The sequence below is a fragment of the Theropithecus gelada genome, chromosome 19, assembly GCF_003255815.1.
Source record: "Theropithecus gelada isolate Dixy chromosome 19, Tgel_1.0, whole genome shotgun sequence".
NCBI classification, from domain to species: Eukaryota; Metazoa; Chordata; class Mammalia; order Primates; family Cercopithecidae; genus Theropithecus; species Theropithecus gelada.
In genome coordinates, this window is record NC_037687.1 from 37,681,246 (window position 1) to 37,750,509 (window position 69,264).

Here is a 69,264-nt window from a genome sequence, read left to right on the forward strand (position 1 = left end):
GAGAAAAACCCCCTTTAACTCTAACTTTCCACTGCTTACCCCAGTCCTATAAAACCGCCCCATCCCTAACTCCCTTCACTGACTCTCTTTTTGGACTCAGCCCACCTGCACCCAGGTGATTAAAAGCTTTATGGTTCACACAAAGCCTGCTTGGTGGTCTCTTCACGTGGACACGCATGACACTAACATTTTTTCTTTTCCTTTTTTTTTTTTTTTTAAGACAGAGTCTGGCTCTATCGCCCAGGATGGAGTGAGGTGGCGCGATCTCGGCTCAATGCAACCTCCCCGTCCTGGGTTCAAGCAATTTTCCTGCCTCAGCCTCCCGAGCAGCTGGGATTACAGGTGCCTGCTACTGCACGCAGCTAATTTTTGTATTTTTAGTAGAGACATGGTTTCGCCATGTTGGCCAGGCTGGTCTCAAACTCCTGACCTCAGGTGGTCTGCCTGCCTCTGCCTCCCAAAGTGTTGAGACTACAGGCATGAGCCACCACGCCCGGCCAAGTCTAACACTTTTTCATACAACCGACCTTCAAATATTGGTAAACAACCTCAGCCGGGCACGGTGGCTCACACCTGTAATCCCAGCACTTTGGGAGGCCAAGGTGGGCGGATCACCTGAGGTCGGGAGTTCGAGACCAGCCTGACCAACATGGAGAAACCCTGTCTCTACTAAAAACACACACACAAAAAAAAAACAAATAGCCAGGCATGGTGGTGCATGCCTGTAATCCCAGCTACTCGGGAGGCTGAAGCAGGAGAATTGCTTGGACCCAGGAAGCGGAGGTTGCAGTGAGCCAAAATTGTGCCATTGCACTCCAGCCTGGGCAACAAGAATGAAACTTCTTCTCAAAAATAAAAATAAAAAAATAAAAAACAACCTCTATGTGCCACCTACCCTGTCTTCCCTCGGCCATTTCCCATGTGGGTTCACCTGAAGCCCCACACCCTCTGCTCACTTTCCCACAGGTAAGTGAAGTGCAGCAACCACAGCTGACACTCCGAATCCTCGGGGTGGTCCCCAGAGCAGTAAAGCCACAGGACCCCCATCCCCATCCTGGCACCTCACGCCTATCTAGAAGCTGAACGCCACATCAGTTGATCTGGGGACGCTGACTTTCCCTGCTTCTACTGCTGCTCAATCATCCCACATGTGTGCAGGTGTCTACTTTTTATTCAGTTTTATTTTGTAAGAAATATTTATCGGAGCCTGCTGTGTACTGTCACTGGAGAGACAAAGGTGAAATCACACCTGGTCCTGCCTCACAGAGCTCCAGGCTATGGACAGAACCCACTCAAAGTCAGACCATTACCATTCAGTGAGAAACACCGTGACAGACATCAGAAAAGGGTTTTCTTTTTTTTAAAAAAAAAAAAAAAAAAAAAAAAAAAAAAAAAAAACTTTTTATAGAGACAGGGTCTCACCATGTTGCCCACACTGGTCTCAAACTCCTGGGCCCAAGCCATCCTCCCACCTCAGCCTCCCAAAGTGCTGGGATTACAGGCACCCATCCAACACAGGCTTTTTGACTCATCTCACTAATCCCCTGTGAGTAATCTTCCACTCTTGGTTTCCTGGGATCAGTTTTCTTCATTTCAAGCTCAAAGTGAAAAAGAGAATGCAAATTTCCTTGATGGTCCTTTGTGTGGTCACAGCTCGACCCGGCATGTCCTCCTGGCTAATCCAGGGTGCTCAGGACTCCCACTTCACTCTGAACGTCCTCTCTCCTATTGGAGCTCACCACATCCGCACCTGCAGCAGCCAGGTGGCTGTACACTAACAGAAAATCCAGCAAGTCAGGAAACTTGATTTACTCCCTTAACTTTGAGGTTAGTGACTGTGTTGTTGAACTAATCCTATAATTTCCCTGAACTTTAATTTCCACATCTGTAAAGTGGGGCAGGTGGATTCAGTCACCCTAGGTGCAGCTGTATAGTGAGAGCTCCTCAGAGGCAGCAGCACACCTGATCTCAGCATCCACCGTCCAGCAAATACCAGGCACACACTAGGCACTCAAAGCCTCACTGAATATATGTGTGAATAAATGACTATATGCGAGCCATGTGGATCATGGTCAAAGTCAACAAATATTTCTGAACGTCTACCAAGTACACTGTACAACAGGGAAATAAGTAACCCACACAGGACGGTGTTTTCTCCCAACTTCCCCTTACCTCCTTCCTGGGGAAGGGAGGGCCTCTGTACATCAGAGAGACTCTTGATACAAATAATGTTCTTGAGATGTGTTATAAGAAGTTGTCGGCCAGGCGCGGTGGCTCGAGCCTGTAATCCCAGCACTTTGGGAGGCCGAGACAGGTGGATCACGAGGTCAGGAGATCGAGACCATCCTGGCTAACATGGTGAAACCCCGTCTCTACTAAAAAATACAAAAAACTAGCTGGGCGAGGTGGCGGGCGCCTGTAGTCCCAGTTACTCGGGAGGCTGAGGCAGGAGAATGGCGTAAAACCCGGGAGGCGGAGCTTGCAGTGAGCTGAGATCCGGCCACTGCACTCCAGCCTGGGCGACAGAGCGAGACTCCGTCTCAAAAAAAAAAAAAAAAAAAAAGAAGTTGTCATGTTAACAAGAAAAAAGTCCATTTGTCTTAGGGGTGTTTTATATTAATAGACCTAATGGACCCAAAGCCCCCTCCAATGGGACACAGGATGCAACACCCACCCCAAGTGCATGGAGGGGAAACCAGATGGAGTGAACTGACAGGGAGCAGGACCTGGGGGAGAACAGTGGGTAAAGAGACTGAGACACCCGGAGGAAGGTCTGAGGAGGAGCTCCTGGCCCCTGCAGTGGCCTCGGTGTGGACTGATGCAGAACTCAGCAGCACAAGTAAAGTGGCCGCACCAGGCTCCATTTGTACATGGGATGGTTTTTCAGTAACATTTTCTTTCTGCTAATGGGCTGCATTTTCACACACTTTTTTTTTTTTTTTGCTCCAGGGGGCACCTCTCCTACAACACGCCCCTGCTCTGCACGACCCTCCTCTCTGCCCTCCACCAACCCAAATCCTCCCCCATCTCCAGCTCAAGTTCCACCCGACCAAGTCCCTCTCAGTCCCCCTGCACTCTTGCCACTTGGAGAGATGACTGCACTCATATCTCTGGGCTTTATGAAATGGATGTCATGTCCCTGGTTAGACTTGAGCCTCCTGAAGGCAGAGACCATTTTTATATTTTCCAGAAAGAAGCCACATCCGTGATTTGCATCAGAACAAGCTTAGGCCCAGCCTGAGCCTTCAACTTGGACACAGGCTCAGTCCTAGCAGTCCCTGGCCCCTGCAGTGCTTTATAAACACTGCAGTAGCAAAGTCCACAATCAACTCTGTGACAAGTCAACAGGCCGAGATAATTTGAAAACGTGGAGAAAAAAGAATGGTCAAACAAAAGCAAAGGGCTTTGACTCATGCCTTTCCTCTTTCCTCCTCTCAGGGAAACAAAGTCACATCCCCTGTTCTCACTCCTGCCTGGAGGCTTCCAGGGAGGGCTCCCTTGTTTGCCTTCCCTTCAGCCCCCATGAATATCACCCAGCATTCAAGCCCAGCCTCTCCTCTCCCTTTGCGCACATTTCCTAAAGTCTCGGATAAATGTCAAGTTTAGTGAGTGCTGATATTCTATGCCCCTAATGTTTACTTCGAGTATTATTACCTTTCTTCTTTTGCCCGGGGCCATTTCCAAACAAGGGCTGGAGCCAGGCGCCCCAGCAGCTGGGCAAACACCCTTCAGGGCTCCTTCCCTCCTGTGGCTCCTGTTTCTCAGACCCTCTGGGACCTGCAGCTCTGGGGGTCTCTTCCCCCAACCCAGTCCCCTCTCCTTTGGACCAGAACAGCTAAGCCATGGCCACCTTCCTGATGGACACACAAGGAGGCCTGGTGTCACCCACTGCTCCAGGGCGGTGTTCTGGGCAGGGGAGCTGCCTCTTGTCCCAGATCCTGCTCTGCTGCTACCTTATGTGGCTACAGAATTGGAGGGAATTGTGAACAGAGAGAGGACAGGGCAACTTCCCAGGCAACAACACTACTATTGCTGATATTTTTTAAAGGATGGGAGCAGGAGGGGAAAGAGACCTTGTCAAAGTCTCGCCTACCAACACTTAGCAGCCACTTTCCTGTCAAATATTCAGATAGAGAGGGTCACTGAAAGGTATAAGGAAATCCAAGCAAGAAAAAAAGGTTTGAGGAAGAAATCATGAGGCACTGGGGTGTGGGGAGGCGGGAAAGAGTACAGGAGAGAACTGGCACGGCTGCCAAGTTATCAGTCACCTTCTTATGTTCTTAAGAATGCTGCATTTCTTTTGTTTGACCAGTTTCACCTCCCAGATTCCCATAAAGCACATGGTCTAATCTGTTACCTAAGAGCAAAACAGCGTCACCTCACCTGTTCTCGCCCTCAAATGGGAACGCTGGCCTAGGACTAAAGCATAGACCGCCAGGCTGAGTACCCTGACCTGAGTCATCCCCAGAGATCAGCAGCCTCCAACAGGGAACCTTCCATTATACTCTTCAAGCAACTTAACAGCTGCACCAACCGTTGCAATGAAAGTTCTAATCTCTTCCTTCCTCCTGTTGCTGCCATTGATGCTGATGTCCATGGTCTCTAGCAGTCTGAATCCAGGTAAACAAGACTGTCTATGAAGGGGAAAATGAGGGGAGGAAATGTGGCAAAACAGGCCACAGACACATCAAAATGCAGCTTCTCTTAGCTGTGGGGTATTGGGGTGAGTGAGCCTTTCTCAATGCCAGTTTCCTCCTTTACAAAAAACAGCAAACTGTACTTACACCCAAACGATGTTGACAAAGTTAAATGAGATATTGTATGTGAAAATATCTGCAACTGGCCGGGCGCAGTGGTTCATGCCTGTAATCCCAGCACTTTGGGAGGCCAAGGCGGGCAGATCACAAGGTCAGGAAATTGAGACTATCCTAGCTAACACGGTGAAACTCCATCTCTACGAAAAATACAAAAAATTAGCCAGGCGTGGTAGCACGCACCTGTAGTCCCAGCTACTCAGGAGGCTGAGCCTGGAGAATTGCTGGAACCCGGGAGGCAAAGGCTGCAGTGAGCCAAGATGGTACCACTGTACTCCAGCCTGAGTTACAGAGCGAGACTCCGTCTCAAAAAGAAAAAAGAAAAAAAAAAAAGAAAATATCTGTAATTGTAGCTGATCCTCCTCACACACACAGGTATGTATGTATGTATATATATACTAGCTCAACAAAGATTTGCTCCCATGTCTTCTCCCCCAACCCTTTTCCAAAAGAGTAACATAATTATCATGGCTAAACTTAATGATGGTGGTGGGAGGGTGTTGAAGGCAATGGTACCTTTATAGAAGATCAGGAAGTCCTTGCTTATATTCTTTACAGTGCACCGGAATGCCACCAACATGTCTTAATGCTATTTACTGGTAATGAAATAAACTAGAAAAAGCCTGTCACCAGGTAGTGTCCATATTTGAAGCTTTATTCGTAGCAAGCCCTGCTGTAACAGCTCACATTTTGGGAAGCAGACCTTAGCTTAGGGGTTGCAAATCTGCTCCAGCTTTCACTATAAAGTGGCCCAGCCCTTCACAGAGCAACCACGAAGAACAGACCTGACCCCCATGTATATTTCTGCTTGTGAGCACCATCTCCCCAAAGGCCACTTTGAGGTGAAATGGCTTTGCTGCATACTCAGCACCAACTTGGTCCTAAAATCAGGAGGCATTCTCCCTTCTCCACTCCAATTTCCAACATCTCTTCCTTTGTAGCAAGAGTGCTCTGGAAGCTGCTAAGCCCCATAGCCCTAGGGCCTAGACCACTATTCCAAAAGGGAAGACTTTTCCATCACTATGACAGACACCCACGCTACAGTCCTCTGCCTGAACTCAAAGCTCTAGCCCCAACCTGTTTTTCCAGTGTACCTCCCTCTACTCACTAAAAAATACTATTCTCCACCCAAACTAACCTGTTTGCTCTTCGCTGAACATGTATTGTGTTTTCCCATCAGCTCAACTTTGCTCAGACACCCAACTCAAAACCACCTTCCACAGCTTCCTTCAGTTCCTCTCACAGGCAGACATGTGGCCTCCCTCCTGAGAGCCAGCTTAGCCCTGCTGGACACTCTCTTCTTGCACTTATCATCTGCTGCCTTATATTGACGGGCCTCATGTGCCTTTCCTGCCTCTACCCCCTGCGTCGGCTGCAAACTACTTGGTGGCACGGACTGGTGCACTGTTTCCATATCCCTCACGCTATTCAGCTCAGTACTCAGCGAACATTAGATAACCTCAAGAATGCATCCTCAGGTTTCTAAATCAAACCAGGGCTTCATAGCAGCTCTACTGACATTCGGGCTAAACAGTTCCTTGCAGTGGGGGCTGTTCTGTGCACTGTGAGATGTTCAGCAGCATCCGCGTGGCGTCTCTCCACTACACGCCAATAGCAGCCTCCCCTCTCCCTCATCCAAACCCATTATGGAAGCCAAAAATATCTCCAGACATCGCCAAATGTCCCCTGAGGGGGATCCACCCTTGGTCAACAACCACTGCTCTACACCAATAGTTCTCTGCATGGCCACACTTTTAGACTCACCTAGACCTTTACACTCAGCCTGGAAGTCAGGGGGACCTAGATCTTGACTCTGCCACACACTTTGCAACCCTAGACAAGTCGCCTCACTTTTTTGAGTTTCAGTTTTATCATCTTAAAATGAAGAAAATACCACTTGTCACACACACTTGTGAAGATTAAATGATCCGCAGTGTGACCTAGAAAGGGTTTAATAAATGGACTGAGTAAAATTTCTAAGTCGCTCCTAAAGGACGAGGGTGAGGAACTGGGGAAAGCTCCCTGCGCCACCAGGAGGCACCATCACAAACCACGTCGCGGGGGGTGGCAGCCGGGCTCAAGCCTTGTTTCCCAGCCAAGCGAAGTGTTGCAATGTAGGCCTGAGTCTGAGCTACTTAGTGGCTAAAGGAAATAATAGCTCCTCCATCCCCAAAATAAATCTCAGAATAAAGTCTAATCTTATTTTATCTCTTAATCACATACATGCTCAATGTGCTTTTCACAGGGTTAAGGGAAATAAAAATAAGTGAGAATATATGAGGTCATTAGGAAATAAATTACTTATAATAACAGATTCATTAATTGTAATATTATTTAATTATAAAATTACTTATATCAGACACATTAAGAACTCCTATATCACAAGCATTGTTCTAAGCACTTCACACTTATTATCTCATTTGTCCTCACAAATCTAATGCATTTCTTACTTTTTCTTACTTTTCATTTTTCAGACTTTGAAAAATATTATAAAAATAGAGTTCCAGTATAGCCTTCATCCAATTGTTTTCAAACAATATCTTATGTAACCATAATACAATTATTAAAACCAGGAGATTAGCATTGATACCATAATATTAACTAATCTACAAATGTTCAAATCTTGCTAATCGTCCCACTCATGTCCTTTTTCTGCTCCAGACTCCAATTCGGGATCCCACTGAATAAAATGTCAGATCTCCTAAGTCTCCTCCAACCTGGGATAGTTTCTCAGTCTTTCCCTCTCTTTCAGGAACTTGACACTTTTGAAGAGTACTAGCCAGTTGTTTTGTAGAATGCTCCCTGAATATGGGTTTGTCTGATATTTCCGGCTACGCATTTTAGGCAAGAATACTTCAGAAGTGATGTATCCTTCTCTGGACATCCCAGCAAGAGCCCCAGGATGTCGGTATCTCTCATTACTGATGGGGTTCACTTTAAGCACTTGGTTCAGGTGGTGTCTGCCAGGTTTCTCTACTGTAAGGTTACTATTCGTCTCATTGTAATTAATAAGTATCTTGCGGAGAAACACTTTGGAAATATGTAGACAGCCTGTTTCTTCTCATCATACTTCTTTTTCTTGTTGTTCACCAGTTAACAGCATCATCATACTTTTAACATTAATTTTTAGACTCTATGGATGATTGTTTCCTACAAAGAATTATTACTGTGGTATTGGACAAATAGTGATTTTCTACTTCCATTGTTCCTTCTACATTTATCTAATCGGAATTCTGCCATAAGAAAGAGTTATTTCTTCTTCTTTCTTTCTTTTTTTTTGTTTTTTGTTTTTTGTTTGTTTGTTTGTTTTTGAGATAGAGTCTCACTCTGTTGCCTAGGCTGGAATGCAGTGGTGTGATCTTGGCTCACTGCAACCTCCACCTTCTGGGCTCAAGCGATCCTCCCACCTCAGCCTCCTGAGTAGCTGAGACTACAGGCACACACCACCACACCCGGCTAATTTTTGTATTAGTAGAGACGGGGTTTTGTCATGTTAGCCAGGCTGGTGTCTAATTCCTGGCCTCAAGTGATTCCCCCACTTCCACCTCCCAAAGTGCTGGGATTACAGGCATGAGTCACTATGCCCAGCCTTTTCTTCCTTATTTATTTGTTCAGTTATTTATTTATATCAGCATGGACTCATGAGTATTTATGGGTTGGAATCCATTACTATCATTATTTATTATGTTGCTCATATTGTCCCAAAATTGGCCACTGGGAACTCCTTCTAGTTGGCTTCTATGACCTTTAGACATGTCTCCATCATTTTTTGAGCAGTTCCTTCGTTTCTGACACCACAAGAAGCTTCGGGCTCCTCTTGTGTTTTTCTGTCCCAGCCCTGGATCAGCTATTTTTCCTGGAAGCCCTAGTTCCTTTCATGGGAGAATGATATTTACAGACCATGGGCACTGACTGATAGGCCCATTGCTAGTAGGTGCTGGTGCTTCTAGGCCCTCTAGTGGTCAGAGCTGGGAAATAACACACACGCACACTCATGTACAGTAGTCCCCACTTAATCGCAGTTTCAGTTACCCGCCAACTGTGGCCCCAAAATATTGTTATGTTATCTTGAGAAACAGAGAGAGAAAGGCCACATTCACATCATTTTTATTACAGTGTGTGTGTGTGTGTGTATATATATATATATATATATATTTTTTTTTTTTTTTTTTTTTGAGACAGTCTCACTCTGTCACCCAGGCTGTAGTGCAGTGGTGTGATCTCGGCTCACTACAAGCTCTGCCTGCCGGGTTCACGCCATTCTCCCGCCTCAGCCTCCCAAGTAGCTGGGACTAAAGGCATGCACCACCACAACCGGCTACTATTTTGTATTTTTAGTAGAGACTTGGTTTCACCGTGTTAGCCAGGATGGTCTCGATCTCCTGACCTCGTGATCTGCCTGCCTTGGCGTCCCAAAGTTCTGGGATTACAGGCGTGAGCCCCCTCCCCAGCCTATTACAGTATATTTTTTAAATTGTTCTATTCTATTAGTTATTGTTAATCTCTTACTGTGCCTAATTCATAAATTAAACTTTATCATAAGTGTATATGTGTAGAAAAAATATATATATATATAGGGTTTGGTACTATCTGAGACTTCAAGTATCTTGGGAGTCCTGTGGATAAGGAAGGACTACTGTACTATTATTAACCACATCTTACAAATTAGGAAAATGAGGCATAGAAAAGTTACACAACTTTGTCCAAAATCACAAAGCAAGTATATAGTGGATCTGGGAAATGAAAATAGTGACAGATGCACCATAAATCCTAACAAGTGGAAGTAACTTATTTACACATCGACATCAGCAGAAAGCCACAAGCCCAATATTCCAGCATAGACACTCTCTTTGGAAAATAACCAGAATTCCACAGCAATAACCACAATGATAACCATCATGTACTCAACACCCGCCTGGGCACTGGGCTCCCACAGCAGCTCACTTATTCCCAACAACTCTGCGAGGAGGATTTTACCATCCTCCTTTTACAAATCAGGGAATCGAGGATCATAGAAGCCAAGGGACTTGTCCAAGTTGACATAGTTAAGTGATAGAGCCAATAGCTGACCCCAGGCCTATCTGGATATAAAGTGCACGTTTATGCCACTGTATCAGTGGTTCCCAAAACTGATTTTAGGTGTAATGTAAATAAGCTTCTTTTTACTTTAATACTTCTGTGTTTATTTTAATGCATGTTAGGAAAAAAACTAAGCATACATCAAACCTGTAATTTCACAGATAATATTGCATAGGATGAGGATGTTTTGCAAAATAAATTTATTTAGAGAAAAAGTATAAGGCTGGGCACGGTGGCTCAAGCCTGTAATCCCAGCACTTTGGGAGGCCGAGACAGGCGGATCACGAGGTCAGGAGATTGAGACCATCCTGGCTAACACAGTGAAATCCCGTCTCTACTAAAAAATACAAAAAACTACGGCGCCTGTAGTCCCAGCTACTCGGGAGGCTGAGGCAGGAGAATGGCATGAACCCGGGAGGCGGCGCTTACAGTGAGCTGAGATCCCGCCACTGCACTCCAGCCTGGGCAACAGAGTGAGACTCCACCTCAAAAAAGAAAAAAGAAAAAAGAAAAAGTATAAAGTGGCCAGGCATAGTGGCTCATGCCTGTAATCACTTGATGTTAAGAGTTCAGGACCAGCCTGACTAACATGGTAAAACCCGCCTCTACTAAAAATACAAAAATTAGTCAGGCATGGGTGGTGGGTGCCTGTAATCCCAGCTACTTGGGAGGCTGAGGAAGGAGAATTGCTTGAACCCGCGAGGCAGAGGTTGCAGGGAGCTGAGATCGCAACACTGTACTCCAGCTTGGGCGACCGAGTGAGACTCTGTCAAAAAAAGAAGGAAGGAAGGAAGGAAGGGAGGAATGGAAGGAAGGAAGGGAGGGAGGGAGGAAGGGAGGGAGGGGAGGGGAGGGAAGAAGGGAGGGAGGGGAGGGGAGGGAGGAAGGGAGGGAGGGGNAGTCGGGAGGCTAAGGTGGGAGGATCCCTTGAGCCTGAAAGTTTGAGGCTGTAGTGTCCAGCATAGGCAACAGAGAAAGACCCAAAGGAAGGAAGGGAGGGAGGGAGGAAGGGAGGGAGGGGAGGGGAGGGAGGAAGGGAGGGAGGGGAGGGGAGGGAGGAAGGGAGGGAGGGAGGGGAGGGGAGGGAGGAAGGAAGAAAGAGAAAGAAAGAAAAAAGAAAAAGCATGAAGTAAATAATACTAAGGGTGGTTTAAGCTATAGAAAAAAATCATAAAGATGGTCTAAAAATGTCTGAAGTTTGGGAGACATAATACTATAGCACCATGCAGCTTCATTTTCAGTTTCCTCTGTGAAACTAGGGTCATATAGCAGTGCAGAATAAAACAACAGACTAAGAATCTTGTACCTGTAGCTGGGTGTGGTAGTGCTTGGGAGGCTGAGGAAGGAGGATCACTTGAGCCCAGGAGTTTGAGGCCACACTGTTCTGTGATCATGTCTGTGAACAGCTATTGCACTGTAGCCCGGGCAACATAGCAAGACCCTGGTCACTAAAAATAAAATAAAATCCTGGACCTGGGTTTCAGCCCTAGATATGTCCCCATTACCTTTATGAACTTGGGCATTTCATTTGCTCTCTCTGGGACTGTTTCCTCATCTTAAAAAAAAAAAAGGAGATAGTGATTTAATGAAATTAGTACAGCCCTTGGCCGGGCGCAGTGGCTAACGCCTGTAATCCCAGCACTTTGGGAGGCCAAGGTGGGCGGATCACGAAGTCAGGAGATCGAGACCATCCTGGCTAACATGGTGAAACCCCATCTCTACTAAAAAATACAAAAAACTAGCCGGGCGAAGTGGCGGGCACCTGTAGTCCCAGCTACTCGGGAGGCTGAGGCAGGAGAACGGCGCGAACCCCGGAGGCGGAGCTTGCAGTGAGCTGAGATCTGGCCACTGCACTCCAGCCTGGGCCACAGAGCGAGACTCCGTCTCAAAAAAAAAATTAAATAAAAATAAAATAATAAAATAAAATAAAATAATTAAAAAATAAAATTTAAACATTAGTACAGCTCTTTTGAAAGCAATTCTTAACTTTTGACCCAGTAATTCCACTTTGGGAACTCTCTCCCAAGAAAATAATCTAAAATTTGGAAAACAGTTATAAGAACAAAGAAATTTACCAACTTCTAAAAAATAAAACTTTCTAAATATTCAGCAATGGGAAAGCAGTTAAATAATTTGGAACACATAATTATTGAGAGTATTATGCATTCATTAAAAATGTGTTATAAAGATAACACAGCAACATGCCTATGAATGGAAAAAGAGAATGTGTTTACATTCTATGGTTATCACTACATTGTATAAAAAGCATATGCAGGTAACAAATATGCCAAAATACCAACAGTTTGTAAGAATAGTAATTTCTCTGTTTGTACTTTCAAAATTTTCTCCAACAGTTAAATTACATTTAGACTGAAAAAAAAACTTCAGAATTAAGGAATTCGATTAAATAATCTCTGGGATTTCCTTCAGGGCCTAATATTCTGTGGTTTTTCTCTGGAACTAGGAGTAGAGGTCAGGCAAGAGTAAAAATGTTAGAAAAGTTTACATGGCAGGGGCTATGCCAGGTTAAAGTACTTTGATAACACTCAAAACAGCACATGAGAACACTGGAAAAGCAGCCCTTGGGGAAATGACGCAACCCCCTCCATCTGTGTGGCAGAAGTCTGGGAAGTAGGAGGCCTGAATTGAGCCATATGATCTCTAAGGGTCCCCTCCAAACAACATATCCATCCACGTATTGAACAAACATTTACCAAATGCCTACCATGTGTCAGGAACCACGTAGCTGAATGACTATTGAGCCAATGGTTCAGAGTCTAGTGAAGGAGAAAGATTTTATGTTAGTTTGCTAGGACTGCATTAACACAATACCACAGACTGGGTGGCATAAATAAGAGAAATTTATTCCTCACAGTTCTGCAGGCTGGATCTATGAAATCAGGGTGCCAGCACAGCTGAGTTCTGGCAAGGGTCCTCTTCCAGGCTGCAGACAGCGGACTTCTCCTCTTATCTTCAAGAGGTGGAAAGAGAATGAAAGAGCTCTATAGGATCCCTCCTACTTTTTTTTTTTTGCGACGGAGTCTCACTCTGTTGCCCAGTCTAGAGTGCAACGGCATGATCTTGACTCACTGCAACCTCTGCCTCCCGGGTTCAAGCAATTCTCCTGCCTCAGCCTCCCCAGTAGCTGGGATTACAGGTGGCATGGGCCATCACACCCAGCTAATTTTTGTATTTTCAGTAGAGACAGGGTTTCAACATGTTGGCTAAGCTGGTCTTGCACTCCGGACCTCGAATGATCCGCCAGCCTCAGCCTCCCAAAGTGCTGGGATTACAGGGATGAGCCACCATGCCCAGCCTAGGATACCTTACCTTTTTAAAAAATATATATATATATATATATATATATTTTGTAGAGACAAGGCCTCGCTATATTACCTAGGCTGTCTTGAACTACTGCCCTTAAGCAATCCCCTTGCCTCAGCCCCCCAAAGCACTGGGATTACAGGTGAGAGCCACCACACCTGGCCTATGTCCCATTCATAAGGGCCTTTTTTTTTTTTTTGAGACGAAGTCTTACCTTGTGGCCCAAGCTGCAGTCCATTGATGCGATCTCAGTTCACTACAACCTCCACTTCCCGGGTTCAAGCAATTCTCCTGCCTCAGCCTCCCGAGTAGCTGGGACTACAGACGCATGCCACCATGCCCAGCTAATTTTTGTATTTTTAGTAAAGACAGGGTTTCACCATGTTGGCCAGGCTGGTCTTGAACTCCTGACCTTGTGATCCACCCGCCTCGGCCTCCCAAAGTGCTGAGATGACAGGCGTGAGCCACCGCGCCCAGCCCAAATCTCCTTTTATTATAAGGACACCAGCCAGACTGGAGTGGGGCCCACCATAACAGCCTGATTTAATCACCTTTTTAAAGGCCCTATCTCCAAATACAGGCATTCTGAGGTACTGGGGGTTACGGATTCAACATGTGAATTTCAGGAGACATAATTCAGTGCATAAAAGATTTCAAACAACAACATTACAGTGCAATAACAGAACTGCATTCAAATACAATAGGAACCGCATGAAGGCATAATTCATTCTGACAGGAAGTATCAGAAACCACCATAAAGGAGGTGTCATCTGAGCCAAGTTCTTACTGGAGAATCTCAAGTCTATAAGCCATCATCCTTGATTGTCATAGGAATTTTTTTTTTTTTTTTTTTTTTTTTTTTTTTTTTTTTTTTTGAGATGGACTCTTGCTCTGTCGCCCAGGCTGGAGTACAGTGGTGCAATCTTAGCTCACTGCAACTTCCGCCTCCTGGGTTCAAGAGATTCTCCTGCCTCAGCCTCCTGAGCAGCTGGGACTACAGGCACCTGCCACCACACCTGGCTAATTTTTTGTATTTTTAGTAGAGAGGGGGTTTCACCATGTTAGCCAGGATGGTCTTGATCTCCTGACCTCATGTTCCACCTGCCTCAGCCTCCCAAAGTGCTGGGATTCCAGGCGTGAGCCACCGACCCCGGCCTGTCATAGGAATATTTTAAGTATCAAAAAATGGAGATAAGATAGAATCAGAAGATAAAAACAGGCTCGGATAGAGGCCAAAAGAAGAATGTATTTGTTCCAGAGGAACAAAGGTAAATACCATCATTTGATAGCTGAACTGGGACTCTGGATTCAAATACAGCTACTTGGGGTGGGTGTGATGGCTCATGCCTATAATCACAGCACTTTGGGAGGCCAAGACGGGCAGATCGCTTACACCCAGGAGCTCCAGACCAAGCTGCGCAACGTAGCGAAACCCTATCTTTACAAAAAATACAAAAACTAGCCAGGAGTGGTGGTGCATGCCTGAAGCCTCAGTTACCGAGGAGGTTGAGATGGGAGGACCAACCAAACCCAGGAGGTCGAGGCTGCAGCCGTGACTGCACCACTACACTCCAGTCTGGATGACAGAGTGAGATCCTGTCTCAAAAAAACAAACAAACAAACAAACAAACCCAGCAACTTGGAGGTCAAGGGAAAATCTTGGTTTATGGAATAATCTCCTCCTTGCTCTCACTCTTTTAAGTCATGAGGATTTTAGTGTGAGGTATGGGGAGAGGTCGGGAGGCTTTGACAAAGCCCTACCTTTTATCCTCTCTTCCATCTAGAAGCCATTCTTTCTCCACCTACCTTCAGCTACGCTTTTCCCTAGGCCAGATGTTGTTTAATTATGAAATTTTTTAATATGGTTACGTATAGGCCGGATTTTAAACCTCAATTCCTCATTGATTAAAATATCCCTCAGCTGGGCACAGTAGCTCATGCCTATAATCCTAGCACTTTGGGAGGCCAAGGCAGGAGGATCACTGGAGCCCAAGAGTTCAAGACCAGCCTAGGCAACGTACCAAGACCCCATCTCAAAAATATAAATAAAAATAAAATATTCGTCTCTTGAAGTAACCTAGATTCTTAAAGTAAAAATGGAAAAATGGAACTGTGCTGACCTAGGTAGCACAATGCTGGGAGGATCATTTCTGTTCCCTTTCCAGTGTCTGGATGTGACCTGTTTCCTTCCGACAGGGGTCGCCAGAGGCCATAGGGACCAAGGCCAGGCTTCTAGGAAGTGGCTCCAGGAAGGCGGCCAAGAATGTGAGTGCAAAGGTCAGTAACTCAGCATCAACAACAGCGATGGCATCACCATGACCCCAGCTCTCTCCCTTGGGCCCCTCTGAGACCAATGCAGATGTTATCACAGCTGACCTCACCCATTCCCCTCTCCACAACCTGCCACATGCAGCACCCGTGCCCGCTTTCTTCCTGACTCTCAGGCAAAAACTGGACTTCTCCAAGGTCTAGGGGGAAAGCCAGCCAATGTCAGGCTGCCCCCTGCCCCTTATCCTTTTCCTAAAGAACCCAGGGCTACCGCCCAAAAGGCTTTTTATTTTTTCCTGGCCTTCCAAAAGCTTCCTGAATCCTATTCTCAGCCTTATTTTACTCATAGGTAAGACTGAAAGCAGAGAGACAAAATGGCTTCCCCAAGGGAAAGCAGCCACTGGAAAGCAGACACCCAAGCCTTACTCCTCATTCTTTGGAGTAATGATATTCTGATGCACCCTCCAAACCTGCCACCAAACCCTTGCCCAAACAGGTCAGGAAAAACAACTCAGAAATACAAGCATTCAAATAGCCGGATGGACACTGTTCTGTGTTGACCCCTTTTCCTACCCCATTGCAGTGGAAATTCAAGGCACAGAAGATGGCGATTAAAGCTTCGTCCTACTCCCTCCTATCATATGTTTTAACTCTCCCATCTAAGCAGCAGTGCTGTTGTTTCAGATTGGTTCCTGAGAGCCCCGAGAAGAAAAGTCATGACAGTTTCTGGGCTGCCAAAGAAGCAGTGTCCCTGTGATCATTTCAAGGGCAATGTGAAGAAAACAAGTAAGTTTGCAGAGGATGATTTTCCTTATACCACAGTCACTCCGTGGAATCACTAGGGATGAAGCACGGTTGAGAATAGAAAAAAGAGGTGAAATTAAGACCAGGATAAGCACACAACTCAGCCCTTTCTACTCAATGTCAACTTGTCGGGAAATAGGAAGAGCAGGAAAAGCAGGATACAATTCTCCTGATACTGGAAAGGTTTAACCAAATTCTTAGATTTTAAAACCTCACTTTTACCAAAGTGGGGGTAGATGGGGCTGTTGGAGACCTGGTAATTAATCTCTGAAGATTACACCAGTGTCAGTATCAAACAGAATTTGACTCCTCCCTAGTCTAGCAGTTTTGTGTTTGTTGTTTTGTTCTGTTTTTTGAGTGGGAGTCTTGCTCTGTTGCTCAGGTTGGTCTCAAACTCCTGGGCTCAAGTGATCCTCCCACCTCAGCCTCCCAAGGATCTGGGGTTAGAGGTACACACCATCATACCCAGTTTAGTCTACCAGTTTTTAAGTGTCATATTAAAAAGTATATTGGCAGCCAGGCACAGTGGCTCACGCCTGTAATCCCAGCACTTTGGAAGGCCGAGGCAGGTGGATTGCTTGAGGCCAGGAGTTCAAGACCAGCCTGGCCAACATGGTGAAACCCTGTCTCTACTAAAAATATAAAAATTACCTGGGCATAGTGGTGCACGCCAGTAATCCCAGCTGCTCGGGAGTATGAAGCATGAGAATTGCTTGAATCCTGGAGGCGGAGGTTGCAGGGAGCTGAGATCACGCCACTGCACTCTAGCCTGGTTTTGAACTCCTGGGCTCAAGCTATCTGCCCACCTCGACCTCCCAAAGTGCTAGGATTACAGGCGTAAGCCACCATGCCCGGCCAGATTTCTTAAAGGTCAGACTAACGCAATACGTATAGTATAATCTCATTTTTGTTTTTAAAATAAACCATTGTATTTATATACCAGAAGGTATGGAAAAATATGTAGCAAACTATTAACAGTGGCTAGCCCTGGAAAATGTGTTGTAGAGGCTGGGGTGGGGATTTAAAAATATTTTTCCACTGGATGAGTCTTATTTTTATAATCTTTAAAACTCTCATAAAAATTAAATGTTGGCTGGGCACAGTGGCTCACGCCTGTAATCCTAATATTTTGGGAGGTCAAAGTGGGTGGATCACCTGAGGTCAGGAGTTCAAGACCAGCCTGGCCAACATGGTGAAACCCCGTCTCTACTAAAATAGAAAAATGAGCCAGGCATGATGGTGGGTGCCTATAAGTCCAGTTACTCGGGAGGCTGAGACAGGAGAATCGCTTGAATCTAGGAGACAGTGGTTACAGTGAGCCAAGATCGAGCCACTGTATTCCAGCCTGGGTGACTGAGCGAGACTCCATCACAAAAAGAAATTAAATGTTAAGGCCAGGCATGGTGGCTCACGCCTGTAATCCTAGCATTTTGGGGGGCCGAGGAGGGTGGATCACCTGAGGTCAGGAGTTCCAGACCAGCCTGGCCAACATGGTAAATTCCTGTCTCTATTAAAAATACAAAAATTAGCCAGCCATGGTGGCAGGCACCTGTAATCCCAGCTACTCGGGAGGCTGAGGCAGGAGAATCACTTGAACCTGGGAGGCAGAGGTTGCAATGAGCAGAGATCGTGCCACTGCACTCCATCCACCTGGGCGATAGAGCAAGACTCCGTCTCCAAAATAAAAAATAAAAAGAAAGAAATGTTAAAAATGTTTTTAACACTAGCCTCTCCCCTTTATTTGCACCCTAGGACACCAAAGGCACCACAGAAAGCCAAACAAGCATTCCAGAGCCTGCCAGCAATTTCTCAAACAATGTCAGCTAAGAAGCTTTGTTCTGCCTTTGTAGGAGCTCTGAGCTCCCACTCTTCCTATTAAATATTCTCAGTCAAGAAGACAGTGAGCACACCTACCAGACACTCTTCTTCTCCCACCTCACTCTTCCACTGTACCCACCCCTAAATCATTCCAGTGTTCTCAAAAAGCATGTTTCTCAAGATCATTTTGGTTGTTGCTCTCTCTAGTACCTTCTTCTCTTGTCAGTCTTATCCTGTGCCCTCCCCTTACCCAGGCTTAGGCTTAATTATCTGAAAGATTCCAGGAAACTGTAGCTTCCTAGCTGGTGTCATTTAACCTAAATACAATCAGGAAAGTAGCAAACAGAAGTCAATAAATATTTTTAAATGTAACAGATCAAAATTGTTTCTTTCAAATGGGGTCTGCCAATTCACATCCAAATGACCCATTTTACTCTATTCACTGCAGACTGAATGCAGATTCTACACATAATTCTCCCCACCAAGACCCTCACTCTGTCTCCATTGGCCTACTTGTTCATCTTTCACTCATTCAACAAATCTTTCTGAGGTAAGAGCTAGGTAGGACAAAAAAAAAAAAAAAAAAAAAGTATACCAATGAACCGGACATGGTCTTACTAAAGATAATATAGGTTTTAAAAAAAAATTGGCACAGTTTCTTAGCACTTAGGCAGCCTTTGGTATTTATAACTACTATCATCACCATTACCACCATCATTATCAGTTATCATCATCAGTGGTCACTGTCTTTGAGTTTCCAATCTAGTACAGGATCATAGTTCAGGGCTAGAGAGATGGCATGGAGTATCTCAAATGTCATTCAGAAGGGCCTTAAGCTATAAAGATGGGAGGGCATGACATTAGTTTTTAGCATGGGAGTTAAATGATCAGAGTGACAATATAAGGAAATTAAACTGCCAACCTGGCTGGGCGTGATGGTTCACACCTGTAATCCTAGTACTTTGGGAGGCCTGGGGCGGGAGGGTGGCAGGCGGATCACTTAAGGTCAGGAGTTCAAGACCAGCCTGGCCAACATGGCAAAACCCCATCTCTACTAAAAATACAAAAATTAGCCAGGCGTGGCGGTGCGTGCCTGTAGTCCCAGCTACTTGGGAGGCTGAGGCAGGAGAGTCACTTGAGCCCAGGAGGTGGAGGTTTCAGTGAGCCAAAATGGCACAACTGCACTCCAGCCTGGGGAACAGAGCAAGACTCTGTCTCAATAAATAAATAAATAAACAATCTGGCAACCATTTGTAGGAAGGAACAAAGAAGGAAATAATTATTACAACAACTACAGAGACTGCCCCCTGAATGACGCTTTCCTCAAACATCAGAATGAGAGAGGAAAAAGGAACACTTATCCAGCATCTGGCTTCTATCATCCCAGATGACACAGAAGCCTAAACTGGGATGCTTGCCTTATGAGAAGAAACATTTTAACTGAGTGGTGGGTGGGGTGGGGCCCTGGGGCCCTATTTATGACACAAGAGAGCAAGCCCCTCCCTTCTTGTAAGAGAGTGCTGGGCACATAGCCTCCTCCTATTCCTAATCCTCCCACCAAAGAAAGAGGCACAGAGTTCACTACTTAGTGGGGGCCAGCTGTGATCGGCCCACTGCCAGCTGCCTTAAAAAGGAAGACCAATGATGCCAGGATGGAGTGAAACCCAAGGGAACGTGCCATCATGAGGAATCAATGAGATATCTGTGAAGAGAGAAGGCTGGGTGGGAGCCCAGGAGGATGAAACCTGGAAGATCAATATCTCCCGTGAGGGAAGTAACAATGGAGCCAGGTTCTAAGTCAGCATCTAGGCCAGACTGGCAACCTGAGCCACACCAGAGGCCTATAACCACGCCGGAGCCAGAAAAGACACCCATAGCCCAGCCAGAATCGAAGACCCAACAGGAGCCTGATTCAAGGCAAAGACCCCTCACCCAGCAGGAGACCCATGCACAACATGATGCTGAATCCCAGAAGGATCCTAGAGCCCAACAAAAATCTGCTTCACAAGAGGAATTTCTTGCCCCACAGAAGCCTGCACCACAGCAATCACCTCACGTCAAAAGGGTGCCCCTCACTCAACAGGAACCTGCCTCCCAGCAGGGACCTGGGCTAGGAAAAGAATCTATAACTCAACAGGAGCCAGCATTGAGAGAAAGACATGTAGTCCAGCCAGGGTCTGGGCCAGGAGAGCCACCTCCAGTTCAACAAGAAGCGGAATCAACACCTGAGGCCCAGGCTAAACCTGGAGCCAAAAGGGAGCCATCAGACCCGACTGAATCTACATCCCAAGAGACACCTGAACAGTCAGACCAGCAAACAACTCCAGTCCAGGGAGCCAAATCCAAGCAGGGATCTTTGATAGAGCTGGGATTTCTAACAAAACTGCAGGAACTATCCATACAGCAATCAGCCCTAGAGTGGAAGGCACTTTCTGAGTGGGTCACAGATTCTGAGTCAGAATCAGAGGTGGGATCATCTTCAGACACAGAGTCTCTAGCCACGATAGGTGGAATGGTGGCCCAGGGAGTGAAGCTACCCTTCAAAAGAAAATCTGGTTATAAAGTGATGTCAGGATATGGTGGGACGTCGCCACATAAGAAAGCCAGTGCCCAGAATCACAGACACTACCAGGATACAGGTGAGTTTGAACCTGGAGGAATTGAAGCCTCTCAGGACAGTCATTCATTTACTTAAGAAATACTAAAAACTTATGGTGTATCAGGTTAGCTCTGGTTATCCTTCAACAATCCTGAGATAAAGATCAACATTCCCATTATTAAACAAACAAAAAAAAAGCCGGGCACAGTGGCTCACGCCTGTAATCCCAGCACTTTGGGAGGCCAAGGCAGGTGGATTGCTTGAGGCCAAGAGTTCAAGATCATCCTAGCCAAGATGGTGAAACACCATCTCTACTAAAAATACAAAAATTAGCCAGGCATAGTGGCGGGTGCCTGTAATCCCAGCTACTCAGGAGGATGAGGCAGAGAATCGCTTGAACCCAGGAGGTGGAGGTTGCAATGAGCCGAGATCGCGCCACTGCACTGCAGTCTGGGCGACAGAGTAAGACTCCATCTCAAAAAAAGAAAAAACGAAGTCTCACTCTGTCGCCCAGGCTGGAGTGCAGTGGCATGATCATGGCTCACTGCAGCCTCAAACTCCTGGGCTCAAGCGATCCTCCTACCTCAGCCTCCCAAGTAGCTGGGACTACAGGTGCACCACCATACCCAGCTAATTTTTACATTTCTTTAGAGACGTGGGCTCGCTATGTTGCCCAGGCTGGTCTCGAACTCCTGGTCCCAAGCAAGCCTCCCACCTCGGCCTCCCAAAGTGCTGAGATTACAGGCATGAGCCACCGAGCAACTGGCCAACATCCTCATTTTATAAATGAGGACACTGAGGCAGAAAAATAAAGAAGTAAGGGTTCTTGCACAGGGCCATGCAGTTAGGAAGTGGCAAAGTCAGGATTTGAAGCCGGGGTCTTTCTCCCCTGGACCAGGCTCCCTCCCTACAGAGGATCTGGGGAAAATCAAATCCCAGAGTGGGAAGGCACTCTGGGCTAGGGACCAGGAGACCAGGAAAGTGGCCCTCTTGCCAGTATTCATTCATCCATCCACAGAAACTGACCAAGCACCAGCTCTGGGGCAGACACAGGCATAAGTCCCAGCAATACAATGCCAGATGGGACCTTACCCTTCTGGAGTTTCCATGCAGGCTAGGCAGAACATCGGGGCATCAACAGTCTCTCAGTTTACCAGGTCTGTCCTCTGCTGCCAGGAAGACACCTGCTTCCTGCCAGGTTGCCTCCATAGGGGACTCAGTCCAGCCAGGCGGAATGGCCTTGCGGGTTGTGTTCTCAGCAAGGAGGAGCTGGGAGGAGGTGCGGGAGCCGCCAAGGTCTCAGGCAAGGTCAGGGGCTGACGGCAGGAAAGTTGGGGGAGCAGCATCAGAGGATAACGGGCCCAAGGCTCTGGGCTCGCTGCAGGCGCTCTCTCGCCTTCTCTGCCTCTTCCCGGGGCCCAGTGCTGCCCCCTGCCTGCTTCATAGGAGCCCCAGGAAGCTCGGATCTTCCTTCTCTAGGCTCAAAACCCCTGCTATGGAGAAGGGAGGAATGCAAGTTTTATCTCTGGAACTGGAGGTTACTTGTTGAAGTCCCCTGTCGTGGGGGGAAAAAGGCAACGCAGCCCTAATCCTGAAGTTGAGCGCATCTGTGAGGCCCTGGTCCAGAGGGCAGGCAATGGCGGCCCCACCGCCCAGAAGCCAGTCCGTCCTGTCTCTCCCAGAGCTGATAAGAGGATAATGCGTTTCTCAGAGCCAGGGCTGGTGGGTATGCTTTGAGAGGGAAGGAGGAGGGGCAGCAGGCAAAGACAGGGATCGAGGTCTGCTCTCCCCAGTGCTGAGGATGGAAAGCTGTTTCTCCAGGCCTCCAGAACACAGTCTCAAGGGATGCCCGCCCCACACCGCCACGGCCGGTGAGGCCGCCTCTCAGGCGGTCCAGAAGCAGTTAGCTGTGTGCGTGTGCGCAAGCCTCGAGCCTCCTATGTTTCCCGCCTTTTCTCAGGCATGCGTCGTTCCCTCTACCTCCGCTCTTGGGCCGGCCCGCGGCGTGAAGCTAGTGCGCAGGCGCCGAGCGTCCTCGCCACCACCACCCACCACCCCCATTCTCGGAAGCAGGGATTGGGGGGCGGAGACAGAGGGAGAAAGATCCCCCAGGAAAAGCGCAATAGGAGAACTAGGGGCCAGGAGAGGGAAGGCGGGGCTCCCTCCTCCAACGGCTCTCAGGCACAGCCACGCCTCCAGCGCTGGCGCCCCGCCTCGTCTTTGACTTGGCAGAGGACCTGGCCCGCCCCCACCCCAGGCAGAGGCCCAGAGGCGCCCCACTTTTACCCCTTCAAAAGGCGGGCCGGGCCGCGTTCTAGGGGATCCCTCCCTGGGAAGGTGAGTGGGATGGCGAGACTGAGCCAGCACATGGGAGGCTTCCCAGCACGTGGGAAGATTGGGACTTCCCTGCTGGGGTGCTCCCCGCGGGGCTCCGCACTAGTCCTGCCCGAAGGACGCTTTTCGCCGCCCCCAGGGCTGCCTTTTTGTTGGCCGCGAGCCCTTTAATGCGCGATAGGGGGCGGAGCCAGCTCTTAAATTCTGGCGGTTGGGGGCGGAGCACGGCAGCGGAGGGAGACCAGGATTGGCTAGGGAGCAGTACCCAGAGAATAACAAGCTCGGGATTGGGTAATAGGGGGGCCCGACGGTAGTGTGTAGCGAGGATTGGCCCCCTGGGCAGGGCCTCGCGGCTGGAATTGGCCCCCGCGCGAGGACCGCGGGGAATTGATGGAGTCGGCCGGGGGAATGGAACCCGCCGAGGCCGCTATGGCCCCGGCCTCGAAGAATGCCAAAGAGGTCTCGAGGAGCCGTGGTCGCCGGCGGTGGCGAAAAGGCAAGGCCAAAGGTGAGCGCGCGGAGACCTGGAGCAGCCCGGAAGGAACCTCGTACATCCTGCGGGGTAGTGGGGACAGCGTGGACTGGCCCACTGCCACGAGGAGTGGGGGGGTCTGCGCCCATTGCCGCTTGCGGGGAAAACGGGATGATCCACTGTGAGAAGGGGGTGATGTGAGAGCCGAGAGGCCCACCCTGGCACAGGGACTAGCTGACGCCCGGATCGGCTTGGGAGCAGAGTCCGGAATGCGAGCCTCGTGGACCCAGGTTCCCGCTCGGATTCCGTATTCGCCGTGTGACCAAGGGCAACGGCTGCCCTCAGTGTTTTTCCACCTGGGGAATGGTTCAAGCGCCGATGTTCAGGGCTCCAGCGCTCTTGAGAGGATAAGGGGGAAGGAAGTTAGCAGGTGTTACTCAAAGAGGAAGTCTAGGGCTGAGTCAAGGAGAGGTAGGAGGAAGGGGTACCCATAGTGGAGAGTGCAGCGGGGCCAGTAAAGCTCATCGCAGTCCCGGCCTCCCACTCGGCAAGTCAGTCCATCCATCCATCCATTCATTGTCAGCCCACCTGCTTCAGCCAGCTCCACTGTGGCCTAGCCCTGGTCCCTACCCTTTCCAGGACAAATGGCCCTGGCTTGGCTTCAGACCTGCAGACCTGCACACCTGCCTCAGGAAAAGGGAAGGCCTGATTTCTCTAGGGTGTCACATTATTTTCAGGTCTCAAAAGGCAGAACAAAGGCTGACAGACCAACAGAAATGCTGCAAGCCTCAGGCAGGGGCAGGTCCTCAGTTACAAGCAGTTATCAATCAGCATGGGGACCTGTGGGAAGTTCCCATGCAGGAAGGAAACTAACACCACCCCTCAGCTCCCGGGACCCCAAACTCATTGCTTCCCCTGCCATAGAACACATCATTAGCCCAGAATAGGCCTGGAGTTGGCTCCAGACACACGCAGGCTCAGACAGGCTCAGAGGGCAGACAGACTGAAGCCCAAGGGCACTCGCTGTCACAGCAAGACACTGAGCCTCACACCAGCATAGCATACCCAGAGGCAGTACAGACTGTAGTTAAGAAACGTGGGCGTTGGAGATCTGGTTCCTCAGGCTGGGAGCTGTGATGTGCTGGGCAGGAGACTCCCTCTTTCCCTGCCTCAGCTTTCTGAGCTCTAAAATGGGTATGATGATAGGAGTACCTCCTTTTGTGAGGTTAGAGTGAGTGTAGAGCATTTGGCACAGGCACACAGCAAACCCTCAGGAGAACTGAAGGTTATTGTTACTGTTAGTCCTCACTAGACAGTGAACATCCTAAAAGCAGGACTGTATCTGCCTTGTTTACCCTGTTCTTCCAGAGCTTGGTATGCCAGGCAAATAGGCACTCAAATATTTATTGGATTAATAAGTGAAGGAATGTGTGAACTGTAACAGAGATCATAATACTCATGCTTCCCTTGGGGTTGTCGTGAACTGTAACAGAGATCATAATACTCATGCTTCCCTTGGGGTTGTCATGAGGAGTCAGAATCCAGTTGGGCAGGGCTCCCTGCAAAATGAGCCATTCACAAAGGCTCATTCCTGCAAACTCCAAGATTTGCCTGTCATTATTTCCTAAGGCCCCGCCCTCGTGCCAGGCTTTAGATAAATTAATCAGACCTCACTCCTGCCTCAAGGGCATCTGGGCTGGCTGGAGCAATCCTCGTCATCAGTTTCATCTTGCCAGTAACTGGATGAGGCTAGTGTCCTTATGATCACCCCATTTCCCAGATGACGACACTGGGGCTCTGAGGGACCAAGGCCACCTAGGCTTCCTTACTTGGCCAGTGAGGGCAAAGAGATGGCTGCCCCAGCCTCCTCCAGGCAGGGAGTTTGTGGGCCCACAGCAGTTGTGGCCCAAATTTGATTCTGGGCCCAAGAGGTTCCAGTCACACAAATTCGTTCAGCAGACATTCATTGAACACTGAGCTGTGCTAGGCCTGGGCTCTCGGTAGCAAGAAGAACAGCTTCACAGTTGAGCTGGGGACACAGATGTTACTCAGATAAGACTATGATTGTAGACTGTCATAAATACAACAGAGAAAAATACCTGGGAAGATAGAATTGGGAGGCTTCCCAAGGAGGCAATATTGGACCGAAGGATGGACAGGCGTTAAGTGTGCAGGGGGCAGGCAGGGCAACAGAGTGGACAGGATGGAGAAAGACCTGAGGCTTGAGGAAGCATTGAGTTACAGTGCAGAGGGAGCTCAGCCAGGGCCAGGAGGAAGAGGAAGAGGAAACAGCTCAGGCAGGTTAAGAGAGGAGGATGGTAGCTGGGTACAGTGGCTCACACCTGTAATCCTGGCACTTTCGGAGGTCAAGGTGGGAGGACCCCTTGAGTCCAGCAGTTTGAGGCTAGCATGGGCAACATAGCAAGACCCCATCTCTTTTTTTTTTTTTTTTTTTTGAGACGGAGTCTCGCTCTGTCGCCCAGGGTGCAGTGGCGCAATCTCAGCTCACTGCAAGCTCCGCCTCCCGGATTCCCGCCATTCTCCTGCCTCAGCCTCCCGAGTGCTGGGACTACAGGTGCCCGCCACCTCGCCCGGCTAGTTTTTTCTATTTTTAGTAGAGACGGGGTTTCACCGTGTTAGCCAGGATGGTCTCAATCCCCTGACCTCGTGATCCGCCCGTCTCGGCCTCCCAAAGTGCTGGGATTACAGGCTTGAGCCACCGCGCCCGGCCTGCAAGACCCCATCTCTACCAAAAATACAAACATTAGCCAGGCATTGTCAGGTGTACCTGTAGTCCCAGCTACTTGGGAGGCTGAGATGGGAGGATCAATTGAGCCCAGGAGGCTGAGGCTGCAGTGAGCTGTGATGGCACCACTGTACTCCAGCCTGGGCAACAATGAGACTTTGTCTCAAAAAGAGAGAGAGAGAGGAGGATGGTACCTGGCTTGGGAGGCCATGTCCAGGATTGGGGGCTTTATCCTGAAAGCAAAGGAGAGGGTGTTGAAGGGTTGAAGTGTGTGAACAGATTTATGTTTTAGAAGGATCCTGTGGCTGCTATGCAGACAACAAAGAGAACAAAATCAGAAATATATAAAGAGCTGTCACAGTCACCTAGATAATGATGCTACAGCCTGCACCAGGGAGGAGGCAGTGGAGGTGGGGAGAAGGGCCAGGTTCCAGAGGCCTTTGGTAGGCAGAGTGGGCAGGACTAGGGGATGGATTACATGGGAGTTGGAGTGTGGGGAGGTGGCCAGGATGACATCCTGGGTTCCAGCTTAAGCAAATGGGGAGAGGTTTGTTCTCAACACACACGCAGAGACCAAGACATGCACAAGCATGTATATCGCTTTATACATAAACAAATACACCCACACAAGCTCACAGGCCAAGAGAAACAGAGACACAGATACATTCACAGGCTAAGAAACACACATAGGCCATGACACTTGCATACAAACATTCACACCTTCAAACATACCAGTGCCGATGGACACAGGCCAGGACACGCTAGCCATGACACATACCTGCAGAGGTGCATATGTACACGTGAACCCCAGACACCCTCACACCTGACCAGAAAGCATATACTTTGAAGCACAGACAGAGGGAGCAGCACAAGGAAACAGCAGAGATCAGCAGCGCTGCCCTGGAGCTGCCCCCTGCTGGCCGTGTGACCCCAGGTGGTCATGTCACCTTTCTGTACCTCAATTTTGTCATCTGCCAAAAGGGATGATAATGGTCCCTCCCTCATGGGTTGTGGGGCAGGTGACATGAGTCACTTCGCATATAACACATAAAGAAATCTCATCACCTCCTTTGAGAATGAAAAAAAAAAAAAAACCCACAAGAAAAGAAATCCCAGCACTTTGAGAGACCGAGGTAGGAGGATTGCTTTAGTGCAGGAGTTCGAGACCAGTCGAGGCAACATAGCTAGATTTGATCCCTATTTCTAAATTCACACACACACACACACACAGAAAGAGACCAGGTACCAGGCACGCAGAGACTGTTGGTGCAATGTTTGCTCTTTTATTCAGCCACTCATTGTCCCCGCCTGCATCTGATTCCAGGCTTCCCGACTTCAGAAGCCTTTGCTTCCTCCCAGACCCCAGACCTGGCCCTTCCTCCATCCCCCATCCATCCCCACCCCACTTCCTTCCCCACCGCCCTCCTTATTCCTGCTCAGTCCCCAGGAGTCGGATTCAGCTGTCCAGAAGCTCTTTAGGGCAAAGAAAGGTCCAGTGCCCAGTCAGTGGGACACCCCCCAAAGCCAAATCCCCTCTGCCCTACCTCTGCCCTAGTCTGCACCCACGGCCCCAGTGGGCCTGCCCCTGCCCCAGTGCCCTCTGCCAGGGATTCCTGGCAAGTTTCTGGCAGCCTCAACATCCCTTCCTGCCAGCTCCACCCAGCCCAGCCCTCAGGGAGCAGCCTGGAACAGGACAAAGGGCAGCGCTCTGGAGTCCCTAGTGCCTGGGTGCAGCCCCTTCCCCACTCCTTTGTGTAGTCACTTGTTTTGTCGGAAATGTCACCTCTCCTCATCTTTTTATCTTTTTTTTTTTTTTTTTGAGACAGAGTTTCACTCTTATTGCTCAGGCTGGAGTGCAATGGTGCGATCTCTTCTCACCACAACCTCCGTCTCCTGGGTTCAAGCAATTCTTCTGCCTTAGCCTCCTGAGTAGCTAGGACTACAGGCATGCGCCACCACACCCAGCTAATTTTGTATTTTTAGTAGAGACGGGGTTTCTCCATATTGGCCAGGCTGGTCTCGAACTCCCGACCTCAGGTGATCCACCCGCCTCGGCCTCCCAAAGTGCTGGGATTACAGGCATGAGCCACCGCGCCCAGCCCCCACTCCTTACCTTAAAAGATCCGTACCAGCATGGATGCTACCACTTTACCAAGGGATGGCAGTGCACCAGGCACTGCCTAAGGGCTAAATAAAACAGGCAAAAGTCCCTGCCCTCAGGGAACTTACAATCTAGTGGGGGAGACAGAGAGCAAACAATATAAATTCAGGCATGTCTCAGAGATATTTGGGGTTTGGTTCCAGACCACTTGATAAAGCAAGTCACACAAATTTGTTGGTTGCCCAGTGCATAGAAAAGTTATGTTTATACTATCCTATACTCTATTAAGTGTACAATAACATATGTTTAAAAATATCATGTACATATTTTGTTTGTTTGTTTGTTTTTTCTGTAGAGACGGAATCTCACTATGTTGCCCAGGCTGGTCTCGAACTCCTAGCCTCAAGTGAGCCTCCTGCCTTGACCTCCCAAAGTGCCGAGATTACAAGCATGAGCTACCACGGCTGGCCCCATACTATGCTAATGATCATCTGAGCCTTCAGCAAATCCTCATCTTTTTGCTGGTGGAGGGTCTTGCCCCAGTGGTAGTGGCTGCTGACTCACGAGGGTGGTGGTTGTGGAAAGTGGCTGTGGCAGTTTCTTAAAATAAGGTAACAATGAAGTTTTCTGCTTCAATTAACTCTTTCACAAAACAGTTCTCTGTAGCATGTGATGCCGTTTGATACCATTTTGGCCACAGTAGAACTTTCAAAATTGGGGTCAGGCCAGGCACAGTGGCTCACGCCTATTATCCCAGCACTTTGGGAGGCCGAAGTGGGCAAATCACCCAAGGTCAGGAGTTTGAGACCAGCCTGGCCAACATGGTAAAACCCCGTCTCTACTAAAAATTCTAAAATTAGCTGGGCATGGTGGCAGGCGCCTGTAGTCCCAGCTACTTGGGAGGCTGAGGCAGGAGAATCACTCGAACCTGGAAGGCGGAGGTTGCAGTGAGCCGAGATCGCACCATTGCACCCCAGCCTGGGCAACAAGAGTGAAACTTGTCTCAAAAAAAAAAAAAAAAAAATGGGGTCAGTCCTGTCAAAGCCTGCTGGTGCTTTATCAACCAAGTCTATGTCATAGTCTAAATCCTTTGTTGCCATTATTCCTGGCTATCAAATGTATTTCTTTAATTTTTTTTTTTTTTTTTTTGTAGATGGGGAGGGTCTCACTATGTTACCCAGGTTAATCTCAAACTGGTCTCAAGCTATCTTCCTGCCTTGGCCTCCCAAAGTGCTGCAAATACAAGTATGAGCTACCGCACCCAGCCTACAAAATGTATTTCTATTTTAAAATGTATTTCTAGTTTTTATTATTTAATAAGACTTAGAGCTAGGCATGGTGGCACATGCCTATAATCCCAGCTATTCAAGAGGCTGAGGCAGGAGGATCACTTGAGGTCCGGTGTTCAAGACCAGCCTAGGCAACACAGCCCTCTCTCTTAAAAAATACAAAAAGTTAGCCAGGTGCAGTGGCTCTCACCTGTAATCCCAGCTACTAAAGAGGCCAAGGCAGGAGGATCCTCTTGAGGCCTGGAGTTCAAAACCAGCTATCTAGGCAATGTCGCAAGACTCTGTCTCTAAAAACCTGGAAAAAAAAAAAAAAAAAAGAACCAGGCATGGTGGTGCCCATCTGTAGTCCCCGCTACTCAGGAGGCTGCAGTGGGAGGATCACCTGAGCCCAGAAGTTCAAGGCTGCAGTGAGCTATGATCGCACCACTGCACTCCAACCCGGGCGACACAGCAGAAATCCAACCCTAAAACTGAAAATTAAAAAAATAATGATAAATAATAAGACTTAAAAGTTGAAAATATTCCTTGGCCAGTGGGCTGCAGAACAGATGATATTGTTAGCAGGCAGGAAAACAACATTAATCCACTCATATGGCTCCACCAGGGCTCTCTGGTGACCACGTGCATTGTCATTGAGAAATATTTTGTTTTTTTCTGTGCAGTCCATCTCAACAGTGGGCTTGAAATATTCAGTAAACCATGCTATAAACAGACATGCTGTCATCTAGGCTTTGTTCCATTTAAGAGCACAGGCAGAGTACATTTGGCGTAATCCTGAAGGCCCTAGGATTTCTGGAATGATAAATGAGCACCGACTTCAACTGAGTCACCAGCTGCATTAGCCCCTAATAAGGGGGTCAGCCTGGCCTTGAAGCTTTGGAGCCAGGCACTGACCTTCCCTCCAGCTATGAAAGTCCTAGATGGCATCTTCTTCCAATACATGGTGGTTTCATCTACACTGAAAATATGTTGCTTAAGGCAGCCATCTTCCTCAATGATCTTGGCTAGATCTAGATAACTTGCTGCAGCTCCTCCAGCAGCGCTTGCCACATCACCTTGCAATTTTTTTTTTTTTTTTGAGATGAAGTTTCTCTCTTGTTGCTCAGGCTGGAGTGCATGGCACCATCTTGGCTCACTGCAAGCTCCACCTCCCAGGTTCAAGTGACTCTCCTGCCTCAGCCTCCCAAGTAGCTGGGATTACAGGCATGTACCACCACCATGCCCAGCTAATTTTTTGTATTTTAAGTAGACATGGGGTTTCTCCATGTTGGTCAGGCTGGTCTCAAACTCCTGACCTCAGGTGATCTGCCTGCCTCAGCCTCCCAAAGTGCTGGGATTACAGGCGTGAGCCACGGTGCCCAGCTGTCACCCTGCGCTTTTATGTTACAGAGATGCCTTCTTTCCTTAAACCTCATGAATCCACCTCTGCTAGCTTCCAACCTTTTTTCTACAGTTTCCTCACCTCTCTCACCCTTCATAGAATTGAAGAAGGATAGGGCTTTGCTCGGGATTAGGCTTTGGCTTAAGGAAATGTGGCTAGTTTGACCTTCTATCCAGACCATTCAAACTTTCTCCATATCCACAATAAGGCTGGTTCACTTTCTGGTTTTTTTTTTTTTTTTTTTTTTTGCAGACAGAGTCTTACTCTGTCGCCCAGGCTGGAGTGCAGTGGCGTGATCTCAGCTCACTGCAAGCTCCACCTCCCAGGTTCACGCCATTCTCCTGCCTCAGCCTCCCTAGTAGCTGGGACTACAGGTGCCCACCACCACACCTGGCTAATTTTTTTCTATTCTTAGTAGAGACGGGGTTTCACCGTGTTAGCCAGAATGGTCTCAATCTCCTGACCTCGTGATCCGCCCACCTCGGCCTCCCAAAGTGCTAGGATTACAGGCGTAAGCCACCACGCCTGGCCAAGGCTGGTTCACTTTCTTATCATTCACATGTTCACTGGAGTAGCACTTTTAATTACTTTCATGAATTTTTCCTTTGCATTCACAACTTGGCTAACTGGCAGAAGAGGCCTCGTTTTTAGCCTGTTTCAGCATTGGACATGTCTTCCTTACTAAGCTTAATCACTTCTAGCTTTTGATTTAAAGTGAGAGACACGAGACTTTTCTTTCACTTGAACGCTTCGAGGTCATTGTAGGGTTATTAATTGGCCAGATTCCTATTTTATTTTATTTTACATTTTATTTTTCATTTCATTTCATTTATTTGAGACAGTCTCGCTCTATTGCCCAGGCTGGAGTACAAAGGTGTGATCTTGGCTCACTACAACCTCTGCCTCCCGGGTTCAAGCGATTCTCCTGCCACAGCCTCCCAAGTAGCTGGGATTATAGGCACCCACCACCACACCTGGCTAATTTTTTATTTTTAGTAGAGATGGGGTTTCACCATGTTGGCCAGGCTGGTCTCAAACTCCTGACCTCAAGTGATCCACCCGCCTCAGCCTCCCAAAGTGCTGGGATTACAGGCATGAGCCACCACACCCGGCCTCAATAGTGTATGTCTCAGGGAATATGGAGGCTCAAGGAGAAGAGAGATGGGGGAAATGGCTGGTCAGTGGAGCAGTCAGAACACACACAACATTAATCGGTAAAGTTTGCCCTCTTACGTGAACATGGTTGGTGGTGCCCCCAATTACAATAGTAACACCAAAGATCATTGATCACAGATCATCATAACAGATATAATAATAATGAAAAAGTGTGAAACTCTGTGAAAATTACCAAAATGTGACACAGAGACACGAAGTGAGCTCCTGCTGTCAGAAAAATGGTGCCAACAGACTTGTTTGAAACAGGGTTGCCACAAACCTTCAATTTGTAAACAATGCAATACGTGCAAGGCACAGTAAAGCAAGGTATTCCTGTAGTAAATTGTATAGTATGCTAGACGGTGACAAGGGCCGCACAGAAAAATCACCCAATACACCATTTCAGGAAGGCCGAGTGAGCCCACAAAGCAAACCGCATGCAGAACACACGGGCCATGGCCCCACTTATAAACCCTGTCTCCCATCCTGAGCCAGCAGAACGACCAAGTGCAGTTTCCAGATGAGGAAAACAGACTTATCCAGGGTTGCCAGCAAGGGCTTGGGCCATCATCCCATTTTCTCTTTCTTTCTTTCCTTCTTTCTTTCCTTCGTCCTTTCCTTTTTTTTTTTTTTTTTTTTTTTTTGACACGGAGTCTTGCTCTGTTGCCCAGGCTGGAGTGCAGTGGCATGATCTCCGCTCACTGCAAACTCCGCCTCCCGGGTTCATGCCATTCTCCTGCCTCAGCCTCCTGAGTAGCTGGGACTACAGGTGCCCACAACCGCGCCCGGCTACTTTTTTGTATTTTTAGTAGAGACGGGGTTTCACTGTGTTAGCCAGGATGGTCTCGATTTCCTGACCTCATGATCCACCCGCCTCGGCCTCCCAAAGTGCTGGGATTACAGGCGTGAGCCACCACACCCGGCCTCCTTTCTTCCTTTCTTTTCTGACAGAGTCTCGCTGTATCGCCAGACTGGAGTGCAGTGGCATGATCTCGGCTCACTGCAACATCCACGTCCTGAGTTCAAGCCATTCTCCTGCCTCAGCCTCTCAATAACTGGGACTACAGGCATGCGCCACCATACCACTAATTTTTGTATTTTTAGTAGAGACGGGGTTTCACCATGTTGGTCAGGATGGTCTCAATTTCCTGACCTTGTGATCCACCCACCTTGGCCTTCCAAAGTGCTGGGATTATAGGCATGAGCCACCGTGCCTAGCCCACGTCGTCCCATTTTCACAGCTGCAAGCCTAACACTGACTCCTGAGGCCTCTGTCTATCCATCTATCCGCCAGCCCTGGGAAGGGGCAGTCCTCTCCCGAGCTAACTAGCCCTTCTGCCCTCACTCTGCCTCTTCATGCCTTCCTTCCTGCTTCAGATATCCACTGAGCATCTGCTATGTGCCAGATCCCATGGTGGGCCCCAGGGCCACCTGAGGTATGACAGTCCGGGACAGAAGATTCACCTCCAGCCAAGCAAATGACCCTGAGGCCTCAGGGCCCCTCAGTCACACAGGCCCCTTCCAAGGCCCAATCTTTTTTTTTTTTTTTTTCTTTTTTTAAGACAGAGTCTCACTTTGTCACCCAGGCTGGAGTGCAGTGGCACGATCTTAGCTCACTACAAGCTCCGCCTCCCGGGTTCACGCCATTCTCCTGCCTCAACCTCCTGAGTAGCTGGGACTACAGGCGCCCGCCACCACGCCTGGCTAATTTTTTGTATTTCTTTTTTGTTTGTTTGTTTTGTTTTGTTTTTTTGTTTTGTTTTGTTTTGTTTTGTTTGTTTGTTTGTTTTTTGAGATGGAGTCTCGCTCTGTCGCCCAGGCTGGAGTGCAGTGGCACGATCTCGGCTCACTGCAAGCTCCACCTCCCGGGTTCACGCCATTCTCCCGCCTCAGCCTCCGAGTAGCTGGGACTACAGGCGCCCGCCACCACGCCCGGCTAGTTTTTTGTATTTTTAGTAGAGACGGGGTTTCACCATGTTAGCCAGGATGGTCTCGATCTCCTAACCTCGTGATCCACCCGCCTCGGCCTCCCAAAGTGCTGGGATTACAGGCTTGAGCCACCGCGCCCGGCCAATTTTTTGTATTTCTAGTAGAGACGGGGTTTCACTGTGTTAGCCAGGATGGTCTCGATCTCCTGACCTCATGATCCGCCCGCCTCAGCCTCCCAAAGTGCTACCACGCCCGGCCCAAGGCCCTAATCTTGTACTTGTAATTCTGTATTTCTTCTTCCCAAAGGGCCACGCCCCTGTACCTTATAAGTTTCATGGCTCCATAAAACCTAGTCCTGTCCTGGGGGAGATGAACAAACGTAGACAAATTATAAAGTGTCAAATGGCAGGATGGAACAGAACTAAGTATCATGGCAGAAAATAATGGGGGCATGCATATCTTAGATGGGGAGGAGCAACTGGGGAGTATCTGTTTGAGGTGACAAGCTGAGGCCAGACAAGGAGTGTGTGGAATGACACAGGTGAATGACATGGATGAAGCATCTCTCTGAGCCTCTGTTTCCCTATGTGTGAGGTGGGGATGCCAATCACAGCAGGGTAGGCTGAGAGGGGTAAGTGACAGATCCAGGGTACCCGGTATGTTCAACCACCCAGTAGGACCAGCAGGCAGCTCAGGCCCCTAGCTGAGCCTGGCACTGCCCTTAATCGGCTTTTGTCCTTCCAGGAGGGACAGGCTGGGCTGGCTACCTCCTCTCTCCCCCCAACAGCTGGGGCTGGCTGTGCCAGGGCCAGACTAGGAGGCGGGAGCTGAGATCACTGGGCCTTTGGCTTCCTGAGTCCTCTCTGGGGAGAGAGAGGGCAGCCTGGCTGGGTGAGAGGGGACAGTTTGTTCAGGACTGGGGCTGGGACTCCTGGGTCCTAAAGGATGAAGGGGCTGGGGCCCTGGACTCCTGGGTCTGAGGGAGGAGGGGCTGTGGGTGTGGACTCCTGGGTTCTAAGGCAGAGGAGCCTGTAGCAGGACTACCAGTTGAGCTGAGTCTGCGAGCAGGTGGGGGGCAGGGCAGGGAGCTGGGCCCTCTACTCTGTTTACAGCACGTGGTCCTCACTGATCTTTCTGGGTGGGAGGTGGCTTGTGCGGCTACACCCTGGGCAGGCCAGCCCCGCCCCCGGGTTTATAGCCCCAGGCTGCTACTGGCACAAGCCACAGACCAGCAGTCTCAGCCCAGGGGAGCTCGGAAGATGCCTAGGAGGGGTGAGTGTGCAGCCAGCTGAGAGACAGGAATGGCGCTGCCAGGCCCCAGGACCTAGAAGGGAAAGGAAATACCTTCTTCTAGGGGAAGAGGCAAGCTGCTGGGCTTTGGGAGGGAAGTCCCTGGAGTAGATGGTAGCATTCCACCAACGGCAGCTTGTTCAGGACCTGAGTGACAAGGCATCCAAGAAACAGGACGGCCTGAATGCCTGGGAAAGGATCTCAGAGGGAAGATCATTGGGGACCGGGAAGTGTGGTGAATCAGACATAGTCCAGGGCAGATTTTGAGATGTGGTTTCCAGAGTCCTAGCGGGGAGCCCCACGTTAGTGTGGCTGTGGACTCAGAGAGCTGGGTTTACAAAAGCTCTGCCACTTGCAGTGCAGCTTTAACCTCCTCACTTAAAACCTGAGCCTCGGCAGGGCGCGGTGGCTCATGCCTGTAATCCCAGCACTTTAGGAGGCTGAGGCAGGCAGATCTGAGGTCAGGAGATCGAGACCATCCTGGCTAACATGGTGAAACCCCGCCTCTACTAAAAATACAAAAAATGAGCCGGGCATGGTGGCGGGCGCCTGTAGTCCCAGCTACTCAGGAGGTTGAGGCAGGAGAATGGCGTGAACCCGGGAGCGGGAGCTTGCAGTGAGCTGAGATCGCGCCACTGCTCTCCAGCCTGGGCAACAGAGCGAGACTCCATCTCAGAAAAAAAAAACCTGAGCCTCAGTTTCCTCTCCTGTAAAATGGGGATGCTGGCAACAATAGAGATTTGAACCTAGGTGACATGGGTCCCAGAGGGTTAGCGCGTTAAAGCAGCAAACACACAGAAAGCTCTCAGCCCGGGACCTGCACGGATATGCTCAAGGTCGATAACAGCGATGAGTATCGCTGTTCCAGGCAGGGCAGCAGAGCTGGCCATGCAACCCAGGACCCGTGGACAAGCCTGAAGGCCAGGGGACCCCACTGGGGGAGAAGCAAGACTGAGTTTTTGGGATCTCTCAGAGAAACAGGGAGGGAACTGGGATTTGGAGGGGCTTCCACAGCCAGACTTGAAGAACGAGGAATGACTCATCAGTGAAGTCTAGAATTGTGAACTCCTGAGTTCAGGGAGAACTGCGCTTGGGGACCAGGGTCCGGAGAGATGGGAATGGGAGGACTGGGGCTGAACTCTCCCAAATGTTGTTGGAGGGGCAGGGCCTGTGGGTAGCACTTGGGGCCTAAGAAGGAAAGATGGGATGGAGGACCTGGACTCCAGGGTCCTGAGAGTGGGGACCAACTGGAGGTCTAGACTTCTTGGAATCTAGGAGAAGGAGTCTTGGGCCCCAGGTGAGTTCATGGAAACAGGTGCCTGGACTCTTGGGTCCCTGGAAGGAAGAAAGGACCGGCAGCCTCCTGGATCATAGGAGAGATGAATGAGTTAGGGAAGCAGAGTCATGTGGGCTCAGGGAATGTCTGGATTCCTGGGTCCGAGGGATAGGAGGCCAGGGCAGCAAGTTTCTGAGTCCCAAAGAGGTGACAGCAGGGGCTCCTGGATCCTGAAGAGGAAGGGTCTGGGGCTTGGACTCCTGAGTCTGAGGGAGGAGGAGATGAGGGCCCAAACTACTGGCTCCTGAGGAGGGACAAAGGCACTGGGAACTGGGGCCCCAAACTTCTGATTCCTAGAGACAAGAGGGTGACCTCTTGTGTCGAAAGGAGAAGGAATCTGGGGTCCTGGGCTCCTGGAACTGAAAGAAGACAGTGCTGGGGTCTGAAGGAGGAGCGGATAAGCTATGGCCCAGACTCCTGGGCTCCAGCTGAGCAAGGCTTGGTCCGGCCCCGCCTAACAGGCCTCCCCACCTACCCACAGCCTCGAAGCTCATCTACAACATGGACCTGCGCACAATGACACAGTCGCTGGTGACTCTGGCAGAGGACAACATAGCCTTCTTCTCGAGCCAGGGTCCTGGGGAAACGGCCCAGCGGCTGTCAGGCGTTTTTGCCGGTGTGCGGGAGCAGGCACTGGGGCTGGAGCCGGCCCTGGGCCGCCTGCTGGGTGTGGCACACCTCTTTGACCTGGACCCAGAGACACCTGCCAATGGGTACCGCAGCCTGGTGCACACAGCCCGCTGCTGCGTGGCACACCTCCTGCACAAATCCCGCTATGTGGCCTCCAACCGCCGCAGCATCTTCTTCCGCACCAACCACAACCTGGCCGAGCTGGAGGCTTACCTGGCTGCCCTCACCCAGCTCCGCGCTCTGGTCTACTATGCTCAGCGCCTGCTGGTTACCAATCAGCCGGGGGTGCTCTTCTTTGAGGGCGACGAGGGGCTCACCGCCGACTTCCTCCGGGAGTATGTTACGCTGCATAAGGGATGCTTCTATGGCCGCTGCCTGGGCTTCCAGGTGAGCCCCCTGCCCCGTGCCCCTCTGGGCCCACGATGAAGGCACCTGGTGGCCCCTGGCCTGGCCTATAATATGGTAAAGTAACCACAGTGGTCAGCATTATCGGACTCAGCAAACAGCAGGTACAGAAAGGGGAAGTTGGCTGGAGCTCAGACAGAGCTGCACCAGGGGTCTCAAACTCATGGGCCCTAGGTCATATCTGCTGGGTAGTAAGAAATCCAACTTGCAGAGCTTTTTCACCAGGATATCCACTACTCTCTGTTGTCCTACACACAGGAGATACATTCACTCTGTTACCTGTCTGGCCCCTGAAGTCACTTGAGGTTGAGACCCCTCAGGGAGGGATCTGGAGCCATGTGACCCTGTAGTCTTTCTGGCCCTCTCTGGGCCTCCCCTCACCTCAGCCTCCCCCTCCCACCCCATGTCTCCAGGCTTCCCTGCAGGCTAGCCTGTTCTCAGCAACCCAGCCCAGGTGTTCCTGGAAACCTCCCCTCACCAGGGCTGAACCCACGAGTATTGATCAGCCCAGCTGGGCCAGCCAGCTCCTCCCTGTGTCCCAGCTGTGACCCTAGAGTCATGAGAAAGAGATCCTGGGGCTGCCCGAACCAGCATCCCAGCCATAATAGCCAGGCATTCAGGTGCCCTCTGGCCTACTGGGCACCTGGCCAGGGGCAGGGCCCAGCTCTGCTTTCGTACAGGGCAGTCTCCCCTCTAAAATGTCAGCCTCTGGGAGGGCAGAGGCCTCCCCTGTCTTGGTCACTGGACCAGCCCGGTGTCTAGCACGCAGTAGGACCTTGGCCAGTGTAGAGTGAACACAAGAATGCACCAGTCCCTTGCCTTGGCCTCCTGTGGCTCCATTTCCTCTGATCCTGTGTCCCCATTGTCTTGTGTTTTTTTGTTTTTGTTTTTTTTTTTTTTGTATTTTGTTTAATAGGGATGGGGTTTCATCACGTTGGCCAGGCTGGTCTCAAACTCCTGACCTCAAGTGATCCGCCCGCCTAGGCCTCCCAAAGTGCTGGGTTTACAGGCATGAGCCACCGCACCCGGCCCCCACCATCTTTCCTTAACTGCCTATCTGCTCTGTCAGACGCTGTCTCCCCCTTCCCCTGTGGTGGCCGGCTGGCCCCATGTCTAGGCCTCAGTCACCCTCTCTGGCTGTCTTTCTGCCTCAGGTCCCTGTGCTTGGGGGGCTGTCTCTGGCCATCTCCCTGTTACTGTCTTCCGGCTGCCCCCTCTCCCCATCCATCCTCTCTCTGACTTTCAGGAAGTCCCTGCACCATCCTACTCCCCACCTCACAGCCTACCAGTGGCACCACCCTGCACTGAGAATGAAATCCAAATTCCTCTGCCCAGGACCTGCATGAGCCCCCTTTGCCTCTCCAGTGTTACTGCCTGCCCCTCTCCCCACTGCTCACTCTGCTCCAGCCACACTGGCCTCCTGGCTGTCGATACCCAGGTCAAGCACCAAGCATGAGCTCACCTTTTTTTTTTTTGCGACGGAGTCTCACTCTGTTGCCCAGGCTGGAGTGCAGTGGTGTGATCTCCACTCACTGCAACCTCTGCCTCCCTGGTTCAAGCGATTCTCCTGCCTCAGTCTCCTAGGAGCTCACCTTTAAGCCTTCACGCTCTCTGTGCCCTGTGCAGGGAACACCCTCCCCTCGCTTCAGTCAGATCTCCTCTGAGACCCGCTAAGTAGCCTGACCCCTAGTCATCGCTCGTGTCCTCTCCACTTACTGCCTTTTTTTTTCTCAAACCATTCGTCATTCCTTGTTGTGATACTGTGCATGGCTTTGCTTGTCTGCTGATCATTTGTTTTCCGTTTGAGAACATCAGGTCCTTGAACCAGGTGAGAGCTATGCCCAGCACACAGTAGGAGCTCATGAAACATTTACTCAATGAACGTGTCTTCCCTGCACATCCCTGTGCCTTGCTCCTGCCCTGTCCCCATCCCTCTCCTGAGCGGTGGGTGACGCAGCCGCATCTCTCCACAGTTCACACCTGCCATCCGGCCATTCCTGCAGACCATCTCCATTGGGCTGGTGTCCTTCGGAGAGCACTACAAACGCAACGAGACAGGCCTCAGTGAGTCCCAGCCGGGTTCTACTCGCAGCCTACCCTCCTGGCCCTCCTCCCCACTCCTGTCCAAGTAGCCTGACCCACTGGGGCTCCCTGACACCCCTTCCAAACCCCAGGTGTGGCCGCCAGCTCCCTCTTCACCAGCGGCCGCTTTGCCATCGACCCCGAGCTGCGTGGGGCTGAATTTGAGCGGATCACACAGAACCTGGACGTGCACTTCTGGAAAGCCTTCTGGAACATCACCGAGATGGAAGTGCTATCGGTGAGGGCCTGTTACCGATGGGGACACTGAGGCCCAGAGACCCATCTGAGGCCACAGTAGGTCTCTGTGGGGCTCCAGGCCCAGGGATGGCACACAAGGGGAAAGACTGGGGATCAGAGGGAGGGGTCAAGGGCACCCCTGCAGGCAGACCCTCCCCAGCACCCCTTCTGTCCCCTCCCTCCAGTCTCTGGCCAACATGACATCGGCCACCGTGAGAGTAAGCCGCCTGCTCAGCCTGCCACCCGAAGCCTTTGAGATGCCGCTGACTGCTGACCCCACACTCACGGTCACCATCTCACCCCCACTGGCCCACACAGGCCCCGGGCCCGTCCTAGTCAGGCTCATCTCCTACGACCTGCGTGAAGGACAGGTAGGGTTCCAGCCTCAGCCAGGGACAGGGACACAGCCAAGAAGCACGGGCAGCCCCCGCCTTGGCATCCCCATGGAGGGGTGCAGCCCTGGCCAGCTCTCCCCAACCTCACACACCGCCTCCCTCCTCACCCCCAGGACAGTGAGGAGCTCAGCAGCCTGGTAAAGTCCAACGGCCAACGGAGCCTGGAGCTGTGGCCGCGCCCCCAGCAGGCACCCCGCTCGCAGTCCCTGATAGTGCACTTCCACGGCGGTGGCTTCGTGGCCCAGACCTCCAAATCCCATGAGCCCTACCTCAAGAGCTGGGCCCAGGAGCTGGGTGCCCCCATCATCTCCATCGACTATTCCCTGGCCCCCGAGGCCCCCTTCCCCCGTGCGTTGGAGGAGTGCTTCTTCGCCTACTGCTGGGCCATCAAGCACTGCGCCCTCCTTGGTGAGCCTCAGACTCCCACAGCCACCTGCATCTGCTCCCATCCTGCCCAGCCTGCTTCAAGCTCCTCCAGCCTCACACTTTCTACCTTCCTCACCCCCACACCTCCCAGCTCTTGCTCACCCAGGTCCTGCCCAATCTTCCGCCTCAGCCACTTTATCCTCTGTCCCCGACTGTGGCACCCAGACTCTCCATCTCCTCCACCTCCACTTCCCACCCACCGTCCTGTCTCCTTGGGCCTCTGCCATCCCCCTCTGGTAGCTCCAGGCCCTGCTTTCCTGTCCTGCCGGCCTCCTGGCCCACAGTCCAGCTTCTCTGACCTCCCTCTTTGAAGATCAGCATCTTGGGAGGACACTGAGGCACAGAGCAGGGTGTGGCCATGCCCCAGAGCACAGAGCCTGCAGCCCAGGCCCTCTGTGCTGAGCCTGAACCCTGACCTTCCATTCCCATCCTCTGAGGCCCCCATCCTGCAACAGGCCTGAGCTCAGCTCCCCTTCCCCACCACCTGCCCTCGCTGCTCCCAATCTCCAGCCCCGACAGACTTTCCCAGCACTTCCCTGCGCCTCTCCAGGTCCTGAGTCATCCTGATCCTCTGTCTACCACATGAGCCCAAATCTGTGCCTCAGTCTGCCATTCTCTAAAACTGCAGTCTGCTAGGCCTGGGAGTGCCCCACACCCCACCTTGGAGAGCCCAGTTCTCCCAGCTTGAGTTCCTCCCTACCCTCCCTCCCCAGTCTCCTGCCCCTGCCAGGCTGTAACCAACCACCCCTCTCCCAAACCAGGCTCAACAGGGGAACGAATCTGCCTTGCGGGGGACAGTGCAGGCGGGAACCTCTGCTTCACCGTGGCTCTTCGGGCAGCAGCCTACGGGGTGCGGGTGCCAGATGGCATCATGGCAGCCTACCCGGCCACAATGCTGCAGCCTGCCGCCTCTCCCTCCCGCCTGCTGAGCCTCATGGACCCCCTGCTGCCCCTCAGCGTGCTCTCCAAGTGTGTCAGTGCCTATGCTGGTGAGGCCCACACCCTCAGCAGGGAAACAGGACTGCATGGATATCTGGGTCCTGCAGGGATGGGCTGGGGACCGGGACTCCTGTGACTGAGGAAGGAGAGGCCAGGCAGAGGAATCTAAGACTCCTTGTCCTTTTTTTTTTTTTTTTTTTTTTTTTTTTGGTGTGTGTGTGTGTGTGTGTGAGAGAGAGAGAGAGGGAGGGAGAGACAAGGTCTCGTGTCGCTCAGGCTGAGTGCAATGGCTCAAACACACCTCACTGTAGCCTTGACCTCCCAGGCTGAAGCAATCATCCTGCCTCAGCTTCCCAAGTAGCTGGGACTACAGGCGTGCACCACCACGCCCACACCCACGCCCAGCTAATTTGTTTTTTGCTATGTTGCCCAGGCTGGTCTTGAACTCCTGGGCTCAAGCCATCCTCTCGCCTTGGCCTCCCAAAGTACTAGGACTATAGGAGTGCGCTACTGCGCCCAGACTCCTTATCCCTTTTGAAGCAATTGGATATTCTCACGTCCCTGGGGCCACAGATGCCTGAAGTTCTGGGTGTTAAGACTGGGCCCAGAAAGAGAGGAAAACAACTCAGCTCCCCACATATACTCTGCAGGTGCAAAGACAGAAGACCACTCCAACTCAGACCAGAAAGCCCTAGGCATGATGGGGCTGGTGCGGCGGGACACAGCCCTGCTCCTTCGAGACTTCCGTCTGGGTGCCTCCTCATGGCTCAACTCCTTCCTGGAGTTAAGTGGGCGCAAGTCCCAAAAGATGTCAGAGCCCATAGCAGGTGAGTGATTCACTCCCATCACCTGCCCAGCCAGGGTGGGCAGAAGGGACAGCCTAGCACAGCAAAAGTCCCAGGGAAGATGCTGGGCATGGTGGTTCAGGCCTGCAATCCCAGCACTTTGGGAGGCTGAGGTGGGCAGATCACTTGAGGTCAGGAGTTCAAGACCAGCCTGGTCAACATGACAAAACCCTGTCTCTAGTAAAAATACAAAAAAATTAGCCGGGTGTGGTGGCACACGCCTGTAATCCCAGCACTTTGGGAGGCCAAGGTGGGCAGATCACTTGAGGTCAGGAGTTCAAGACCAGCCTGGCCAACATGGCAAAATCCCTTCTCTACAAAAAAATACAAAAATTAGCAGGGTGTGGTGGTGTACACCTGTAGTCCCAGCTAGCAGGGAGGCTGAAGCCTATGAGAATCGCTTGAACCTGGGTAGCAGAGATTTCAGTGAGCCAAGATTGAGCCTCTATACTCCAGCCTGGGCAACAGAGTGAGACCTTGTCTCAAAAAAAATTTTTTTTAAAAGAGTACCCTTACTGGGCTGTGGTGAGGTCTGCCTCCACCCATTTGGGTCAAGTGGCCAGCACAATACGTGGCACCCAGTAGGTGCTATTAGAAGATGCCAACACCCCTGGTGTGCCCATTCTGTTCCAGTGACCCTCTGGGCCACAGAGCACTCAAGTAGTTACTCTCACATTGTTTTGCACCTCGCCTTCGTGGATTTATAAAGACAAGTAAGGCTGCGTGTGGTGGCTCACGCCTGTAATCCCAACACTTTGGGAAGCCGAGGCTGGCGGATCACTTGAGGTCAGGAGTTCAAGACCAGCTTGGCCAACATAGTGAAACCCCATCTCTATTAAAAATACAAAAATTGGCCAGGCGCGATGGCTCATGCCTGTAATCCCAGCACTTTAGGAGGCTGAGGCGGGCAGATCACAAGGTCAGAAATTCAAGACCAGCCTGACCAACATGGTGAAACCCCATCTCCACTAAAAATACAAAAATTAGCCAAGTGTGGTGGCAGGCGCCTGTAATCCCAGCTACTCAGGAGGCTGAGGCAGGAGAATCGCTTGAACCCAGAAGGCGAGGTTGCAGTGAGCCAAGATTACACCACTGCACTCGAGCCTGGGTGACAAAGTGAGACTCTGTCTCAAAAAAAAATAAAAGTTAGCTGGGCATGGTGGCACACCTGTAATCCCAGCTACTCAGGAGGCTGTGACAGGAGAATTGCTTGAACCCAGGAGGCGGAGGTTGCAGTGAGCTGAGATCGCATCACTGCACTCCAGCCTGGGCAACAGAGCAAGACTCCATCTCAAAAAAAAAAAAAAAAAAGAAGTAAAAAACTGAAGCTGTAGGGTCTTGGCCCTCGTGGTAGGCAGTGTGGGTCTGATAAAATGAACAGATCTGAGGCCAAGCTGGGCACACCAGGTGGGCTGAAAGTATATCTTTAGCATCATTTGGGCACTTGCTTGCCTAGTCATGTGAAGGGATAAAACTGAAGAACACAAAGGAAATTTGGGGAAGCAGATCCATGTTGGCTACAGGTGCCAGACCCCTAAGAATTGGATACACGCTGGAGACTTGTTAGCTCCCTGTGAACAGAGCCTCCCTTCAAGCCACTGGGCCTGCTCACTATTCAAGTCACTTTGATCCATTTACACCCTGTGGTAAGTGTAATCCCAGCACTTTGGGAGGCCTGGCCAACATGGCAAAACCCCGTCTCTGCTAAAAAAAAAAAACCACAAAAATTAGCTGGGCATGGTGGCACATGTCTATGGTCCCAGCTACTCAGGAAGCTGAGGCACGAGAATCACTTGAACCTGGGAGGTGGAGGATGCAGTGAGCCATGTTCTTGCCACTGCCCTCCAGCCTGGGTGACAGAGCGAGACTTTGTCTCAAAAAAAAAAAAAAAAAAAACTGATATACTGTGATTCCCAGTGGGTAGCAGTACCTAATCCCACATCTTAACCCACTGAGTCCTGCCACCTATGAACCAAGGACTATTTTCATTTCCTTGATCTAGAAGAAAAAATAGGTTCCTAGAAGTAAACTGCACCTAACCTTCCCAGTCACACACACACACACACCCCCTTCACTAGGACACACAGCCCCACTGCCAAGACTCCCGCCCCCATGACCACCTGGGGCATCTGGAACTCCACCCATCCCCTAGGCAAGAGTCTGGGGAAACAGCCTTTCACAGCCCTCCACAGGTGACTGCCCTTCCCATTGCATTCCCTGCCAGCCACACACACCCAAACTAACGGAGCCAGGCCTATCTGCTCCCCCTCTCTCAGAGCCCATGCGCCGCAGTGTGTCTGAAGCAGCGCTGGCCCAGCCCCAGGGCCCACTGGGCACGGATTCCCTCAAGAACCTGACCCTGAGGGACTTGAGCCAGAGGGGAAACTCCGAGACGTTGTCGGACACCCCCGAGATGTCGCTGTCAGCTGAGACACTTAGCTCCTCCACACCCTCCGATGTCAACTTCTTATTACCACCTGAGGATGCAGAGGAAGAGGCTGAGGCCAAAAATAAGCTGAGCCCCATAGACAGAGGCCTGGGCGTCAATGCCGCCTTCCCCGAGGGTTTCCACCCACGACGTTCCAGCCAGGGTGCCACACAGATGCCCCTCTACTCCTCGCCTATAGTCAAGAACCCCTTCATGTCGCCGCTGTTGGCACCCGACAGCATGCTCAAGAGCCTGCCACCTGTGCACATCGTGGTGAGTGCCAGAGGGGGCCGGCACAGGTGCATTTAGAGAGGAGCAGGGCACCCAGGGAGGAGCGGGACCGGGCACAGGTGCACCTGGGAAAGAAAGCTCTGGAGTGGGGAGAAAGGGACAGGCGTGTACCCAGGAGAGAACAATGCCCCGAACAAACGGGAGGAGGACAGGAGTCAGGGCTGCCTCCGCTTTATTTTGCAATTTTGAATACCAAGAGACAGGATCAGTGGGGCAGCCCCTTGGGCTTGGAGAATCAAGAGGGAAAAAAGGTGGGTTTGGCGGGGTGGGGAGGGAGAGGCTGGACAGAGGCCAGGGAGCGCAGTTCAAGTCATTCTCCCTTCCTTCCCACCACTCCCCCACTTCCCTCATTCTCTCCCTAACTCCTCACCCACCATGTCTCCTGCCTCCGTCCACCCCTGTCTGTATCCATATTTCCTGCTCCCTTTGTTCATCAAACCCCTCCTCGCTCTACCTGACCCCGGTCTGTCGGTCCCCCACCCTCTCTCCACGTCCGTCCTGCTGTCCCCTAGGCGTGCGCGCTGGACCCCATGCTGGACGACTCGGTCATGTTCGCGCGGCGACTGCGCAACCTGGGCCAGCCGGTGACGCTGCGCGTGGTGGAAGACCTGCCACACGGCTTCCTGACCCTGGCGGCGCTATGCCGCGAGACGCGCCAGGCCGCGGAGCTGTGCGTGGAGCGCATCCGCCTCATCCTCACTCCGCCTGCCGCGCCCACGCCTGCCCCACCTCTGGTCTGAGCCGCCCGCCGGATCCGGGCTGCGCGGGGAGACGGGGGCTGCGGGGGGCGACACTAAAAGCCTGCTGTTCCCATCTGCGCCGGCCTCCGTCATGAATGCGCTCCGGGCCGGGCGGGAGGGGGCGCGGGCTGTGCCTTACTTAAGTCGGGGGTGGCAAGGGGGCGGGGCGGGGGCCCGAAAGCAGAGACCCCCGCCACGGGGAGGGGGACGCGCACACACACCGGTCACCGAGACGGCTGGACCTGCACACCACCGCTACCTTCTGCTGCTGCTGTGACCGCCGCAGGGACGGGGACTGGCCCTCCCTTGCAGGTCGGTCTGTTTGTCTGTCTGTTGTAAATAAAAGTATTTAATTAGTTTGGCCTCTCTCAAATACGGTGGGGTATTTGCCCACCAGGGGGCAGCATCGGACTCAAGCGGCTGGGAACCAAGAAACCTGGAATGAGGAAGGAGTGTGGGGGCCTGGATTCTTGGGACCAGAAGGGAGTGGACTTCCTGGTAACCCAGACCCACCTCCCCTCGTACTTCATCCAGGTATACTGCCAGGAGATGCTGGGTCCTTAGCTCCCCCCCTTGAAGACCTTCGGTTAGCTGGACTCACTGTGGTCCCAGGGAGACCAGGCTCAGCATACATCGGGGGAAATAAAAGTTAAAAATAATGTCTTGGGTCTCAAAGGCTCCAGTGACCCAAACACCCTACAGAACTGGAGCAAAGTTAGCGGGAAACCAGAAACAAACTGGCACGCAAAATACTGTAAATGCCGCCAGCCACAGAGGTTCACGCCTGTAATCCCAGCACTTTGAGAGGCAAGACAGGAGGATGGCTTGAGTCCAGGAGTTTGAGACCAGCCTGGGCAACATAGACCAGTCTCTACAAAAACATTTAAAAATTAGTCGGGCGTGGTGGCACACCCCTGCAGTCCTAGCTCCTCAGGAGGGTGAGGCAGGAGGATCACTTAAGCCCAGGAGTTCGAGGTTGCAGTGAGCTATGATCGCACCACTGCACTCCAACTTGGGCAAGAGTGAGACCCTTTTTCCAAAAAAACAAAAACTGGAAATGCAAGCTCTGTCCAGCTGTGACAATCAGCTCTTGGACCAACTCTCTGGCCCCTTGTAAGCCCTGAGTTTGGAGTTGAGATGATTTATACCCAGGACATTCCTTCAAAGGGCTTCTGATCCTGGATTCAGAGAGGGGGGAAGAACAGACACAGGCTGTCACAGTCCCCGGGGTTCCACCTGTGGTAGTCAGGGAGGGCTTCACAGAGGTGGTGATCTGAGCTTGACACTAAAGGATGAACAAAAGTCTGCTAGGAAGAAAAAACATTCCAGGTTGTGAGAGCCAGCTGGCAGTGATCAAAGCTGCCACCTGGCTAGAAAAAGCTTCCACCTGACCAGAAGGTGGAGGGGGGCGTGAAGGGCCTGGAGTGGTCAGCAGGAGCAGGGCCTGAAGAGCCTGGAGCATAATTTGGACTAAACTGGAGGGCAGTGGGGAGCCACCGGAGCGCTTTGAGCAGGAAAGGGCCAGGGTCAGCTCAGGGCACTAAAAGATTCTGCTGGGACACTGGGGGATGGACAGAGAAGGGCAAAACTGGAGTCCTGCAGGCCAAGAAGGAGGCCTGAGCTGGGGCAGGAGCTGTGAGGGTAGGGAGTGGAGGTGGAGCATCCCAGAGCCATAAAAGCTGGGAAGAACAGCACTTACTGATGAGGTTACAGGACAGCAAGGGGACAGAGATGACACCCAGGTCTAGCCATGGGAGCAGGTGGAGAGTGAAGCTGTCTCTTCAATAGGAGGAGGCCCAGGTGTGTGTGTGACAGGTGAGACCTGCTGAGGGCCACTCTGGACATGATGAGCTGGAAGGTCTCAGGAAGACAATCCAGGAGGCAACAAGGGTCAGAAGTGCAGGCTGGGGCTGGGTGCGGTGGCTCACGCCTGTAATCCCAGCACTTTGGGAGGCCATGGTGGGTGGATCACCTGAGGTCAGGAGTTCAAGACCAGCCCAACATGGCGAAACGCTGTCTCTACTAAAAATACAAAAATTAGCCGGGTGTGGTGGTACATGCCTATAATCCCAACAAATTGGGAGGCCGAGGCAAGAGAATCGCTTGAACCTGGGAGACAGAGGTTACAGTGGGCTGAGACTGTGACACTGCACTCCAGCCTGGGCAACAGAATGAGACTGTGTCTAAAAAAAAAAAAAAAACACACACACACACAATGCAGTCTAGGTGGAGCCAAGGGACTGGAACCTTTCCAGGAAGCCTGGGCAGGTAGGACAAGCAACAAGAGGGCCAGGACAGAGAGAGCCCTGAGGATCACGCCCCCAGTAAAGGGGTGGGCAAGGATGGGCAGTGGAAGGCAAGGCTGGAGGGTTCTAAGGAGCAGCCAGAGAGAGAGGAAGCTGCCCAGGAAGGAGGATGTAGGGCGAAGGGAGTTTCAGGGAGTGGACCAGGTCAGATGAGGATTAAAATGTTATCCTCAGGTCTCAGCAATAAGCAGGTGACCTCAGTGACCTTGTCCAGAGCCACTGCAGGGTCATGGCAGTTGGGCAGCCAGACATAGTGCGTTGAAGAGGGAGTGGAAGGTAAGGGATTGAGCCAGTGGGCGCCACAAGGGAGCTTGATACAAGGCGCCTGTGTTTAGAGATGTTGGGCATGTTTGAATGCTGGAGGGGTGGGAGAGACTGAAGCTGCAGAAACAAGAAAGTGGTTTCCTGGGGGGTGGGTAAGAAGCAAGGGATCCTCAGCTCAGAGGTCCTCGTTCACCCAGCAAGTGACTTCTGAGTCAGGGCCTGTGCTGGGGCAGGGAGTTGTAGCCCAGAACTCTTCCTGAAGGTCCAGGTCCACTGGCCTGAGTCACTGCTCCCCTTGTCCAACTCATAGAACCCCTTGCTCACCTCTGTCCAAACAGTCACTACCCATCAACCTGCTCCTCTTTCCTGTCCCCACCTCAGGGATGGCTCCATTGTCCTCCAGGCCAGAGCTCTGGGTCTCATCCTGGACACCCCCTTGTCCCATAGCCCATCAATCCCCACTTTCTGTTCCCTCTGCTTCCGGAATCTCCTTATTTATTTATTTATTTATGTATTTATTTATTTATTTATTTTTCTTCTTTTTTTTTTTTTTTTTTGAGACGGAGTCTCGCTCTGTCGCCCATGCTGGAGTGCAGTGGCGCAATCTCGGCTCACTGCAAGCTCTGCCTCCCGGGTTCACGCCATTCTCCTGCCTCAGCCTCCCAAGTAGCTGGGACTACAGGCGCCTGCCACCACGCCTGGCTAATTTTTTTGTATTTTTAGTAGAGACGGGGTTTCACTGTGTTAGCCAGGATGGTCTCGATCTCCTGACCTCGTGATCCGCCCGCCTCGGCCTCCCAAAGTGCTAGAATTACAGGCGTGAGCCACCGCGCCCGGCCTATTTTTTCTTTTTCTTTTTTTTTTTTTTTTTTGAGACAGGGTCTCACTGTTGTGCAGGTTGGAGTGCAGTGGCATGATCTTGGCTCACTGCAGCCTCAACTTCCCGGGCTCAAGTGATCCTCCTGCCTAAGCCTCCTCAGTAGCTGGGACCACAGGCACGCACCACCACACCCGGTTTTTTTTGTCTGTTTGTTTGTTTGTTTGAGACAGAGTCTCACTCTGTCACCCAGGCTGGAGTGCAGTGGCACAATCTCAGCTCACTGCTGCAACCTCCGCCTCCCAGGTTCAAGCGATTTTCTGCCTCAGCCTCCTAAGTGGCTGGGATTACAGGTGCCCACCACCACGCCTGGCTAATTTTTTGTATTTTTAGTAAAGAGGGGGTTTCACCATCTTGGCCAGGCTGGTCTTGAACTCCTGACCTCGTGATCCACCCACCTTGGCCTCCCAAACTGCTGGGACTACAGGCATGAGCCACCGTGCCCAGCCACACCCAACTAATTTTTTGTAGAGATGAGGCTGTCACTGTGCTGCCCAGGCTGGTCTTGAACTCCTGGCCTCAAGTGATCCTCCCACCTCAACCTCCCAAAATGCTAGGATTACAGACATGAGCCATGGCACCCAGTCTTGCCTCCTGAATCCCTATCTTATCCCCTCGGCCTCTTCCCTGATCCAGGCTCCACTCTCTCCTGCCTGAATCCCTGCCAGAGCCACCTCCTGGGCTACTGGCTTCCAGTCTCATTCCTCCAGTTCTGGTCCAACTATGACCTTGTCCTTCGCTACTCTCAACCCTTCCATGGCTCTCCACTACCCCCTCACCCTCAGGACAAACTCCAAGCTCCTCAGCGTGGCCTCTGCCCATCTCTTCAGCCTCCTCCAACCTTACAGTTCCCCTGCTGGCCACACAGACTTGACTGGCCTTCCGCTTGGGCACCTGCGCACAGTACTACTCCTGCATGCCTCCCTGTCTTGGGTCACGCTGAAACACCCTCCCCACAACCACTTTGCAAACTGGCACCCCCACTTTGCCTGGCATCTCCTGCTCCTCCAAGATCCAGTTCCAATGGCCCCTCCCCTGGCAACCCTTTCCCGACCACGCCAAACTCAAAAAAGTCTCTCCTGGGCTCCCCACCGTCTCTGCACACCCATGCCCATCGATGTCCGTCCTCCCATCTGGCCCGGGCTCCTTGAGGGCACGGCCCAGGCCTGACTCATCTTGGTCACCAGCATCGCCCAGCACAAGGCTTGGCACACCAGAAGCCTCAGGAAATGTTTGTCTAACTAAGTAATAGGTGGGAGAGTGTGTGATTGAGTGGCTAGACGACGGAATCCGTGAGTGAGGGAATTAAGGAGGGCAGGAAGGGCTGAACGGATGAGGAGCAGGAAGGCAGGAGCAGACGAGAATCAGGCGTAGGGTGGGAGGAACGGATGAATAACTGAGATCCAGCATCCCGGTCTCAGTTTCTCCAAGAAAGCAAGATGGGTTCGCCGGGACTGAGCTCCCCCCTCCGCCTCGAGCCTCACCAAGCCTCACGGTTTCCCACCCAAGCTATGTCCAGACTCCCAATACCAGGCGTGCTGGAAAGGGCTTACCCGGCCAGACCCGCAGAACCGGTTCCCTCGCGAGCCCGCTCGGGCCTCTGCGGAGTGGACCCGGATTCGGATCTCTCAGGTTCCGGGTCTATTGGCCGACTGATGGGGGCTGGCAGAGACTGGCGTCTGCGAAAGCCTATCGCTGCCCTAGTTGGGCTGTGGGCCCCGCCTACTAGGCAAAGCGTCCTGAGTGGCCCAGGGAGGTAGAAGGCCGAGTGTCCATTGGCTGGAAGATAGTGACTGACGTCAGGGATAGCTTATCGCAGCCAGACTCCAAAGAAGCGCCTGGCGTGTCGGACCCGCCCCCGGAGGGACTGAGTCAGGATGGGAGCCCTGGGCGTAGACGGTCGCCGAGTGGCCGCGAATAGAGTTTCTGGCCCCCAATACCTAGGCTGTTTGCTGACCTGATCCTTGGGTCTTCAGGAAGGTTGGGGATTTGAGAGTTCAGACTCCTTGGTTCTGAAGGAGGAGAAGCCTGGGACCCGAGGAAGGAGGGACTAGGGGCCCGGACTCCTGGGTCAGAGGGAGGAGGGGGCTGGAAACCTAAAGGTTTGATGTCTAGGAGCGGGAACTACGGGATCTTGAGTCACTCGCCCGCCCAGGGATGACAGGTTTGGGGTTCAGGATTTTATAAGGCTATTTATGGGAAGGGAGCCAGGCCTTACCCCCAGGCACGTGGAGGTAATGAGGTGGAGCTTGGAATAGAGAGGGAGAAGGAAGAGGCTCAGGGGAAGCTCTGGCCTAGATATGCCCTTTCCTCATCCTGAAAAGGGAAGTCAGAGGCAGGTGCTGTCTGCAAAAGGAACCCAGAACTGGAGGAGACTGGAGACTCACGTGAGACCACGAGAAAAACAGAGATACCAAAGGGGAAATAGCAAAAATAAAACAGTAATAATAATAGAGCTCTCTTGTACTGAGTTTACTGTGGCCTGGTTCTATGCTGAGCATTTTACATAACTATCTCATGTCTTCCTCGTCACAGCTCTGAGAGATTGGATTATTACTATTATTATCATCCCCAGTTTACAAGTGAGAAAATTGAGGCCCAGTGAGGGAGAATCAAAATACAGATGTAAAGATACAAGAGAGACACAAAACACAGATGGAGATAAACAAAGAGTTACAGGCCCAGAGAGAAAAAAGAAAATGCAGGCAACAAACAAAAGGAGAGGGGCCAAGAGCTAGGACTCCTGGGGCTGGGGGAGTGGAGAGCTGGAGACTCGGACTCCTGGGTCCTGGGGAAGGCAGGGCCAAGGATGGGATCTCCCAGGTATTTTCCCCCCGCGAATCCATGATACTAAGCTTGTCCAACCCTTCTGGCTGTGGGCGTGAGCCTGGTTGGGGTCGAAAATAGTGATTAGGAGGTGCAGATGCATCATGAGCCTATTAGGAGGTGATAAGAAAATGATTCATGGCAGTGCCCTTAGCCTGGAAGGGACCTTTCCCCCACGGCCTCTGTTCTTTGATCTGGACAGATCTGGCCTTTTCTGTCCCTCCCCATCGCTGCATCTCCGTCACTCAGAACTGTCACTGAGGCCCATTGTGGAGGCAGAGGGCCACCCTGGAGCAGCAACAGCTTCCCTGGTGGGCATTCATCTCTCTGGGTCTCTCTGCTTTCCCCCAGACCCTGAACCAACCAGAGATCCTGGCACATTGCAGGGGCTCAGGAAATGCTCATGGAATGAATGGACGGAGATCCCCATCTCTGCGCAGCTCTTCCTCTGTCCCCATCCAGTTACGTTTTTCTGTGTCACCATCACGTCTCTTAGCCTCCCCCTCCCCTCACCAGTCTCCTCCCACCTTTCCTTTCAACCTCACCTTTCTCCTCGAGCCACTGGGCCCACTATCCCCATTAGGGAGAAACCAAGGCTCATTTTGGAAGATCTCTCTCCCAGGGGTCACGTACAGGACATTATGTAAGGGAGTGGCCTCAGAGCTGAGAGAAGGGTTCTCAAGAGTCCAATTACAGACACACTGGCAGCACCGCAGTCAGAAATGCAAGATCACACCAAACATGTGCCTTCACAGTTTGTGTTAGATTTGATCTTGCATTTACACCCACACAAAGAATCACACACACACAGTAATACAATCACCTACAAGCACAAACACAAATACAGGCACACAATCACAGAATCACCCGTGATCACAGCACACAAGAAATATCCTATTCCACATGCAAAACAGACACCCCAGCGATGAAATTACATGACCAGTCACTGAGAGGCCACTCATCCAGCTCCTACCAGAAGGAACTGAGCAAAGACCTGGGTTAATTCCCTACTGTATCCCCGGCAACCAGAAGAACACATCATCGTCATCAGCAGCAGCAACAAAAAATGTTTCCTATGTGACAGGCACAATTCCAAGCACTTTTTTTTTTTTTTTTTTTTGAGATGGTGTCTCACTCTGTTGCCCAAGCTGGAGTGCAGTGGCGCGATCTCGGCTCACTGCAATCTCTGCCTCCTGGGTTCAAGCGATTCTCCTGCCCCAGCCTCCCAAGTGGCTGGGACTACAGGCACACACCACCACGGCCGGCTAGTTTTTGTATTTTTAGTAGAGATGGGGTTTCACCATCTTGGCCAGGCTGGTCATGAACTCCTGACCTCAGGTGATCCGCCCACCTCAGCCTCCCAAGGTGCTGGGATTACAGGCGTGAGCCACCGCGCCCAGCCACACTTATTTAATGCTCTCAACAACCTTATTTGCAACAACCCATCTTATAGGTGGGAAATTGAGATCCAAAGAAGTTTAGTGACTCGCCCAAGGTTTCACAGCCACTGACAGGCAGTCAGAATTTGGTGGGGTTTTTTGTTTTTGTTTTTTGGTTTTTTTTTTTTGAGATGGAGTCTTTTTTTTTTTTTTTTTTTTTGAGACGGAGTCTCGCTCTGTCGCCCAGGCTGGAGTACAGTGGCCGGATCTCAGCTCACTGCAAGCTCCGCCTCCCGGGTTTATGCCATTCTCCTGCCTCAGCCTCCCGAGTAGCTGGGACTACAGGCGCCCGCCACCTCGCCTGGCTAGTTTTTTGTATTTTTAGTAGAGACGGGGTTTCACCGTGTTAGCCAGGATGGTCTCGATCTCCTGACCTCGTGATCCGCCCGTCTCGGCCTCCCAAAGTGCTGGGATTACAGGCTTGAGCCACCGCGCCTGGCCTTTTTTTTTTTTTTTAGATGGAGACTTGTCCTGTCACCCAGGCTGGAGTGCAATGGTGCGATCTCAGCTCACTACAACTTCCGCCTCCTGGGTTCAAGCAGTTCTCCTGCCTCAACCTCCCGAATAGCTGGGACTACAGGCACATGCCACCACACCCGGCTAATTTTTTTTTTTTTTTTTTTTTTTTTGAGAGGGAGTCTCGCTCTGTCGTCCAGGCTGGAGTGCAGTGGCGCGATCTCGGCTCACTGCAAGCTCCGCCTCCCGGATTCACGCCATTCTCCTAACTCAGCCTCCTGAGTAGCTGGGACTACAGGCGCCCGCCACCGCGCCCGGCTAATTTTTTGTATTTTTAGTAGAGACGGGGTTTCACTGTGGTCTCGATCTCCTGACCTTGTGATCCGCCCGCCTCGGCCTCCCAAAGTGCTGGGATTACAGGCGTGAGCCACCACGCCCGGCCCGGCTAATTTTTTGTGTGTGTTTTTACTAGAGACAGGGTTTCACCATATTGACCAGGCTGGTCTTGAACTCCTGACCTCAAGTGACCTGCCTGCCTCAGCCTCCCAAAGTGCTGGGATTACAGGTGTGAGCCACCATGCCCAGCCAGCAGTCAGAATTTGAACCCAGGCTGGGCACAGTGGCTCATGTCTTTAATCTCAACACTTTCGGAGGCAGAAGCAGAAGGATTGCTTGGGCCCAGGAGTTTGAGACCAGCCTGGGCAACATAGCAAGACTCTGTCGCTACAAAAAAATTTTAGAAATTAGCTGGCATGGTGGTGCACACCTGTGGTCCCAGCTACTCAGGAGGCTTGAGTCGGGGAGGTCAAGGCTGCAGGGAGTCCTCCCACTCACTGCACTCCAGCCTGGACAACAGAGTGAGACTTTGTCTCAATAAAAAAAGAATTTGAGGCTGGGCGTGGTGGCTCACGCCTGTAATCCCTGCACTTTGGGAGGCCGAGGCAGGTGGATCACCTGAGGTTGAAAGTTCAAGACCAGCCTGCCAACATGGAGAAACCCCGTCTCTACTAAAAATGCAAAAAATTAGCCGGGCATGGTGGTGCACGCCTGTAATCCCAGTTACTCGGGAGGCTGAGGCAGGTGAATTGCTTGAACCTAGGAGGCGGAGGTTGCGGTAAGCTGAGATCTCACCATTGCCCTCCAGCCTGGGAAACAAGAGCGAAACTCGGTCTCAAAAAAAAAGAATTTGAACCCAGGCTTTCCCAGGCTTTCTGGCTCCAGAGTCCATCACATAAGGCTACCATTCAATAAATAATTGCTGCCTTAATCCACCAGAATTACAGAATCACAGTAACTGCGAACACACCCAAACGGCAGTGCAGTGTGTGGACTCACAGGAGGGCAATGCAGACACACAAATAGAAGAGACCCTCTCATATCACACCACAGACCACAGAAAAAGCACAGAGACACATCATAGCAGTCAGGGATTGTCATGACAATTGGTCACAACCACACACAGAGACACAACACACAGAAACACAGGGGCACACCCAGAGCTCCGCAAGTCCCTCCTGTTCCGCTCCCAGCCCCGCTGGGCTGGCCCTCAAGGAAACAGCAGGTTGAGGATGGGAAGGGGGGCCACCCCACTTGTCCGCTCAGCCCGACCGGTTCCACCAGGGCCACAGATGGCACAACCCACCTTGTGAAACCCAAGTGATGACTGACCTATGTTGGGCAACTGGACTCAGACCTGGTCTGGATGCCTGGGTTCTGGGGAGAAAGGGCCTGGGAGCCTGGACTCCTGTATTTCCAAAGGAGGAGGGGGTTGGGTGCCCCATTCCTTCTAAGGGGGAAGAGGAGGATTGGGACCTGGACTCTCAGATCCTGAGGATGGAAGGCTGGGGCCTGGACTCCTAGATTCTGGGAAAAGAGGGGGCCGGAATCCTGGATTCCTCTGTCTTTGATGGTAGGGTTCCAGATTTAGCAAATAAAACTATAGGAAGCCCAATTTAATTTGAATTTTAGATAAATAACAAATACTTTTTTAGTATAAATATGTCCCAAATACTGCATGAAACATACTTATACTAAAAAAAAACTGTTTGTTGCTTATCTGAATTTCAGATTTTACAGGACATCCTGTATTTTATGTGGCAACCCTGTTTGAGGAGGATGTAGGCCGATGCCTGGTGACTGGGCCACCATCACTCCTCAGCCCCCCAGGAGCTCCTCCTCCTGCTCACGGCCCTCCTCGCCCCCAAGCAGGCCACCTCACAGCTTCCCCAGTCTCTATTTCCTCACCTGCATGAATTGCTAGATCTAATTGGGGTCCCCAGGCTGTGTCAGGAGTGAGAGAGGAAACTTGAGGACAACTCAGAGTGTCATCCTGGGAGCCCTAGGGTCCTCAGAGATGACTGACCTTGAGTCACCTGCACCCTTAGTCTGGACAGCAGGGGGGATGGGGCCCTGTGGCTGCCTCCACGGGGCAGTTCTGGAGATGAAGAGAGATGGGAAGCGAGATTCAGAAGAGATTTTGACTTAGGAGACAGAGACCCTGGGATAAGGGCATAGAGACACAGAGCCTGGAAGGAGAGGGACCCAGAGATGGAGAGACAGAGATTTGGAAAGAGATTTGCAGAGATGAGGAAAGAAAGAGAGATTCACAGCTGGAAAGGTGAAGATGCAGGGTGAGAGACAAAGATTCAGAGATGGGGAGACAGGGATGTTAGGACACAAGTGGGAAGGAGATGTTCCTCAGACATCCAGGCTCCAGGGCCAATGATGGACGTGCACCGGCAAGACAGTGAGCGCTGCCGGGAGTTCTGGGGACAAGGAGACTCAACCATCTGGGTGGTGCTGGGAGACCAAGGCTTGGGTCCTAATGTGTTGGAGGCAGGGAGGGGATACCTGGGATCCCAGGCTAGCAGGGCGATCCACCTGCCATCACCCCATACCGTAGGGTGATGACACCACCTTCTCTGCAGGTGACACCCCAGTTTTCTAGTACCTCCTACATTTTTGGGGTGACACCCGTGCTGAGAACCCCACCCAGCTCTAACACTGCTTCCCTCACTGAGTCACCTCCCAACCCCGTCAGGCCTGTTGAGGGGAGACTTTGGCGACTCAGGCATCCAGGCCCCCAGCTCCTTCCCTGCTCAGGAGCCCAGCAGTGTGGAATCCCAGGACCCCTACCTTACTGAGGGATGTGCTCCTGGCCTCATGAGACATGGGAGTCCGGGGCCCCAGCCCCTCCTCCCTCAGACCCAGGGGTCCAAGCCCCCAGTCCTTTGCTCCATTAGGACCCAGGAGTCCCGGGTGACGTCCATGTCCTTCAGGAACTGCGGCTTTTCAGTTCCCAGCCTCCTCCCTTCCCAGTTTGGAGCTGGGGTGAGGTGTGTTTATTTACTTTGGTTCCAACATGAGTCATTCCCCAAAACACACTGCCCCCCATGTGTCTCCTGGCTTGAATGGGGAGGACATTGTCCCCCTCTCCCAGGAAAGTGGGGACATCACTGAGAGTCTGATGAGAGACCCTGAAAGGGGAGTCCCACACAGCACTCTCTCGCACTCCACCTGGCCTCTCTCTCTCCCCACCCATCACCTCTCCCCATTTCCCTACCCTCTAAGCCTGTTCAGTGATTCCCCCACCTGCCTCTCCACTTTTCCATCTCCATCTCTCTTCTGTCTCCCATCTCCCCACATTTTTTTTTTTTTTTTTTTTTTTTTTTTTTTTTTTGAGACAGTGACTGCCTCTGTCACTGAGGCTGGAGTGCAGTGGCAGGAACACGGCTCACTGCAGACTCAACCTTCTGGACTCAAGCAATCCTCCTGCCTCAGCCTCTCAAGTAGCTGGGACTACAGGCACATGCCACCATGCCTGGCTAATTTTATTTGTATTTTTTGTAGAGATGGGGTCTCCCCACGTTGCCCAGGCTGGTCTCCAACTCCTACGCTCAGGCGATCCTCTCGCCTCAGCCTCCCAAAGTGTTGGGATTACAGGCGAGAGCCACCACGCCTGGCCCATCTCCCCTCTTCTTGTTTTTTTTTTTTTTTTTTTTGAGACGGAGTCTCACTCTGTCGCCCAGGCGGGAGTGCAGTGGCCGGATCTCAGCTCACTGCAAGCTCCGCCTCCCGGGTTTACGCCATGCTCCTGCCTCAGCCTCCCGAGTAGCTGGGACTACAGGCGCCCGCAGCCTCGCCCGGCTAGTTTTTGGTATTTTTTAGTAGAGACGGGGTTTCACCGGGTTAGCCAGGATGGTCTCGATCTCCTGACCTCGTGATCCGCCCGTCTCGGCCTCCCAAAGTGCTGGGATTACAGGCTTGAGCCACCGCGCCCGGCCTTCTTGTTATTTCTTTTCACATTTTTGTGCTCCTCTGTTTCTTGGCACCTCTCCATCCCTCTACATCTTCCTGTGTCTCTCCATCTCTCTGAATCTCCTACTGTCTCTCCCTTCTGTCTAGAGGGACTTCCCTGCCTGCCCTTCTGACACTGTGTTTCTGTCTCTCCCTCTCTTTTGGTCTCTGCACACTGACGCAGCTGTGGCCCCCCACACCCCTACCCCACCCCACCCTGCCGCCTTCTCTCCCCTCAGTCCTGGGAGCTGAAGCAGGAGGGGAAGTGGGGTGATGGGAGTGGAGAGGGAGGGCGGGAAATCCCAGTGCAGGGAGAGGGTCGACCAGACCGGCTTGGCTCCCTGGGCACCTCTGTCAGAGCCCCGCCCAGGGCTGCGTGGCCGCCCATATAAGTGGCTCTGGGCTGAGAGGGAGAAGTCAGTGCCTGTGTCTCCACACCTCTGTCTCCATCACTGCCTCGCAGTCCTGCAGGTAGGAGCAACCCCTCTACAGCCCTCTTCTTTGAAGTTGGGTGCCTCTGCTCTGATCTCCCTCCTCCTCATCCCACTCATATCACTCTGTCTCCTTTCGTATCTCTGAATGTCTGTCTCTCGGGACATCTCTGTCCTTCCCAATGCCCCCAAATCCCTCCTTCTTAACTGGGGTGGGCTGAGCTGAATTTAGAAGTCCTGTGGCCCAGCATCACCTCTATGAACCCCCTTGGCCTGGGCCGTCAGACGCGGGGCGTTCCTCCTCATGTCTCTGAGCCTCAGTGTTCATCTGTGAGATGGGCTTGCAGAGGAGTCAAAGTGCTGGGCACATGTGGGCGTTACTGGTGACATCTCTGTGGGCACCTGGCTCTGATATTTCTCCCCTTGTCTCTGATTCTGTCCATCTCCATTTCTTACTCTCTCTCAAGCTCTACCTAGGGTATGGGGAGGGTCCTCTGCCATCTGTCGGGCAGTTGGAAAGCGATGGGCGAGTTTCTCGCCCCCACCCTATCCATTCCCTACTCCTTGTCTCTCCTGGCCAGCAGGCTGACTTGGCCTCTTTCTCCCCAGCTCCTCTCCCCCTGAGAGCCCAGCCCCCGGTGCCCCAGTCCCTTGCCCCCACCTCCCCAGTATCCAGTGTCCCTTGGACAGACTCTGCCACTGTCGCCGCAGCCACTTCTGCCGTCCCCAACGCCACCTCCTCAGGGCCAGCAAGATGCAGTTTGAGATGCACGACAACGTGAAAGGCAAAGGTGGGATCACTGGGTGGACCAGCAACCCTCTCAGTACTGGAACCTGGCCGCCTCCCTCCCCTGGGCACCCTTGCTTCGAAGACAGACGGCGCCTGCTTCCACCCCAGAGGCCCCAGAAATGCTGCAACCCAGAACCCAGGCCCAGACATGGAGGAGGAGGAGGCACTGCGAAGCCCCACCCAGATGTGGTTCCCACCCTTCCTCGGATGTGCAGGAGACCCCCACCCCCAGCCTAACCAGACGTGCAGGACCCAGTAGCAACAGGGACAGACTGGGGTTGCCGGTACCCAGATGTGGCAGAAGGGAAGGGGGAGGCACAGTGGTGCCCCTTCAGTGGGCGGCCTGGTGGCCCCGCCCAGACTGCCCGGCAGAGGGAAGGGTGGCAGAAGTGCAGGGCACAGGAGGTGCTGCGAGGCTGCCAGCTGACCCCTACCCTCCCACCTCTGCAGCTATGTCCTACCCCGTGACCAGTCAGCCCCAGTGCGCCACCACCAGCTGCTACCAGACCCAGCTCAGTGACTGGCACACAGGTCTCACGGACTGCTGCAACGACATGCCTGTCTGTGAGTGCCTGCCTGCTCCCTCTCCAGGCCCAGTGGAAGGCGGGTTTGGGGGAAATTAGGAGAGGGAAGCTCACCTCCAACCTCCTCCCACCGCTTGCTAACCCCACTCCCACCTCCCTTCCTTGGACTCGGAATTCCCACTCTTTAACACTCACCCTTTCCTCAGACTCCCAACACTCCTTAGGATACTACCTCATGCCTTCCTACACTCAACTTCTCAGGCCCTCAACCTCCCCCTTGCACTCAGCTTTCCTCACTGTGACGCCCAGCTCCCTCTTCAAACCATAACTCCTGGCCCAGTGCACTGGCTCACGTCTGTAATCCCAGCACTTTGGGAGGCCGTGGCAGGTGGGTCACGAGGTCAGGAGTTCAAGACCAGTCTGGCCAAGATGGTGAAACCACGTCTCTACTAAAAATACAAAAAATTAACCGGGTGTGGTGGCGGGCGCCTGTAAACTCAGCTACTCAGGAGGCTGAGGCAGAAAATTGCTTGAACCCGGGAGACAGAGGTTGCAGTGAGCCAAGATCGCGCCACTGCACTCCAGTCGGGGCAACAGTGTGAGACTCCATCTCAAAAAAATAAAAATTAAAAATAAAATTAGCCAGGGGTAGTGGCACACACCAGTAGTCCCAAGCTATTCGGCAGGCTGAGGCGGGAGGATTGTTTGAGCACAGCAGATCGAGGCTACAGTGAGCCGTGTGATCACACCATTGCACTCCAGCCTGGATGACAGAGCGCGACTTTAATTTAGTTTTCTTTCTTTCTTTTTTTCTTTTTTTTTTTTGAGACGGAGTATTGCTCTGTCGCCCAGGCTGGAATGCAATGGCACAGTCTAGGCTCACTGCAACCTCCGCCTCCCAGGTTCAACCAATTCTCCTGCCTCAGCCTCCCAAGTAGCTGAGATTACAGGCGCCCACCACCACGCCCGGCTAATCTTTGTATTTTTAGTAGAGACGTGGTTTCACCATGTTGGCCAGGCTGGTCTCAAACCCCTGACATTGTGATCCGCCCGCCTCGGCCTCCCAAAAGTGCTGGGCTTACGGGCGTGAGCCACCGCGCGCGGCCTCCAATTTCTAAAAACAGAGGAAGAAGAAGAAAAAGAAAACCCTATCTTCCAATCGCTAAGCCATCCTCTCCTTGGACTTCTAATTCCCTCCGGGACCTCTCCTTGGCTGGGACCCTCATGCCCCTCTGCAACTAATCAGCCGTGCCCCTCCCCGGGGCGGAGCCGTTGGGAGGCCCCGGCTGGCCCGCCCCTGACCGCCTACGCCCCGCCCAGGTCTGTGCGGCACTTTTGCTCCTCTGTGCCTCGCCTGCCGCATCTCCGACGACTTCGGCGAGTGCTGCTGCGCGCCCTACCTGCCCGGAGGCCTGCACTCCATCCGCACCGGCATGCGGGAGCGCTACCACATTCAGGTGCGCGTGGGACTGGGGACCCGCGGGAGCAGGGAGCTGGGGACTGGCCTCCTGGGACCCACGGCAGGGCTCCTGACCGCTCTCTCCCACCCTCTAGGGCTCCGTCGGGCACGACTGGGCGGCCCTCACCTTTTGTCTGCCCTGCGCGCTCTGCCAGATGGCGCGGGAGCTGAAGATCCGAGAGTAAGGAAGTTCCCTGTCTTCCCCGTCCTTTTCCACCAGTCTCACCTCTGGCCTTATCTGGCCACTCCTGGGAGGGACTGCCTCACCACCCCTGTCTCGCTGCCAGAAATACACCCACAATAAAAACCTGAAAACCAACTCCGCCTACATCCATTTTGTCCCAGGGTAGGAATCTGGGTGGAGAGAGAGGATTGGTGAGAGAGGTGGGGACACTACAGATGCCTACGTGTGACCCCGCCAGGCAGTGTGTGACTTTGGCAAGTTATCCCTCCCAAACCCCAGGCGCCCTCACCTTAACAAAGTAAAACCACTAACGCTTTAGCTGCAGACTCCCTGCGTGAAGCTGCCTGCACTCTGAAAATAAGCAAAACCAGAAAGTCAGTCTTGGGAGGGCGGGGGGCACTGAAGTTCAAAGGAACAACACAGGAGAGCGCCCTTGCTTGCTCCATGCCTATGGACTGTTTGGCCTGCACACAATTCGAACAGGCGTCGGCGACTTTTGTCTCCAAAGCAGAGAACTTCCAAGCTTAAGGCTCTCTGGAGCTAAAAAGGAATATTTTTTTCTTTTTTTATTTTTTCTTTTTTTTTTTTGAGACGGAGTCTCACTCTGTTGCCCAGGCTGGAGTGCAATGGCGCGATCTTGCCTCACTGTAAGCTCTGCCTCCCGGGTTCACGCCATTCTCCTGCCTCAGCCTCTCGAGTAGCTGGGACTACAGGCGCCGGTCACCACGCCCGGCTAATTTTTATTTTTTTTGTATTTTTAGTAGACAGGGTTTCACTGTGTTAGCCAGGATGATCTCGATCTCCTGACCTCGTGATCTGCCTGCCTTGGCCTCCCAAAGTACTAGGATTACAGGCGTGAGCCACTGCGCCCGGCTCCTCCTTCTTCTTCTTCTTTTTTTTTTTTTTTTTTTTTTTGAGGCGGAATTTCGCTCTTGTCGCCCAGGCTGGAGTGCAATGGCGTGATCTTAGCTCACCACAACCTCCGCCTCCTGGGTTCAAGCAATTCTCCTGCCTCAGACTCCCAAGTAGTTGGGATTACAGGCATGCGCCACCATCCCCAGCTAATTTTGCATTTTTGGTAGAGAGGGGGTTTCTCCATGTTGGTCAGGCTGGTCTTGAACTCCTGACCTCAGGTGATCCTCCCACTGTGGCCTCCCAGAGTGCTGGGATTACAGACATGAGCCACCGCGCCTGGCCTAAAAAGGAATTTTTAGGAACTGTCTACTTCAATCAATGCTCTTTCCTGCAAAAGCAACCAACAGCAGATCAAAAAATGTTCAGGTCTCAAAATTGGACAGACCTGGGATCTAATCTTGACTCCTCAACATTTAGCTGTGTTATCTTAGTGAATTCATAAACCTTTCTGAACCTGATTCCCCCTCTGGGGCTAACAATCCCTAGCATGTCATATGGCTATTGTGAGAACAAGAGATGGAATAGGGGGAAAGGCCAAAATGTGAACTCAAATCACTGTGGGCTGGATGTGGTGGCTCCTGCCTCTAATGTCAATGCTTTGGGATGGCTGAGGCAGGAGTATCACTTCAGGCCAGGATTTGGAGACCAGCCTGGGCAACACAGCAAGACATCTCTACGAAAAATTTTTGAGCCAGGAGCAGTCACGCCTGTAATCCCAGCACTTTGGGAGGCTGAGGCAGGAGGATCACTTGAGCCCAGGAATTTGAGACCAGCCTGGGCAACATGGCAAAACTGTGTCTACAAAAAATACACAAAAATTAACCAGGCATGAGGCTGGGCGTGCTGGCTCATGCCTGTAATCCCAGTATTTTGGGAGGCAGAGGCAGTTGGATCACCTAAGGTCAGGAGTGCAAGACCAGCCTGGCCAACATGGCAAAACCCCGTCTCTACTAAAAAAAACAAAAAGTAGCCAGGCATGGTGGTGGGTGCCTGTAATCCCAGCACTCAGGAGGCTGAGGCAGGAAAATCACTTGAACCCGGGAGGCAGAATTTGCAGTGAGCCGAGATTGCACCACAACACTCCAGCCTGGATGACAGAGCAAGACTCCTTCTCAATCAATAAATAAATAAATTAGCTGGGCATGGTGACGTGCACCTGAAGTCCCAGCTAATTGAGAGGCTAAGACAGGATGATCACTTGAGCCCAGAAGGTGAAGGCTGCAATGAGCTCACAGGATGAGACCCTGTCTAAGAAAAAAATAAGAAAAAGAAAAAATTTCTTAAAATTAGCTGGGCAAGGCTGGGCTTGGTGGTTTACGCCTGTAATCCCAGCACTTTGGGAGGCTGAGGCGGGCGGATCACGAGGTCAGCAGATCGAGACCATCCTGGCTAACACAGTGAAACTCCGTCTCTACTAAAAATACAAAAAATTAGCGGGGCGTGGTGGTGGGCGCCTGTAGTCCCAGCTACTCAGGAGGCTGAGGCAAGAAAATGGCGTGAACCCAGGAGGTGGAGCTTACAGTGAGCCGAGATCACGCCACTGCACTCTAGCCTGGGCGACAGAGCGAGACTCCGTCTCAAAAAAAAAAAAAGTTAGCTGGGCATGTGGCTCACACCTATAGTTCCAACTACTCTGGAGGCTATGGTAGGAGGATCGCTTGAGTTCAGAAAGTCAATGCTGCAGTGAACTGTGATCACGCCACTGCACTCCAGCCCAGGTAACAGAGAAAGACCCTGTCTCAAAACAAAACAAAATCATTGTTTTTTGTTTTCTTAAGACAATCTCGTTCTGTCACCCAAACTGGAGTGCAGTGGCACCATCTCAGCTCACTGCAACCTCCACCTCCTGGGTTCAAGCAATTCTCGTGTCTCAGCCCCACAAGTAGCTGGGATTGCAAGCATGTGCCACCATGCCTGGCTAATTTTTCTATTTTTAGTAAAGACAGTGTTTCACCATGTTGCCCAGGCTGGTCTCAAACTCCTGACCTCAAGCAATTCGCCTATCTTGGCCTATCAAAGTGCTGGGATTACAGGGGCAAGCCACCACACCTGGCCAAAATCATTGTTATTATAATATGTATAATATAGCAACTATTCTAATTTTTTTTTTTTTTTTTTTTTTTGAGGCAGAGTCTTGCTCAGGCTGGAGTGCAGTGGCACGATCTCGGCTCACTGCAAGCTCTGCCTCCCCGGTTCATGCCATTCTCCTGCCTCAGCCTCCCGAGTAGCTGGGACTACAGGCGCCCGCCACCTCGCCCGGCTAATGTTTTTGTATTTTTAGTAGAGATGGGGTTTCACCGTGTTAGCCAGGATGCTCTCGATCTCCTGACCTCATGATCCGCCTGCCTCAGCCTCCCAAAGTGCTGGGATTACAGGCATGAGCCACCATGCCCGGCCTATTCTAATATTAATATATTACTATTATTTGCTATTCTCTCTCTCTCTGTTTCTCTGGAGCTGTATCCACTCATTGAGTGACATCTTCCCTCGGGATATCTAAGAACCATCTCAAATCTAACATATATAAAACCTAACTGCTGAGGTACCCCAATCCCCAAACCGCCTAGTCTTTGCCATGCCAAGAAACAGCAAACTCTACCCGTTCTGTTGCTCAGTCACTTTCTCTCTCACCCAGTGTCCAATCTGTCAACAAATGCTGCTGGTTCTCCCTTCAGAATATATCCAGAATCTCACCACTTCTCCCTGCTCTGCTATCCCGACCTTGTTCCAGCCACTCTCCTCTTCAATATGGACGCAGGGGCTTCCTCACTGGGCTTCCCACCCTCTTCTACCCCTTTAGCCTCTTCCTCCCAGGGGAATCCTGTGAACACCTACATCAGAGCCCATTCCTCCCAGGCTCAGAATCCTCCCATGGTGCCATCCCTGACAGAGTGGAAGCTTGAGTCCTCACCGTGGTGCAGGGACCTGCAGGATATGGCTCTTGTTCCCTCTGTGACCTTGTCTGCCTATCTCCCCTTATTCCCTCTCTGCGCCAACCACATGAGTCTTGTTTCTCTGAAATGTCAGGCACACTCCAACCTCAGGGCCTTTGCACTGGCTGTTCCCTCAGCCTGGAATGCTCCTCCCTCAGATGTCCCTCTGGCTCACTCCCTCATTGCTGCTCATGTGTCGTCTTATGAGAGAGGCCTTCCCATCCCACCTATGTTAAATAGCAAGTCCCAGGCCAGGCACGGTGACTCAAGCCTGTAATCCCAGCACTTTGGGAGGCCGTGGTGGGTGAATCTCTTGAGGTCAGGAGTTCACGACCAGCCTGGCCAACATAGTAAAACCCTGTCTCTACTAAAAATACAACAATTAGCCAGGCATGGTGACAGGCACCTGTAATCCCAGCTACTTGGGAGGCTGAGGCAGGAGAATCATTTGAGCCCGGGAGGCAGAGACCGCGCCATTGTACTTCAGCCTGGGCAACAAGAGCAAAACTCCGTCTCAAAAAAAGAAGAAAAAAAAAGCAGTGCCAACCCCCTGCTCTCTCACTACCTTTTCTATCACTTTCCAGCATGCAGCATCATTTACTTTTTATTGGGCACCACACTGGCTTATCAGCTCCATGAGGGCAGAGACCTTGTTCACTACTCTGTCCCCAGCTCCCAGCACAATGCGGGGCCCATTGTAGGCAATCAGAAGACACTGGCTTAGAAAAGGGAAGCAACTTTGGAGGTAATATGTGGGGCAACGGAGACAGGCTTGTGAGTGGCCCGTCTCTTAATTAGCCCTGAGTTCTTAGGCAACAGAGCTTTTGAATGGGCAAAATGGAAAACCAAGCCAGCACCTCCCAGTGATGACAGGAAGATTAAGACTCACATCAAGCACCCAGCACAGTGTCTGGAGGGCTGTAGGCTCTCAGTAAAATATTCCCTCTATCCCTGAAATCCCCAAGGGGTTGGGAGCCACACATAGCCTAGAACTCAGGCATCCAGCCTTCCATGCCCAGACTCTCTCCCGCCTCAACATACGCCACTTGCACTCAGGTATGTGCAGGCAGAAGTGATAGTGGAGGGCTGACATGGAGGGAGGAACACGTACCATAGGGCATTTGTGAGAGTCAGGGAGCGTGGCTATGCATCCCAGAGAAAAGGCCCAGTCATGGTGCAAATCGTCTTCTCAGGAGGTTGAAGCTACAGTGCGCCAAGATCACATCATTGCACTCCAGTTTGAGTGATAAAGCAAGATCATCTCCGAAAAAAAAAAGAAAAAAGAAAATACCGTGTTATTCCTGGCCCATAACGGAGATTCACACACCCTCTGAGTCCAACACATCGTCCTCCTCTGCTGAGCACCTGATGAAGCAACCAGCTTGCACTTAGGAGCGGGGTTGTGCAGAAAAGATTACATTGTTTAACACACCCAGCAAGATGCCTACACTGCTGAGGCTGATGGAGGGATCTCCAGCTCCCACCTGGGAGGAATCAGGGCTTTTGTTTGCCCACGTGCATACCAGGTAAAGCAGCTCTCACAATGCTTTCAGTTTTGGCTATGACTCTCATCATGAAAGTAGAGAAAGCTCATTGTTCTAGGGTCTCATTTCATTCTCGGCCCTGCCTGGTTTGAACCCTTCTATCAGGGCCTGGAATAAAATCTGTGCCTGAGTTAGGCATGGTGGCTCACACCTATAATCCCAACACTTTGGGAGGCCAAGGTGGGAGAGGATCACTTGAGCTCCAGAATTCAAGACCAGCCTGGGCAACATGGTGAAACCTCATCTCTACCAAAATTACAAAAATTAGCTGGGTGAGGTGGTACACGTCTGTAGTTTCAGCTACTTGGGAGGCTGAAGTGGGGGGATCGCCTGAGCCCAGGAAGCTGAGGCTTCAGTGAGCAATGATTGCACCACTTCACTCCAGCCTGTGTCACAGAAAAAGAGACACCCTGTGTCAAAAACAAACAAACAAACAAAAAACCAAGGCCAAGCACGGTGGCTCATGCCTGTAATCCCAGCACTTTGGGAGCCAAGGTAGGCGGATCACTTGAGGTCAGGAGTTTGAGACCAGCCTGGCCAACACGGTGAACCTTGTCTCCTCTAAAGATATAAAAAAATTAGCCAGGCATGGTGGTGCATGCCTGTAATCCCAGCTACTTGGGAGGCTGAGGCACACAAATCACTTGAACCTGGGATATGGAGGTTGCAGTGAGCCAAGATCACACCACTGCACACTAGCCTGGGCAACAGAGTGAGACTCTGTCCGCTCAAAAAGCAAAACAACAAAAAGCCGTAGCTGGGACCAAGGCAGCCTATTTCCCCTCCTGAGCCAAACTGGGGTCTCCCTGAGGAAGATCTAGGGAAGGGTCAAAAGCCACTGCCCACGTCTCCGCTCGGCGCATCCCTTCTGGGAAACAAGAGCTGTTTATTGGTATTTATTATGCTTCTGTTGTGGCAGACCCTTCCCCCTTCCGCCTTTAGGAGGGGCAGTCAGGAACAAAGCCATCCCAGCTTGGAAGTGGTACCATCATAAGGGCAATTATCCAAGTTATTCAGTGTTCGGGGCTGCATCAGAGTTGAGACCCAGCCCTCCTGAGACATGTGCAGATGCACTCAGACACCTGGGTCTTGCCCATACTTTTTATTTGTTATTTTCGTCGCTCCCCTCTTCTTCCGATGTGGTCCCAGCCACCTCTGACATGCATGCATTGGCAGGGCCTCTCACACTGAGGCTCCACGTGAAGGGAAGATGCAGAGTCCAGTTTTTCCAGGAGCTAGTGATGGAAGTCTTGGGAAAGGAGAGTCCCAAGTTCAAGAAGACAGCTAGGGTCAAAGGGAGGGAGGTCCTCGAGGGGTAGAGAACAGGAGTCCAAGGAGGTGGCTCAGGTGTGGCGTGGCCCCTCAGGAGAGCCCAGAAATCTTCCAGATAGCACTGTCTGGAACAGGGCTGTGCAGTGACGGTACCAGCATTTTCATCCCCAACCTCAGTGTCCCCCATGCCCACCTGGGGTGGGATCTCAGGCAAAGGTTTTGTCCCCTCTGAGGCTCCCCCTGAACACGCCTCTGTTGTTCCAGCACTCGCTGCGTGACCCTGGTCCCGGTGAGGTAACACCACTGCTGAGCTTTGTCCCTGCAGCCTGGGGATCCTGCCCACCTCTGGGCTGTCTCATGATGCCATCTGTCTCTTCCCAGCCACTTCCCTCGCCAGCACTACCAATCCCCCTACTCAATTTCTGCTGTTGAAATATTCAGTGTTTCTGTATCCCTAGTTGGACCTGAGTGAAGAGATGTCTGAAGGGCATCTCATGTCAAGAACCAGACTCTGATCTTCCTCACAAGCCCCACTCTCCCCCATTCAATTAACGACCCCCTCAGCCATCCACAGTTCAGGCCACAAAGCTA

At 51.6% G+C, this 69,264-nt stretch overlaps 3 protein-coding genes across 4 annotated transcripts; all 3 read left to right on the top strand.

Moving 5' to 3' along the window:
- The first annotated feature begins 4,324 nt into the window (after positions 1-4,324).
- CXCL17 (C-X-C motif chemokine ligand 17) lies at positions 4,325-18,743 on the top strand. The gene is made up of 4 exons (XM_025366283.1): positions 4,325-4,620; positions 15,414-15,494; positions 16,170-16,271; positions 18,042-18,743. Exons 1-4 carry the CDS (start codon positions 4,542-4,544, stop codon positions 18,137-18,139), a joined length of 360 nt encoding a protein of 119 aa, XP_025222068.1. The 5' UTR covers positions 4,325-4,541; the 3' UTR covers positions 18,140-18,743.
- An 873-nt stretch (positions 18,744-19,616) lies between these two features.
- LIPE (lipase E, hormone sensitive type) lies at positions 19,617-46,513 on the top strand. Its single transcript, XM_025366191.1, has 11 exons — positions 19,617-20,746; positions 37,221-37,756; positions 39,748-39,838; positions 39,949-40,094; positions 40,279-40,464; positions 40,602-40,896; positions 41,676-41,903; positions 42,504-42,680; positions 44,975-45,399; positions 45,930-46,122; positions 46,163-46,513. Exons 1-11 carry the CDS (start codon positions 19,846-19,848, stop codon positions 46,432-46,434), a joined length of 3,450 nt encoding a protein of 1,149 aa, XP_025221976.1. The 5' UTR covers positions 19,617-19,845; the 3' UTR covers positions 46,435-46,513.
- A 12,533-nt stretch (positions 46,514-59,046) lies between these two features.
- Positions 59,047-62,144, top strand: CNFN (cornifelin). 2 transcript variants are annotated; one of them, XM_025366280.1, is made up of 5 exons: positions 59,072-59,092; positions 59,764-59,843; positions 60,293-60,406; positions 61,687-61,823; positions 61,921-62,144. In XM_025366280.1, the coding sequence occupies exons 2-5, from the start codon at positions 59,807-59,809 to the stop codon at positions 62,008-62,010; spliced, it is 378 nt and encodes a 125-aa protein (XP_025222065.1). In that variant the 5' UTR covers positions 59,072-59,092; positions 59,764-59,806; the 3' UTR covers positions 62,011-62,144. The 2 variants fall into 2 exon arrangements, with proteins under 2 accessions (XP_025222066.1, XP_025222065.1); XM_025366281.1 differs by lacking the exon at positions 59,764-59,843 and having other exon boundaries at positions 59,047-59,092.
- Positions 62,145-69,264: the final 7,120 nt, after the last annotated feature.

Excerpts from the sequence above, each read along its gene's own strand:
- CXCL17 (XM_025366283.1), top strand. The coding sequence starts at position 4,542 with ATGAAAGTTCTAATCTCTTCCTTCCTCCTGTTGCTGCCATTGATGCTG. Across the intron at positions 15,495-16,169 it reads CCAAGAATGTGAGTGCAAAG|ATTGGTTCCTGAGAGCCCCG; the intron begins GTCAGTAACTCA and ends CTGTTGTTTCAG. Across the intron at positions 16,272-18,041 it reads GGGCAATGTGAAGAAAACAA|GACACCAAAGGCACCACAGA; the intron begins GTAAGTTTGCAG and ends TTTGCACCCTAG.
- LIPE (XM_025366191.1), top strand. The coding sequence starts at position 19,846 with ATGAAACCTGGAAGATCAATATCTCCCGTGAGGGAAGTAACAATGGAG. Across the intron at positions 39,839-39,948 it reads ACGCAACGAGACAGGCCTCA|GTGTGGCCGCCAGCTCCCTC; the intron begins GTGAGTCCCAGC and ends TCCAAACCCCAG. Across the intron at positions 45,400-45,929 it reads TGCCACCTGTGCACATCGTG|GCGTGCGCGCTGGACCCCAT; the intron begins GTGAGTGCCAGA and ends GCTGTCCCCTAG.
- CNFN (XM_025366280.1), top strand. The coding sequence starts at position 59,807 with ATGCAGTTTGAGATGCACGACAACGTGAAAGGCAAAG. Across the intron at positions 59,844-60,292 it reads CGACAACGTGAAAGGCAAAG|CTATGTCCTACCCCGTGACC; the intron begins GTGGGATCACTG and ends CCACCTCTGCAG. Across the intron at positions 60,407-61,686 it reads CTGCAACGACATGCCTGTCT|GTCTGTGCGGCACTTTTGCT; the intron begins GTGAGTGCCTGC and ends CGCCCCGCCCAG.